The 72,089-nt window shown below is 41.6% G+C and overlaps 3 protein-coding genes, 1 long non-coding RNA gene and 1 other non-coding gene across 8 annotated transcripts; 4 read left to right on the forward strand and 1 right to left on the reverse strand.

Moving 5' to 3' along the window:
* Positions 1-26,959: 26,959 nt before the first annotated feature.
* c9h4orf47 (chromosome 9 C4orf47 homolog) lies at positions 26,960-32,962 on the forward strand. The gene is made up of 8 exons (XM_041944641.1): positions 26,960-27,078; positions 27,481-27,589; positions 27,704-27,923; positions 29,855-29,992; positions 30,395-30,470; positions 31,190-31,375; positions 31,510-31,673; positions 32,716-32,962. Exons 2-8 carry the CDS (start codon positions 27,490-27,492, stop codon positions 32,768-32,770), a joined length of 939 nt encoding a protein of 312 aa, XP_041800575.1. The 5' UTR covers positions 26,960-27,078; positions 27,481-27,489; the 3' UTR covers positions 32,771-32,962.
* An 886-nt stretch (positions 32,963-33,848) lies between these two features.
* On the forward strand, positions 33,849-37,304 carry LOC121611847. The gene is made up of 5 exons (XR_006007118.1): positions 33,849-33,921; positions 34,941-35,027; positions 36,103-36,158; positions 36,348-36,412; positions 36,697-37,304. It is a non-coding gene; the product is annotated as an uncharacterized LOC121611847 (long non-coding RNA).
* On the forward strand, positions 35,234-35,433 carry LOC121612112. The gene has a single exon (XR_006007132.1). It is a non-coding gene; the product is annotated as a small nucleolar RNA SNORA74 (small nucleolar RNA).
* A 1,787-nt stretch (positions 37,305-39,091) lies between the features above and the next one.
* On the forward strand, positions 39,092-43,948 carry hvcn1 (hydrogen voltage-gated channel 1). Of its 4 annotated transcripts, none has more exons than XM_041943937.1 (6): positions 39,092-39,174; positions 40,186-40,407; positions 41,383-41,487; positions 41,585-41,816; positions 42,234-42,346; positions 43,022-43,948. In XM_041943937.1, exons 2-6 carry the CDS (start codon positions 40,234-40,236, stop codon positions 43,076-43,078), a joined length of 681 nt encoding a protein of 226 aa, XP_041799871.1. In that variant the 5' UTR covers positions 39,092-39,174; positions 40,186-40,233; the 3' UTR covers positions 43,079-43,948. The 4 variants fall into 4 exon arrangements, with proteins under 4 accessions (XP_041799871.1, XP_041799870.1, XP_041799872.1 ...); XM_041943936.1 differs by having other exon boundaries at positions 39,092-39,169; XM_041943938.1 differs by lacking the exon at positions 39,092-39,174 and adding an exon at positions 39,181-40,081.
* On the reverse strand, positions 43,712-52,367 carry tctn1 (tectonic family member 1). The gene is made up of 14 exons (XM_041943934.1): positions 52,073-52,367; positions 51,463-51,580; positions 50,862-50,995; positions 50,430-50,581; positions 50,228-50,330; positions 49,377-49,489; positions 48,837-48,857; positions 47,218-47,352; positions 46,836-46,961; positions 46,659-46,747; positions 46,342-46,479; positions 46,099-46,252; positions 44,313-44,444; positions 43,712-44,225 (listed from the first exon to the last, which is right to left on the reverse strand). Exons 1-14 carry the CDS (start codon positions 52,365-52,367, stop codon positions 44,079-44,081), a joined length of 1,857 nt encoding a protein of 618 aa, XP_041799868.1. The 3' UTR covers positions 43,712-44,078.
* Positions 52,368-72,089: the final 19,722 nt, after the last annotated feature.

A 72,089-nucleotide genomic window follows, 5' to 3' on the forward strand; every position in this document is an offset into this window, starting at 1 on the left:
AAGGCAAGTAGATGTCCTCAAGAAATGAAGACTGTATTTATTTTTACTCTTTAGGCAGAATGTTCTCAGTCAGGAGTGGTGGAGTGTCCAGCTCAGAGTTCAGGTTCAGCCTGCAGACCCAGTGTCATGTCTCGTCAGATTTGTTAATGTGTTTTGTTCACGAGCGTCATGTCTTGTTATGCACTTCCTGTTTTATTGTGAAACCTAACTCTCCTCTCGTTTCAGGCCCTTGACTTCCCGGTGTGTTTCCCGCCTGTCTGATTGTCTACCCCGCCCTAATTGTCTCCACCTGTTCATTGTTACCTCGTGTATATATAGTCCGCGTCTCTCTTTGTCCTGTGCCAGATTGTCTCGTGCCATGTCTTGTACTGCCTTGCTGTCTAGCTTTCATGATCCTTGTCTACTGATTCCCTTGTAAGTCTTGTCATTAGTATAGTGTTATATCTTTTGTTTGAACTTTGTTACCTTGCCATAGTAATTAGTCTAGCCTTTACTCCTAGCCTTTTGAGCCACAGTTAGTTTTGTTATTATTGTCCTTAGCGCCTTTTGTTGTACTTTGTTATCTTGCCAAGTTTATTTTGGATTACATCTTGAGCGCTTTCAGTTAATAAATTTATCCTTATTTTGAAAACCTCGTTGTTGTGTGGGTCTGCATTATAGAGTCCAGAAACCTTGTGCCTACATGCCCAAAACCCTTAAAATTATGATTTACTAATATAACAGTTAAGCAAGCAGTGACACGCACTGTTGGCTGTTTAGGACAAATAAACAAGAAAGGTAAGCACAATAAATGATTCCCTGTGCAGTATTTTTTGGCGAGCCTTTACCAATTTATGGCATGGTATGAGTTGCATACTGGCAGCAACACGTTTGTGCCCCCCACAATCCTGACATCCGATCTGCACCCCTGCCGTAAGCAAAGCTTTGCACTGTGTGATTCCACCTAAAGCACACCTGAATATATAGAAACAAGCAAACAAACAGAGAGTCTGGAGGACAACGACAGACATACTGAACTGGAAATCCTACTGAAAGGAAAATAGTACTAATCTAGTTTTGTGCATCATTGTTGATAATAAAATAGTAATAACTATGAAAACTATGAAATCTGAAGCCCGAGATAACCCTGGTGACATGGATTATATTCTCTTTGCTTTAGGAAGCTCCCCAAAAGCCACATGACGTTGCAGAGTAAGTGGTGTGCATTTCACAGCAGGGCTAACCAGAGAGTTACATCTATAATGCTAACAGACAACCTACGATCTTTAGCTAGCTGAGAAGCATTCATAGCTCAGACATATTTAATCATGCACAACAGGAGAGTTATCACTCACCTGTGGAGAGCAGCTACCAGACGCCGGGCGGCTGTTTGACCTTCGTTTTCTGCTGCCGTTCTCATTCATAATTGCAGACTGCAATCACGCCCTCGAGTCTAAGCTCATGTGGTTGGCTGAAGCAGAAGGAGCCATTTGATAGGCTACAGATAATTCCTTTTGAAAAGGTAATGGAGCACATATTATTGATGAAAATTGCAAATTTAAACACACATTTTCTTTTTTTTTATTTAAACAGGAAATTATGTGTGCGCATCAGGAATACATTTGTACACCTACTTTTTTATATGAGAATGTGATGTGATGTGACAGTGATAAGTATTTTTGTGTGCATTGAAACATATTTATATCAGTCATTTATATATAAATCAACAAATACCTTTGTAAATGTTTCTGTGCACACTTGTTAATATGGAGACCCACCTGATTCCATGCAAGCAGGCTGATCTTCATGTGTAAATTCTTTGGAGTGGCCATTTTCCTATTCATTTCACTTCTAATTGACAGTTAGGATACAAACCAGAAACATGGGGAGAGAAAAGGCTCTGACATTCAGAAAAAAGTCCCCAGATGGAAATGAACCAGGGGTGGTGGTGCAGCCCTGGGTATTTTCCTGACCTTGGGATTCTCTTTGTTGTGTGGTATTTTGGTGGCCAGCACAGAGCTCACAGTTTTGTGACTTTTGTCTGCCTCAAAGAAAAACTCTTTTTCAGACAAAAAATGCACCCTCTACTAGATGTCTTCACAGGTCCTAAATGGTGGAATCGATTAGGCCTATAGAAATAACTGAAAGTGCCTATTTTACCTCCTGCACCAACAATAAAACATTCTGTAGCCAACTGGGTGATGGACAGAAGATAATCATTTCCTAACCAATTTAATATCTGTGAATTCAGAAAAATAATTGTCATGTCCTCCTCTCCTCTCCTCAGAACAGAGTGGACTAATAAAGACCTCTCACTGACAAATACATTACTGCTGCTGGGTGATGAACCCTTTTGATTTTAACAACCCCTGACTTTTCTTCTAGTGCCCCCCACAGACCGGACTACTGATCAGACTCTGAGAACAGCAACATCGTCAGTATACTGTTTGTTGCTTTCAGTGCTTTGTATTTGGCATGTAAAGATCAGTGTAGTTCAGGTCTTCAAACCAGTTAATGAGGACATTATAAATACGTATGTGCTATTTTTCATACCCCTTGTATGCAAATGCTGTAATTTATCATCTTGATAGGCTTTGAATGCATAAAATATCACTTGATACTTTCGCAAAGCCTGTTTTGTTTTGCCAATATAGTTTCTGTCAAAAAGTCATGGCAGCAAAGCTTATAAATCAAAGCAAATTGACAAATGAAGGTAAAAACGATGAGAAAGGAAAGCATGAAACAGAGAAAAAGTAATAACTTCAGTGGAATGGGGTCAGAGAGATGGAGAGAGAAACAGATACATGGACAGAGAGAGAGAGAGAGAGAATAAAAAAAGACATGGAGCGAGCTGGGGGATGAATCGACAGCGATGAATAGCAGCACGGGGAGAAATAGCCAGGTGAGGAGGGGAGGGATGGATAGGGAAAGGGCAGAAGAAGAAGAATGATGGAGGGTGGTGGTGGCGCTGTGTGTGGGGTTGGTGGCAGGGAGGGGACGCGGGAAGGGAGGGGGCTGAGGAGCCAACGGCGATGAGAACATTATGGCTGGATAATGAAGAGGTTCCACGCTGTCAGCCAACACCATTCACCCTGCATGGCTCTGACCCCAAAGTGTCAACAAGCTAAACGACCGAGCAGCAGCGCATTACCGCATGTACACACACACACACACACACACACACAGGCAGGCAGACGTACAAGCAGATAATGCTTAAAAATAATGTTTGCCAGTGTATGAATGTGTGTATCAGCAAATTATTTGTGGAAATGCAAACAGACACATGTAAACAATGCAGCAATAACTGTTTCTCCATGATCACATGCTGTGCTGTGTGTGAGTGTGCATTGTATTCATACAAACCTAATAAATGACATAGTTACTGATTCACACACACACACACACGCTGGCTACGCAGTCTCGTGCTCTGCTGTTTGCAGAGTAAATATCAGATTCTTTATTGGTATTCAGAACAGTGAAATTCAATAAATTGAGTCAACAGAGGTTGTTTCATAAAGCTAATCTCTGCTCACACATCACAACACAACACTGTGAGAAAATGGAGTTCAGACTGACTGAAACTTGCCTTCAATAGTCTATTCACTGTCTATGTTCCTCTATCTCTCTTTGTCTCTCTCTTGTCTGTCCCTGTCTCCCTCTCTATGTCTCTCTGTATCTCTCTACCCTCCCAACCCGTCGCTTTATCACACATTTGCACACAGGCAGCGCTTTCCCTCTTTTATTCCCTCTTCTATGCTGCTCTGTCTGCGTCTCTCTCACACTTTCTGTCGTTTTTCTGGCTGCCTGATGCAAAGCTCTATCTGGGCAGCAAAACGCTCTTTTTGTCACTCTCCTTCTGTTTTCAGTTCAAACTCCACTCGGCTTTATTAACATGACAGGACAGAAACCTGTGATGTTAAGCACTTCCCTATTGACAGTGTTAGCAGGCTTTATGTTGCATGTGCTGACAGACAACTGCAGCCCTCTACGTTCACAGGGATGGTTTAACCAACATTGATATTTATGTAACAAGTATATCTTATCCTCTCTTAGTGAGAGGACTCATTTCTGACCTGCCCCCATTTTAATTTGCTTTAAGTTTACTTATTGTCCTGATACATTTAGCATAATACACAGTTCCACTGCATTAATGGCATCAGTACAGCAAAGTCAAGTCATACTCACCATTCTGGTGCTCTAAGATTCCTGTAACAAGTGGTAATGTACTTATTAATTACAGTTTTGTGTGTGATGTTAAGCTACTGTCAGTAAAATGCAACACTTCATGAACAGATGTTTCACATTAAAAAGCCCTCTAGCAGCTCAAACTTAAAACATGAACTTCAGTAGAAATTGAGCTTGAAAGGTACATTCTTGATCTTCAAAATAGTAGTTTGACAAAATATTAACTTAAGGTCCACATTCGATTTCTTACAGGCTTTCATCCAAATGTCTTGGCCTTCATCAGTGGTTGGAGTTGATTACTGGAGGTGCACAGAGACGTCATAATCTGCATCTGTTCAACCAACCAACCAACCAACAACTGTCTCTGTATTCAGATAGAGGACTGGAAGTGGGAGAGTCACACTAAATCAGCCAAATATTGAATTTTCTAGTCTAATATTCATTGTGACTTCAAAGCATCAAATTAATTTCACATTGCCATACAATTCTTATTAATTATGAAATAGATTTCCACATCTTCATACTGTCTTCGTCTTCATTCTTCACCCCCACAGTCCTCATAATTGCATCTACGTGTTTCACTGCAACAAAATCATATAATATTTCAACCATGATCCTGAATTAATCAAATAAAACACTAATGTATTTGAAACACATAGATACAAAAACTGAAAAAAAGTAAGTCTAAACTGAGAAGGACTTCTTAAAGATCTGTTCAGATCACATTATCTGTGCATATACAAATAATGTATTCCTATTTGGTTCCACCGCATCCCAAATACTGTTTTGCTTGGAGAACTCTGCTTAGAGGGACCAGGACCTGCAACAATTTCTTGCCTGAAGTCGGCTTAAAGCCCATCCAATGGAAGCCTAAAGGCCAGAATTTCAAGGATCCAGCTGGAGAGCTTAATTTTTTCTCCTTTACACACATGAACCTGCAGTATCACACTGTACCGCATATGTGTTGTTACTATAAATGCAACTATATATGCAACTCAGTAACAGACCAGGTTTCGGTTGTTATCAACCATCTCAGGATCCCTCCTGCCAGTCAAGGTAACGTTTTGATAATGATGAGTCTTCAGGACACTAATAAATGTAGGTGAGCCGCTAATTTATGGAAAATCATTCAACTTATGGAAATTGTTCAACATATGTAACTGTCATCTCTGTGAGTCAGCACAAAGAGATCTACCATAGCACAAAGATTGGAAGCAGGAACAACTGCTAGCCACAGCTTGTAATAGCACCACCCTGTCTTATTCACACATTTAACTGTCACCAGACTTCACTGGAAGTCCAACAAGTCCTCCACATTTGTTTTCATCATAATTTGTCTGAGCCATCCAAAACTTCCATTTAACATCACAGTTACATCTGTTTCAGAATGTGATAATGATATGGTTAAGGCAGTGCCCCCCCTTCAAAAGCCAAAAAAGTTAATGTCCCCCATCCAACAATTTTCAGCAGTCATTAACAGATAGAGAGCTTGATGGAGAAAGGAAATAATAAAGAAAGGATCCAAGCTGAATTTTAGTGAAATAAAGCACAATAGCATCAGCAAAATATGTTTGTTTTTTGTTTGTTTACTTTCCTTACATAAAGCATCCATCTGGTCATCCAAGCCCCCACTGCAGGGGCTCTAAAGGGGCCCACCCCCCAGTTTGAGACCAGGTTTGGCTATCAGGTTTAGGCACAAAACCACTCAATCAAAGATCACGGTTTGTGTTAGTTGGATGTTTTGTAGATCCATCCATCCGTTTTCTTTCCTCCATTACAGCAAATGCTGACCTAATCATGACAAAAAAAAAATCAATATAAAACTTCTGTCTGAATGGATCAACATGAAGGATCAATTCAGTGATATTGTACTGAAAAGACATCCAGGGCACTGTGTGTCATAATAGTCCAGTCTTCCAGCATCACTCCATACATTCATTCATCTGTCTGTCCACATTCTGTCTGTCTTTCTTACTGTCACCTCGCTTCTTCTGTATATCCCCACGCTCTATAGTACACTGTCTGTATAATATCCACCTACTCCATCCTTCCTTTCTTCCTTCCCTCCCACTCTCTCCTTACCGTAGTCTTTCTCTCTCTCTGGCTTCCTCCCACTCACTCTTCCTCTCCTTATGTGTTTTTTGACATCTTCTGCATTGTCAGGCTCCATCAGGTGAGGGTAGCCAACATTTCAAAATAACATGTTTTGTTCATCAAGTTTGCTTCTTAGTCTTTTTCTTTTTTTTGTCTCTTCATATCTCTTAAGCCACTTTCACATATGAACTCTAGATAATGTCAGCAGAATCATGTCCAGACACTGGAGGTTCCCTTTTACTCATGTAGCAGGAGGACAGGAGATTGTCTGTGTCAGATGCAGTGTCACCAACTGGAAATACTCTGTTTGGTTTAGGCAAGGGGTGGTGCCTGTGCAGGGCATGCAGGAGGCAGGACGTGACGCAAACAGTATGCTGAGGAAATCGCAGTATTTTGTTTAGAGCATATCGAAGGAGGCAGACGAGCTATAATAGAAACGTCATCAACACGCTCGCTGTGAATTCTCCGGAGAATGACCTGCTCTATTCACACGGGGCTCATGGGACTTTATAATAGGGAGCTGGCAGCGTAAAGTCCCTTTAATGTCCGGTCCAACTGATTTGTACGTTTGCAATCTCACGTACAGCTCCTCCGGGTGATGTCTTGGTAAGTTCAGGGTTGCAGCACATGTGTGAAAGGGCCTTCACTCTTTGGTTTGCCTTGTCTCCCTCCCCCTCTGTTTTCTACGTGTATGTGTTTGTGTGTATGTGTGTGTGGGTTTGTGTGTGTGTGTGTGTGTTTGTGTGTGTGTCCCACTCTGGATTTTTTAAGAATTAAGATGTTTCATTAAGTGGAGAGTGAAGCTTCTCTCTCCCTTTTTCTTGTCTTGCTGATAGTCGGTCAACCACAGCAATCTATGTATGTATTCTTGTGTGTGTGCGCGTGTGTGTGTGTGTGTGTGCGTGTGTGTGTGAGTGTGTGTGTGTGTTTGTTGTGGCACTGGCTGGATGAGGAGAAAAGCCTCTGATGGCTCCAGTCACTCTCCCCTGAGCCTGCCGGATTAACTGCGACACACACACACACACACACACACACAGACGGCACAAACACACAAAGAGACAAACCACACAAACACACAAATACACTTACAGTATATATACACTCAGCAAAGTATAACTGCCAACTGTCCATGCATACATTCACATATATACACCCACACATACACATACACTTAAAAAATTTAAAGGGACAACACACACATAAGAGAAAAATTTGTATACTGTATTTCAGGAAACAAAGATTAAATCAGCACACACACACACTTAAACACACTGTAGGTGTATATGCATCCATTCACACATAGGCACTAACAGAAATGAAATGAAAGAAGGTAGCACGCACACACATGCATACAAATCCACAAAGACAAATTTAAACTGTCCATGCATGGATACAAATAGACTAAATGCACACACACTCTGTCAACATTGCTCATAGTGAGTTTGATTCCAGGAAGTGTTGCCCTGGCTGTTTTTAGTCCTGAACATTAAATATTTAAAGGGACCAATCACACGGTTTAATTGAATCTGAGGTCCCTCCCTCCGGGGGCGACGGGCTCCGATCAGAGCCAATTAGAGGCAGATGAGCCTGACAGTAATGGGTGCTATCTGTTAGTCCCTGGAGAGAGAGAGAGAGAGAGAGAGAGAGAGAGAGAGAGAGAGAGAGAGAGAGAGAGAGAGAGAGAGAGTGTGTGTGTGTGAGTGAGTGATAAGGTGCAGGGTAGCTTGTGACGCACTTACTGACCATCCATTCACACACACAAACACACACACACGCATACACACACTAACAAATCTGCACATGGAGATGCAAATGTGTACAGTATGCACACATAGACACACACAAGCACAGACTTGAACTGTCCCTCCTTCAGCAATAATCATATTTGCGAAGTGTGTGTCTGTGCGTGTGTGTGTCTGTGTGTGCGTGCGTGTGTGTGCAGAGAGAGCGAGAAGGGGGACATGCAAATCTACGTTAACCTAATTATTCTGTTGGTCCCCTGTGTTTTCTCATTAGAACTCACTGCCAGCAGGGACCAGAGAGAGAGAGGGTGGAGAGACAGAGAGACAGACTCTGTGAGAAGGAGAGAGAGAGAGATTTAATAAGGGGGATTGAGCTACAAATGAATAGAAAGCAGAGAAAAGGAAGGAGTGTTGCAGAGAGATGAGTGTTACAGAGAGACAGAAGACAGCTTGTTGAAAAGTATATGAGCCATAAACTCCCAGAGTGAGTCATGACTGAGATTTCTCACCAACTTAGTATCCTTAAACACACACGCACACACACACACACACAGATCCGTGTTTCCATCACTTTTGGGGACCTTACATAGACTGATATTCATTTCCTGGAGTCTTACTGTAACCACTACTTGTCTAACCCTAACACAACCCTAACCTAACTTTAATCTTAACCCAAGCCTTCATTCTAAAATCTATCTACATGTCTACTTATCCTTGTAAGGACTCTAGCCCCTAACCCTAACTTAACCTTAACCATCACGACTAGGTGCCTAAACCCAACTCTAACCTAAACCTACAACCAGTCAAGCCAAGTCTGAACCCTCAAACAGCCCTTTGAAGATCTGTCAGAAAATGAGGAGCAGCAAAATATCCTGGCTTTTCAGTGATGTTCTTACTCACAAGGTCTAAAACTCAAATTGGTTCTCACAAAGACAGCTGTAAAAGTATACACACACACACACACACACACACACACAGGACAGCCAGTTCAACCTCAGCTTGACTGAATGCTTAATGTCCCACTCGTGATACCTGAGACAAATATGTTATGTGTATTTTTTTCTTTTCTTAAAGCCAAATCGAGTGGTGACTTTTCATGTCTGTATACTAAACTTGAGCAACTAGTTAGCATAGCTTAGAGACTGTAAATGTTGGGAAACAACTAAGCTGGCTCCGTCCTAAGGTAACAAAATCCACCTCTAATGCAGACTAATTAATATACTATATCTCATTAATTTAGTCTGTACAAAAACCAAAGTGTAAAGATGCCAAGTTGCTCCACTTGAAGCTTATTGCCCCATTATTTTTTGGCCATGACCAAGTGAATAAGCATATTTCCCAAAATTCCAAACAGAGAATATTGAGCACCTTCGTTGTCAAAAACCCAAGAATGCACCACGTACCCCAGGTTTGCAGGCTGTCAGTTAGTGTGCTGTAACTTGATCAAACACAAATGGATACAGCAATATGCACATTTTTCACACAGTCGCGGCCTTGAGGGATCAGTCTGGTGATTTCCTATATTTTTCATATACTCAGTAAATCTCATCAAAAGACCCAAACCAGCAGGGAATAGATCCTACTAACAAGTATTGTATGTGTATCTAAAGCCTGACATATCTTATACCTCTCTGCCATAGATCTCCATTGTTGTGCCAATGGTCTTGGGACTAAGTTAGAGTAGGGAAGGCAGAAAGTATTCAGAGAATAACTTACTCATTGTTGTTTCTGTTCTTTTCGTGGGATTTGTTGACAATAAGATATGGGGATAAAAACTGAAAGTTTGTTGTAATGATGAAGCAACAGGGTCAGTGGAATCAAAGGAGTTCATCCCCTCTGATCTAACTTGACTGTGCCATTCAGTGTTTTTTTTTTCAGTGGACAGGTGTGGACACAGATACGTCACAGATATAACAGTTGTTAATGTCAGAGTGTTTTGATGTCTTTTGGGAATCGGGGAAATTCCACAAATATTTTAGAGGAAGCAGTCAAGCATACTGGTGGAATAAGTTAGTGATGATTCAGACAAAGAGGATTGCAGCAGCAACAACTTCAATCTACTTTCACCACTGCTTAAGACGAAAACATCATTTATAATACATCTGCAATATGCTACAGAGAGCAGGAATCCAGGGGGAAATAGGCAGTATGTACACTGCTCTTTTGTTTTCATTCTGTCTGTGAATAAACTGATGATGGATTGTTGTTGCACTTTTGAACTTTGAGGGTTACCTATATATCATCCAAGCCTACATTGTCATTCATCACTTTCTACACTTAGTCTTCTCCGTCAAAACAGTCATGTTTGCCAGCTGGTATCTTGACGTATTATTTGTAAAGTTCTTTGGCAATTTTTAAGCAAGTCTATGGATTCTCTCCATCTGAATAACTGAGGCACGACGTCCACGCATCAGCACATCACAGGCAGGCCCATCGCACTCCACAGGAGCGAAGTCAAAGTTCACTTCCCAGAGATTAAAATGAACTAGTTCATGTTCATTGTCCACAATTTAGGATTTTCACAGTCCACAGCCCCACAAAATTAAATTGGTCAAGTTCATTTCTTCCATTGTTTTTAAATGAGCTAAAAAGGCTGTCGATCTCCTACAATGTTGTCTAGTACAAGTCAATGTGCCTGAAACAAAGGCAACTGGGTCTGCACAAAATGAACTTGAGTGGAAGAGCTTGGCAGCTGTTGGCTCATGGTCTTGTTTTTTCAGACAGGCGGACACAATTTGCAGAAAAATGTAACATGGTCCAATTGAAATCTGTACTGATTTGTTCATAAAACCAAACTTTATATATCTATTGTTGCATCTGCATTGCCAGCTGTTGATCTAGTCATGCCAACATGTTCAACAATGGAAAAAGCTTTCAAACGATACAGACCACTCCACTGTAAATGTATCGTCACAAGAGTGTGGTGCTCATAGTGCATCAGGATCAATAACCACACAGCTACAACTTTATTTCTGTCTTTTGCATTTGAACTAATAGGCCTTTTCACAGCAGACATTTAAAACGTGTCACAGCAGGAAAAACACAGGTGTAATCAATATCACTAGTGCTGGCAGCAGTCCATATAAGTAGCATGTATTGTGCATGATGGCTCACTGATATGACTTACTGAGACAGTTCAATGAAACAGAGACCTGGTCAACGTTTAAGGAACACCTGTGTTTCTTCTGGTAATGACAAGTGACAAGAGCCTATTTAATCAGCGCTCCTGCTCTTGTGTTTGTGATGTACTCACCTCTGGTCTGTTGTCACTGCATTTTCAATAGATCCATATATTAAACTTAATTGAATACATTTCCAAATGCATGCATACGGACTTATCAGCACCTGCTGTTTCGCAGGAGAAAACTGATGTAAAACTCACCCTCGCAAACTGCATGCGCTTCAGTCAGTCCAGCAGTAACCCACACGTTCCATATCTCCTCCTGTTTGTAGCATGATCCTTTGACTGCGCTTCACTGATTACATGCGAGCTGTACCTCAGCTCGCAGAAAAAAACTGCGCTTCCAGGCTGTTGCATCTATACGATAAAGAACCTGCACATCTCTAGACGCAGGATACAGCCTCTGAAAGCAGCACAAACTATTAAATTATTGGCAAGAACAGCTGTGATAGGCATATTCTCACTGTAAATGGAAATTCTACATGTTCTTTGAGGAGGGGTGCTTTCCAATGAACAGTTACAAGTTAGGGATTTATGTCATACAGCCACATTTAAACTATGTAGGTTAGACAGTTAAAAATGTATTGTGTTTAATGCAGCTATTATCTGGATGGATATGGAGAATACTTAATACAGAATTTGATGCATAATTTATGAGTCAGTGAGGAAATAAAAACAAAGACAAGCTGCTGAGTTGAACAAAAACCCTAACCCTAACCCCCACAATTCACTGTAATTACAATTACTATCCACATAGGCCTGAGCTGCAGTTTAGCTGTCCTCTTAACTCAGAGGCGGTTCTGGCTAGACTAGCGCCCTGGGCGAACCATCCCTTGGCGCGCCTTCACTGATGCAAATTCATCAATTACATCATCATATGAAATCTGTTGTGCAACTGTATGATTGATGCTGATGATGGCAAGTCCAGAGAGACGCTCCTGTGACATAGTGGACCTGAGGTGTGCTTCAATCAGCTTTAGCTTGGAAAAACTCCTCTCTGCTTCAGCTACTGTCACTGGAAGGGTCAAACCTATTCTGAGTGCAGTCCACTGATTAGGGTAGATTTCTGCGAGCTCTTTCTCGTGGATGAAAGTCAGCAGCTCAAGCAGAGTCATGGACTTTGATGGGAGGTCAAGGAAGTTCTTCAGCTCCTGCACAAGCTCTCTGCCATCTACATCTGAGTGTCCCTTAAAGTGCAGTGTAGTTTGCAGGGTCTGACATTGTTTTGGAGCTCATTGTCTGGGAGGTTTCTGAAATGCATTTTTCACCTAGCCAAATCAATTACATGTAGACATATGGGTCTATGTTAATTATGAAATACGATTCATTTTGAAGTTTGTGTTGTGTGGCCTGGCGGCATCAGTCTATCCCTCCTCCCCCTCCCAGTTGCCTTGTTTTGACTTTAGTTCATTTGTTTTGTTTTGTTTTTTTTGAGGGCGTTCAGGCGCTGCACCCTCACATAGATTGTGCCCTGGGCGGTCGCCCACATTGCCAATAGCAAAAACCAGCCCTGAACTCCCAAACACTCAGGTGAGTGTCAACATATATCAGTTTAGCATGATTTTTTAAATCTTTTAAGAATATTGGACCATTGTTGTCTCAAGTGCCAGGAATCAACTAAGCCACCACAGAAGCATGTAGCCCATAATGCAATACATGTCAGACAATATTCACCATATTGTTGGCTGCAGTCAGCCTGAAAAAACATGGAATTTGTCAAGAATCACTGAAGAGACAACAAAAATGTCGGTAAAATGACATGAGAAAGAAGGTGGACATGAGTGGACAGTGGCTCTGAGTGGGGAAGAAGGTGTGATGAGAGATAGAGAAGTTGGATGAGAGTGGAGAAGGAGTGCTGCTCACACTGTGTGACACTGCATGTCTTTGTTCTGGCACCTTTCATGCTAACTTGTAACTTCTTGTGGCTGGTGAGCTTCTCGCCACTGTGTCACCGTCCACATGCTCACACAGACAAACACACTCTTTCACAGAGAAATGATAACTTACTTATTATAGACTTACACAGACAAAAGACCCTCTGTAATCCCACCCTTGAGAGCAGAGATAGTGGACTCCATGCTAACACTTTAGCATGCACTGTGCAGAGTGATAGCAGGCTGTATTTACAGACGTTCAACACTTGAGTCCAAAGCTACATATCCCAACAAGTTCTGGCCAGTTTGCTGTGAGAGTTGGTGTTTGTGGTCTCCCAAAGGATTAATTTTTATGTTTTGTGTGTCTCATTTACTTTTCCTCTTCCACCACAACCACATTACAATTCCTTCACATCCCTTTTCGGGAGAAGTTTTCTCAAAAGCAAGATCCAGATTTCCATCAGAATCATTATCAGATTTATTGCCAAGTCATGCTTTACATACAACGAGCAATGAACATAGTCAAAGAAAATAAAAATTAAAGATAAAAAGCAAGTACTACAAGGCAATAAGCAGAAATACAAAATAGAAAATAGACAATAGCATTAGTATTAAGGTTCCCAGTAGGCCAAAACTCTCCAATTTCCATAACAAATGCAAAATTCTAATGGACTCTATTCAGCACCTTCATGCTCCTCAGAGGATAATGCCTTTCTCCATTTTGTGCACTTCAATTCTTTTGTGAATTTCATCTCACACCACCCTGAGGCCAACCAGCTAAGTCTGTATGAAGGATATCTAAAAACTGGATGAAATGTGTCCTGAGTGGTCCTGGTAACCAGAGGAGGAGCCACACAAACTGTGGTGACTTTACTGCTACATATCTCAAAAATGATGAAACACAACTGTGTGTGTGTGTGTGTGTGTGTGTTTGTGTGTGTGTGTGTGCGAGAGTGTGTGTGTGTGTGTGTGTGTGTGTGTGTGTGCAATACCTTCCCTGTGGACCATACAGCTTAGTATGATTAATAGACCTTTAAGTGTGATGAAGTGACTTTTGCCATTCACTCATATACTGAAGAAGATGTCATCTGTGTTGTGTGTGTGTGTGCGAGAGTGTGTGTGTGTGTGTGTGTGTCAGTTTTGAATGGTTATTGGTTCAGGAAGAAGCCATGCATGTGCCCTATGACATCTAACTACGACTAAAAGATCGTCACTCACTGACACACATGTACAATAACTCACATTTTCAAACACAGATTGATACACTCCAGCACATATCTGGCCACCTTTGCAAGGTCTCCACACACACACACTTACACACTGAGGGTGTCAGTGGTAGGTGTCGCCGGGCAGATAATGGCGAGGTGACAGGTCAGGAGTTTGGGGGAGGGCTCGAGAGTTAAGAGGTTCAGTGGGGGGACAGCACTTTGGCTGATTGGTTATGGTCCCATGGGATGGAAGAGGCACTGAGACATGACATCATACTGTCCTGAGAGAGGGAACGAGAGAGAGTGGGAGATGAAGAGAAGGGTGAAGGTCAGGGGGTCATAAAAAGGAGCACTGGACAGTGATAACAACACCATCTGCATGAGGTCAACATCTTATTATCATTAAGTATCCTGGTAAAATTTACAATTTACACTTAATCTCGCTTTGTTTTCTCCAGGGTAGAAAAGTACATTACTTAAAGTAATCAATGATTTGAAGTGCCACACTCTAACACTAGTCCCACCAAGTTTCAGATGTGATGGGCTGACAATGATGTCTTTGCAGGCACAATTTTACCAAACCTGGCAACGTCACTGTGACAACAAGCAGTCAAAGCACCTGGTTGGCTAATCACATCCTAAATCCAGGGATCAGATGCATAAAAACTCTATTCAGATTTATAAAGACTTGCATATGCATGGTTCTAATTTGTAAGTATTGTGGAACTGGGAGCCTGTGCACAAGCCTCATTTCCTCCCCACATTGACACATAAAAAGGTCTATTGACCTGTCATTGAAAAGAATGGCGAAAAATATGTGCAATTCTACCAACTGTGCCTCACCAACAAGGTTTACGTACAGTGCCTGTTCATCAGCAGTCGTATCTCAGTGTCAGTCAAGGTATGTTAAAATAAAGAGAACACAAATACAGGAAAATAAAATGATGCCTTCAAGGAAAGAATGAGAAAACTAACCGCACAAACAAATTATGTTTAGACCTGCACCTTTGATGGACTATTACAAGCTGGTGTGTAGACTCCAGGAAAGAGAAGCTGGCTAACAACCTAAACTGTGTTTTATTATTTAGACTCTGCCTCTCACCCTACTTTTCATCTCCAGCTTACTCTGGCTGGCTCTGTGCGTGCATGGTTTGAAATATTCGCATGCACACAGTCTCACTGCATTTCCTTCTTTTATAATAACCAGTTTATATGTGGTTACACATTTACATATTTTTTGCACATATGCATTCTTTATACATCTGTCCCCAGCTCTCTATCGAATGCACAGACAGACTTGATATCAATTTTCTCATCTCACTCAGAAAGAAAGCCGGCATTGTTCCAAAATACGTTGGAAGTTATTGTCTTCATATAGTCTGTTGCATCCAATAATGTAATTGCAGCTCTAATTCCCTGCTGGCTAAAACTACTTTAGTCATATTTAAATAGCTGAGCAGCATGTCTGATATTTTATTACCTTCATTATGCTGTAAATCTATGTTGCTGTGGAACATCTGAACATGAAGCACATCACCTCTTACATACAGTATGAATCGTAAAAAATGAAGTGTTTGCCTCAGTTTTACTACAGTGCATGGAGAAAGTGAAAAAATCTCGCAGTGATTTATTGGGAAGTAAAAACATGGTGTGGCGTACAGAAAAGAGGCCGCCGTCTCTCCTCATCACTGCACGCTGCTTAGAGTCCCTCTGCTTAATGGATTTAGAAAGAGATGGAGGATAGATAAATGAATGGGTGAGGGGAAGGAGGTGGTTGAATAAAACAGGAGTGACTGGGACATTGTGGTGGTTAAGATGCACCCTGTAACCACAATGTATGGATCAGCCATGGGACCTTTGTCACAACGGTCTGCTCTCTCTAATCCTGTCTTCTCCTTTTCATATCTACTGAAGAAATGGTTCTTCCACCTTTTGCTATGATGTAGGCATGTTTTGTTGCAATTATTTAAAAATCAATAATTACTGTCTTCCTGGTAATTGTAAACAGAGTACCGCATAAAGACACCTTGCTGTGGTGCTTAACAATGGAAATGTTGGTTTCTGATTCAGTCAGCAGTTCAACCAACACTTAAATGGAGCTGCAGCAATGTTGCACATCAAAGTGTGTCCAGGTGTTGAATTCTACTGCTTACAAAAAAATAAATCATGCCTTTAGTGTCTCCAGAGCTGTGCGAAGTCTGATCAATGTCCTCGGGTGATGTCACTTGAGTCAACGTCAGTGGTGGGCATAATGGAGCTCTGTAACCCGCTCCTCACCTCTGCTTGTGGGCACAGGCTGCATTAGCCGCTACTTGTACAACACAACCAAATGTCTGACTTTCAGTGGTGGAGTAGTGTTGTGGATGATGTAGGCACCGGGTTTTGACAAGGAAGTGTGCAATACAAAAGACGACATCTCCGGCTCTGCTGCATCAGCCGTGGTCTAGAGGTTAGAGAAGCGGCTTGTGATCGGATGTGTCCTTGAGCAAGGCATTTAACCCCCCTATATGCTCCCCGGGCGCCTGAAGCGGCAGCCCACTGCTCCTGTGTGTTTCACTGCACGTTGCATGTGTGTGTTTCAATCAGCGTTGGGTTAAATGCAAAGAAGTAATTTCCCAGTTTGGGATCAATAAAGTAAATTAAAGTTTTTGAACTGTTCATCAACATTATAGGATCACAATGCTAAATCAGTGGAGTGCTCTTTTGTAAGTGAACTCAGGTAGTTTAGTGCTTTGCCATAAAGCTGTGGGACTTGCCAGAGACAGACTTAACAGACTAAAGCTGTATTCACACGTGCACTGCCGCCTGGACATTACCTGGAGAAGCTGTATGTGAGAACTCAAGTGTCTGAATCCCAACCAGACATTGAACGGACTTCACCTGCCAGCCCATGTGTGAACAGAGCAGGTCGCTGCAGAATTCACAGCGAGCGAGTGGCCGTGTTGATGACGTCGCACAGACTGTAGCTGCATGCCTGTGTATTGCTTTTCAATCTTTAGTTGATATTGCAGATACATCCAAATACATGTAGTATTAATATCAGTGCAAAAACAGTAGTCATTATGGATGAGTCTTGCTCCTCCTCCTCCACCCAGGTACCACCCCTCAACTAAAGCAAGCAGATCCTAACACGGACGATCTCCTGTTGTATGCTACACGTGTGAAAGGTAAACTCTGGACAATGTCTGGACCTGAAGAGAAAACGGCTCAGGACTCTACAGCCATGCTGGTACCTCTGTCAGGCTGTAATAGACACAGCAGTGCTAACATTAACATGTCAACACAGTGAAAATAATGCATCATATTCACCACCTTCGTTTATTCTGTTAGCATGCTAACGTTTGCTGATTGCAATAGCACTAAACACAAAGAATAGCTTTGGTTTTGCAGGTATTTAGTCAGAAACAGAAGTATTGGACAAATTGAATTTTTCACCTGATGATTGTGGTCATTTAAAAGGTGATGCATTATCAATCATTTGTACCTTGCAGCTAAAAGGAGTGACTATATGTACCAAATGTACTATATATTCAGGCAGATGTCAGCTGTTAATCAGCTGTGAGCAGTTCCCATCAACACCTTTCCATTAACACTAATGATGTTGATATCTAATTCAGTCACATGTTTTTGAATATTTTGCTTGCGTGTGTCTCTGAACACCCAGCGCTGTTTTTTGTGATTCTTGCTGTACCCTAATCAAATTTAGACTGTAATTAAGACTGTTTGGACTTTCTAATATAGACTTCAATTTAAAACCCAACAGACTGGTCCCAAAATACAATCAGTTCACACCAAATTCTTCAATGATTTTCCTCTTGGATTGGTAATGGGGGTGGATTTGCTGCATTGTGCTGCATGTCAATAAGGCTTATAGAAAGTCAGGAGGAAAATTAGAAGGCTGGTATCAGTATTTATGGCATTCAAATTACTGATTCAACTCTACGTAACTCTGTATAGGCAGCACTCAAAACAGATACTTGAGTCGGTTATTTGCTGGACTTAATGTGCTAAGATATTTGGGCATGTGGCTTTGTGTTCATTTTGCATTCAGTTTGAATATCTCAGTTTTGCAATTAGTCACTCTGGCTTTGCAGAATGTTGTTTCACTTACATTCTTCACAAGTCTTTGCCCAAGTAGCCAAATCCTGACAGAGTGGGATCCCTCTCAAGTACACTGTGACAGTCATGCTGGTTGTGACTGCCAATAGAAAAAAGCAGCCCCAGGCCATGACACAATCCTGAACAACGGAGGCCTCACATGCAGATGTCACATTCTGACTCATCAGATGAAAGGCCAATACTCATCACAGATCTACTCTCTGTATTTTATGGCTCTGGCAATGGATTTAGTCTCTGTATTTTCTCAGTTTGTATGCGAAAGTCCAAGCTCAGAGAGCGGTGCGTTCATCCAGTCAGGAAGAGCTCATTTTCATGTCTGTGTATGGACTTATCCAGGTTGTAGGCTAAAGCAAACGAATCGCCTTTACTGCAATGGCATGTCACTTGTAAGGCTGTGCAAAAACAATGTCATGTATATAAAGGATTTAAGTTTTTTGTCCATCTTTTACCAAGAACTATGTATCCAACCTGAGGAAGCTGTTAAACATACAAACAGTGACATTATTTAACGCCCCAAAAGTCCCAGCTCAGGGTGTGGTGCTCTCCAAAAGCACTGAAACTTTGGGGGTGGCAGCTCTGACAATTTCTGATAGGTCAAGTTTTAAAACTCTGCAGCTACAAACCAGTTAGATTTTTGTTCACTGTGGACTTAAACTGGATGTGAGCAAAACTGACGTGGAAAAGCAGCCATTGTTTCTTCATACTATGCACTGATTTGTCTATCTTTGCAGGTCTTTAGACCACGGTGGAGCGCTGCTTTCATTAAAAAGGTGATAGGGTGAAGTTTGTTGAGTGATGACACGATCAGTCAACAAACAAAGCACAATCCCAAGCTCGTAATTTAAGTCTGAACCCATGCTGGCTGGGGCTAACTTACATGGCACCTTCACATCCACCCTGTTAACATCACATTTTATGAACAGCACCCCCACTCATGAGAGGGGCAGAGCGCAGACCATAAATCCACCTCTCTGTGCTTTCACTGTCAGTGAAGCTGTGGTCAGCTCAGCTAGGCCAGTGCAGTAAATGTGGTGTTAATAGAGAACTCATCTGTTCCCGGGGACGTTAGGCTGACGTGGGACTGCAGGATATTTGAAACATGTCACTTAATGTGCCCACTACTTGCCAGCCTGGTCGTACTTGTTGTAGGTTTGACCGCTTTCTCTTCTCTTTATGTGGGCAGTTCAGTTTTTATTTTATGGAAAAAAGGTGTATGACATACTTATGAAATTGTTCCATTCACACTTCCGGCATTGTCTAAAGCCCCATTCAGCCTGGATTCATTTCTCTAGGAGATGTGATTTAACATCACCCGCACCAGTGATTTAAATTCTGACTGGAGCATGGATGTGGGTACTTTTTCACCCCCACCTCTGTCATGATTACAGCTGTTTTTCTGTGAACTGGCAGGTCCTCCTGTAATTTAAATCCTGTCCAGAGCAATGTCCTTGTATTTTAAAGTGGATCCTTGCTCCTCCTTCTACTTTTTTCTTCTCTTTATCAGCTCACTGAGACATTTGTCTTTTGTGGAAGGAAACGCTCCTGCTAATCTGGCAACATACTAACACCAACATCTAGGAAAATCCAAAAAGATTAAAGCCATTAAGAGTAAGAGTAAGTATCATTGATTGTGCTGCCGTAGTGTCTGCTAGAGGTAGGCAGTGTTGTGCAAGTTCTTGAAAAATAGTAATTACAGTTATTAGTTACCTCATTAAAGAGCAAATGAATTACTTCACTGATTATGTCCACCAAAAAGTGATTAAAGTGTTATTGTGATAAGTAACTTTGTGTTGCTTTTTGAATTTGTGCTGGACTTGGTAATAGGGCTGACCAACAATCTCATATTCCAATGTAAGTGATTTGATTTTTCCTGTTGCATTCTGAATGATGCTCAATGACATACAGTACATACCAAAATGTAAAATACTGCTGTATAAATATAAAAGAAAACACTTTCAGGAAGAGTTGCAAACAACATAACCCAGCATCTGAGTCTGGTGTTTGTTTTGAGCACTCGCTGTAGTTCTGTGGCTCTCATCAGCAGACCCTCTCCTTACTGTTTGACATGATTGTTGTGTGGGTGGTAAAAGATGCTGGTGGTGTTTCAGCCTGTTGTGGAACTTTTCTTTAGTATCATTTCAAACTACTTTTCACACCTAGATGACGTCCATGCGACAGAAGTAGCCACTCCTTTAGGTCTGAGCTCCGCATTTCGTCTTTCTCCGGTCTGGAATTACCCCATCTGTGTCACATTCACCCTCCTCCACGTTTGTTACTTTCCTGCATGCATCCGAATGCAAAGCATCATCCACCTGACAAATATCCCATCATGCATGCCTAGTGCTGAGTAGTTTGTTAAGTTTGCTGTTTAATGTAGCATTTAGCAGCTCCTGTCTGCAGTGTACCCACGGATGGACAGACAACCAGCACTGGATTACTGAAGAAGACCCAAGAAAACGTCTCTTCTCAGGCACATTCTATTATGTCTATGCAGATTTATGGACATTGGCGATACTATCCTCACTGAGTGGAAGTTACACTGTGTTTCATGTCTGTGTGTTCAGATTTGACATCTAAACACAGCATCTCTGCCTCCCCTTCAACTCTTCAGCACCACGCCCAGGAGCTAAACTAAAACTAAAAGATTTACTGTATCATTACAGTGACACATAAATCATGTGGCAGATTAATCTGTAGAGAACCGTCAATGATCAATAATGTTTTCATGCAAGGCCTGCAAACATTTCATCGACCTGGGGGTTAACGGCAGGTCTGTGGCACAACCTCAACGGGTTGAAATGATGTGCAGGTCACACATGAATCACAGAGCAACCAGACTTACAAAAAGTTTTGATGTAATAAAATAAGTGAATACATTCATTCTAAATTTATACCCGACTGGAGTTTAAGTCTTAGCGTAGCATTTTCCAACTTCTCTCTACTGCATGTCTTGAATCTCTGGAAGAGGGCTCAGTCACAGAATAGGATTTGAGTAGCACAAAAGCACATGATGAGGGATTCTTCACCCATTCATGAGTAAGTTGTTAAAAAAAGTTAAAGTTAAAAAAAAACAGGCTAGGAGGCTGCCATCCACCCACAAGCCTGTAGCCTGGTCTGTGAATTATATGTAAATAAGTTAAAGTTGTGACAAATGCATTACTAAACACAAAAAATGTACTTTTATCTACTCACACTCACATAAAGACATTAATTCTTGATATAGTGATTATAAACGCAAAATAGGGATGCTGAGAAACTGTTGAGTTTTCAGGTTCCGGTGAATGTACTGACCAGTAATGACCTGTAATGACCAGTACTGGCGACCACGTGTTCCGATTGGCTCTGGGCTGTCGACTGGGTTTGGGGTACGTTCATCTCAAGAATACATTGTTTCTTTTACACAAGCAGTGTTTAAAAAAGCTGCAAAGGCAATTTTCTCTCTAATAAATCTTAAGAACGTAACATCAACTAGAATAGAAATACATAAATGAATACACACAGTGATGGTCACGGTACTGACTGTCATGGCATGTTTTCCTTTTTTACTGTTACTGTGGAATATCTCTGCATATAGCATGCATGCGTGTGTGTGTGTGTGTGTGAGAGAGAGAGAGAGAGAGAGAGAGAGAGAGAGAGAGGGAGAGAGACCCAGCTGCTGCTGAGCTGCCCTCCCCCATTCTCCAAGGACGTTGTGCCAACAGAGATTCAGCTGCTTTGTCTCAATGTCTCTCTACCTCTCTCACTTTGTCCATGTTGTCGATTCCACTTCCTCTATATCTTAAATGTCTCTGTCCATTCATGTCCTGTTCACATTCTTCATTCTGATCCCCATTAGCTTCCACAAAGTGGTCACCAGCTTACCTGGGGTATGTACAAAACTAGAATGATAAAAATAGTCAAAGTCACACAGTCACAGTCACAAGTCTCTGTCTCTATGTCTCTCTATTATTGATATATTCATCTTCTTCTCTGTCTGTCACTGTCTTACTGTCTCTCTATGTCTCTCTTTCTTTCTCTCTTTCTTCTTCTCATCAACTCTTATTGAGTCTTTTTCCATGTTATCTCTCCATCTCTACGCTGCCATGCATCATTATGTATCTCTGTACCTCAGTGCTCCTCTATAGCTAGCGCAGAGCATTTGTGATTTTTGAAGCTGAGCTCTTTGTTAACAGCTTCCCTTATTTCCAGGGCTGGCCTGCCACCTTGTGGTCATAGAGAGAAGAGGCATAGACGTGCCAAAGCCTGCACGTACCACACAGAGCTCTACACAGAACCATTAGTCTTTTGCATTGAAAAACAGCAGCTGTACAGTACTACTTTACTCCACTCCATGTAGATGGAGTGGAGTAAAGTAGATGAAACTACTGAACAGGAAAGAGATTAGTGAAAACTAGCTCGACCTCAACCAACTACAGCCAAAAAAAAAAAAGCTGTGATACACTTTAATCACACAACCACCCACATTTTACTTCCACCAAAGAACTATTGAAGGAATGTCTAACACTTATACTCTAACTGCTGGACTGAATGAAAGGCAGCACAGAAGCACAAATCTTGGCTGCACAAGAACAGGCCCTGAGTACAGGATCAATAGAGGCAGAGATCTACTGCACCAGACAGGTGTAGGCTGTGCAAAGGTGGTGTGGCTTCAGCAGATTCCAAGAACAACACCTGAGGTCTCTGTCTGGAAGAGCGCAGTCCTAGGAACAGCTAAGATACTGCACAGAACCCTCAAACTCCCAGGCCTCTGGTAGAGGGCCCGAGCTTGAGGAAAAGACACCCCTGTTAATAAATTAATTAATCTTAATAAATGATAAAATCAATCAATATAAAATCATCCAATAGTATATATGATAAAAAGCTGAAGCTTAAAGGAAACTCATCTAATTGAGCGAGGGAGAGAGATCAGTTATCTGGCCAACCTGGTACAACCTGTCTCTTCCTGCTGAGGAATGGAAACTTGACGATAACTCGTGACCCCGTCCAGAGCCTCTCAGCCCGTTCGAAGTCCCATCCTTGTACTAGCAGAGAGAGTGAAAAAGAACTTAAACTCCAAATTTGTAATCCACAGTCAGTTGGAATTGAATTTTTCTATGTCCTTCTTTGCGATGTTGGGCTGCTCACTCACTCCTTCACTAGAGTTGGCTTGAGGTTGAAGAGAAGAAGAAAGAAGAATGCTCTCTCTCTTTAAGGGGGGCTCTCTGAATCCCTCCTTTTCATTGCACACATCCTATTTTTGCCAATATTTTGGCAGTGAACAAATACATGACTCATACAGTCAAGGTCATGAGTTGCTTTTCATCAGCTCAGTTTAAAACACTGTTCACTTAATTACACTTCAATTTTTTACTATTCTTTTTCTTTATGATTACAGGTGATTAATAACAATAACAGCAGCTTACAATAATCATCATTACAACATATCATATGACAAAAATACATGTGCACATTACCATACTAGAACTGGGTGACAGACGTCTTGAGTGTGACAGGGGAATGGGGATCTCAACCTCCAAAAAACTGAATAGGTATAAAAACTCTTTCATCCCTCCATCAGTGAATCTCCCAAACACAGAGCACGAGGGGCTGCATCGCATAGACTTTAATACACTTAATGTCTATTTTTGCACTATAATTCTATGTATTTTTATATGGCACACTTCATGACTAAGATCAAATTTCCAGAGGGACAAATAAAGTGATCTTGAATCTGGGAATCTTGAGTGTCTGTCCAAAATGTGATGGCCATCCAAAGTGGTGGAAACTGGACCAGCTTAAACAGTTCTCAGTTGTAACCTTTAGGGTAAGACTCTATAGGACTGAGAATCGATGCCTTTAAACTGAGAGCTGGTCCAGTACCTCCTGTGCAGGGGTGACCCGGGCTCTTTTCCTGTATTTAGTTGGAACCATGTAGCGTCACCCTGATGGCAGCAGTTCCTATTCTGAATACAGGACATGGAAGGGGTCAACACTGATTTTCCCAGCCTGTTGAACGGCAGTCTTTGCAAAGAGCATTTGGAGGGAGTGATGCTCCCTTGTGTCCATCACTTTCAAATATGTTTATTTGTGATTTTAACTTAACAGATATGTTACCAAACCAAGCTGAGATTCTGTAATATACTCTCTCTCACCGCATGACCCTCCATCCATCCCCAAACACCCTGAGTCTGTACAAGAAGTGGAGTCGCTGTTGGTCCTGGTGCATGCAGAACTCACATGGACATTCCAAGACAGATCACAGCCAAAATGAACACCCCACTATTTGTAGGAATGAACCTGGGTAATACGAGTGGGTGACAAGTGTTTTCTCAGTGTGTACAATGAGATTATGCTCATCACACCATAATACAAACTTTTTAACCCCCAAACTGTATCTAGAAATGTCAGTGTCTGTATCCCCCAGTCCCAAGACAGCAGTGTGTAATCAGTAACCTTGACAATGAAAATCCTGAGCTGACTGCTTGTACAATAATTCATACACAATGTAAACAGAGTCTCACACACTCAGATAACGTCTGGTTCACCTGAATATTCTGGCTTCTGCTGGCCAGAAATGAGTGATCTCAACAGATGATATATGGGTTAACAGACATCTGTGTGAGCTTAGTGAGAGGGATGTGTGTCTGCCGCCTGGTACTGAAGGCCGAGCTGAAGTCTGCAAACAGCAGTCTGGCACACACCTTGGAGGTGCTGTAAATGAAAGTGTATTATGGTTTGTATTGCATCATCAGTGGTGAAGGGTGTAGTCCTGGGAGTGACGATGATGAGCATGATCCGATGGCTGGTAGGCAGGGAGAGGGAAGATGTGAATGGCATAGGAGAGCAGGCAGGAGGCAGGTAGCAGCAGGTTTAATCACCCAGGGTGGGAGACAAGGGAGATCTGGAGCACAGGAAAACACAATTTCAGCACAAGGAACAAGATCACTAGAACAAGGTTTGGCTTTGGTAGCTACACAGTGGATGACAGAACCAACTGGCTAAGACCAGAGGGAAAGCTGGTGTTGATATCCTGTTGAGGATGATGAGAGCACTTGTGGCCACGCCCACAAACACAAATGGGGGGGGGGGGTGCAGATAGAGAGAGGAGAGAGAGAGCTGAGAGAGGAGAGAGAAGAGAGGGAGAGAGTCAGCTGTCAGTGTCAGACAAGTGGAGACAGAGACACACTTCCTGCTGAACACGCAAGAGCAGAGTTCCTCTCAAGAATAAAAGTTACTGACTTTGATTCTCTGCCTGATCAAATTAAAATGCAACACATCCGTGGAGAGAAGAAAGTCAGCAGCTTAGCAGCAGCTAAATATGTCTAATTGTGTCACAGCCTGAGAGACAACCATCACAACACCTGACACACCTGTCTATATTTACCATCAGTTTTTTTCTTTTTTAAGAAAATTCATGTGTTGCAGATCATTCTGTGACGAATTAATTCATTATTTTCATTATATATTTTTTTAAAGTTATTATTATTTTTAAAGTTATTATTGTTAATTATCTATTTAATGTACATATCTAATTTTCTGTTTATATATCTAATCTAGCTAATCTAATTTGTGTGAATTATCTGTTGTGTATATGTTTTTGCTCGGTTACTTTTGTTGTTGTACTTTGTATTTGTAATGGCTTTGGCAATATTGTTGATCTACAGTCATGCAAATAAAGCTTATTGAAATTGAAACTGAAAATTGAGAGAAGAGAGACAGAGGAGAGAGGGACACAGAGAGACACACACACACACACACAGAGACAGAGAGAGAGTGAGAGAGAGACAGAGAGAGAGAGAGACAGAGAGAGAGAGAGGAGAGAGGGACACAGAGAGACACACACACAGAGAGAGGGAGAGACAGAGAGAGAGAGAGGAGAGAGGGACACAGAGAGACACACACACAGACAGAGAGAGAGAGAGAGAGAGAGAGGAGAGAGGGACACAGAGAGACACACACAGAGAGAGAGAGAGAGAGAGAGAGAGAGAGAGAGAGAGAGACAGACAGAAAGAGAGGGGGAGAGAGAGACACAGTGAGAGAGAGAGAGATGCACACACACAGAGAAGACACAAAAGACAAGAGGGTGAGGAACAGGAAATCAGGAAAATCATACAATCAAAAACATGGATGAACAACAAGGATCATGACAGTGCTGCAAACTGTAGGACTTGTTGTTGGGGTGGAGTTTTAGTGTCTTTTGAGGTATAACAGCATCCACACAGAAGATGGTGATGATGGATCCTAAAGCCTTACTGAATTTTTAAATTATTTAGCTAAATTTCTTTAGCATTATATTTACAGCAGGCCATTGAGCACAATGCAAACACTTGATTTATTATATAAAAAAAAAGACTGCTGTCAGATTATAAGGCAAAAGTTCATGTCCAGTAGTCTCATTCCATGATTAATGTATTTTTACGCTTTTATTTTGTAATACACAATTCTTAATTCATCAAGCCAATGTTCTGCTTTTAATTTGAAGGCAACACTGCCTTCTTTCCGGGAAGGATCCTTTTAGCTTGACACAGTTTATTTACTTCCCCTTCGCCAAGGAAACCAACCTGTATACACAGACACAGAATGTACAGAGTTGTATTGGTCCAATAGCGACAAAGACATTAGATAGATAGATAGATAGATAGATAGATAGATAGATAGATAGATAGATAGATAGATAGATAGATAGATAGATAGATCTTAACTGCTACACGTCAAAGGTATGTTTAGACCTATATTTGTATGTATGCATGTCAGTCTGTGTGTTTATAATGTGTGTTTCAGGTCACATTTCTTCCTAATTGTCAAGTTTTTTACACTTTAAAACTGGATTATAGACTGACAAACCAGTTTCTTAGTTTTTGTTATTATCATTAAACTATATTATAACTATATTAAATGTTTTTTTCTTGTATGTGAATATGGGTAAAGAAAACCTTAGAGGGTAGCTTTCAAGGTAAATCCAGCACAATAACTGGGACTCAAGCAGGGCACTGTTACATTAGAGTCAGTGAACTTTGGCCAACCTGCTTTAAATAAATAAAAAAAAAAAATTTAACCTCACCTTTAAGGTACACACCCTGATTTTCTGTGTGTGTGTGTGTGTGTGTGTGTGTTTCCAGTGTGCAAAGATGCCGTCAGGTGAGGGGAAGAGTGACATGGAGCGCCTGGGTATCTTTAAAGAGATGAGCTACATCTCTGCAGGGGACAAGTACACTCCACTCACAAACCGTAAGTCTAGTACCTTTTTATCCACCTTCATGGCTTGGTACCACTAGTGGTGAGTAATCACAGTAAATATGACTTGGTATATGTAAACATGTGGTGTCTTCCTTCCATATCCAGGTCCCGTCAATGAGTCAGCCTATCGTGGCCGGCAGATGCAGGCTGGCGTTGCTAAACAACGATGTGCTCTGCAGAGCGGCTTTTTCGACAAGTCTTTCAACCGGATTTTTGAACGTGAGGCACTGAGTGACCCGCTGAGGCTGGCCCGACAGAACCGCATCCAGCAGGCCAAGAAAAACCTGGGCAAGGCCTTCCTGCCCTGCAATGGAGTCAAGAAGCCGTGAGAGAACACACACACGGGCACATGCACAGACACGCAACAGAGAACACACACACAAACGTTAACATACATCAAAATATAAACTGTAAGATTGTACATAGAGTAGCTCTGGAGCAGGGGTGGGGAGCCTTCATTAAGGGCCATTTTTATTACTATAGCATCCCACTATACATCCCACACATAACCTCTAATGTGATGGCTGAAACTGCCTCTGCGAGTCTTTACAAGAGTCAGTTGTGAAAAGAACTGCTCTCAGTGGTTGGTTGTCCTGCTTCTAGAACTTGAGTGGAGGGAGGTTGTTGTAGAAAAATTATTTGGGTCGTGGTTTTGCACCCCAGAATTAACAAAATACTCAATACTCAAAACCTCCTCAAGAGCTGCCTTGCTTATTGTTTTCATCATGCAAATCATACACCATGGACCCAACTGTCTACACACGAGCTTTGTTAAAAAGCAAGTATCTTTATAACAATTCACAGGAATTTATTCAGGATCTTGCAGCAGTTACTGTACCTATATCAACTTTAGGGTTGCATGAATTCATGGAATGAACATTGTTATTAGAACATGTACATTTGCTTGTCTACGGAGGTGCAAAGTTAGTTAGATATAATATAGGATATAATATTTAGTGACATTAAAATAAAGCATTATCTCAACCCTGATCTAGTTATTCTATGAATTGCTGGACTAAAGCATATCTATCCTTATTATACTGCAGGTAATCACAGAGTAGCACTATCACATGCCTTTCTTACATGCCTTATAGGCTATAAATTAAGAAAACTTACATTTCCATTAGAAGGAATTAAATTCTTGACATAGTCAAGTATAAATGTAAATGAATTCAAACTTGGTTTAGTAATGAATCATTATCTCCCTTGCATAAAAGAAAAGGAACTTAAAGGAAGAAAATATAACTTACTTCAAATAATTGGCTTGCTGCTATATCAGTCCACTCACCGGTCAAACCTGGAAATGTATTAACTTGCCCTTTAAACCTAATGAGTCCTTTTTCAGTACATGAAGTAATAGCACAGAAACAATCTTCAATCTAAAGGCAATGAGTGTCTCTTTAATAGAAATCTAAAGGGGTCCTTAAATGACATATGGGCCAGCAAAACAAAACAAAGGTGTATATAAAGCTCTATATAAGCCCATATAGATATCTATATATATAGATTTATACAGAGAATATCACACAAGCAAGTGACTTGAGGCCAGTGAGCTCAGAGAGTGGGCAACTGGCTCTCACAACTACAACCATCTGAGCCTGCTTCTTAGCTAAACAATAAACAGCCCTGTGCTCTAGATTTAATACACGATAAAAAAACATAACTCCCTCTTTGTTAAATGCAAGACACACATTACTCCCTAAAATAGGGAGTAACACTATGCCATCTAAAACAACCTACTCTTTTGGCATTTAGCTGAAAACAGCATAAACCATTTGAGTGAAAACTTGTACAAAACTTCTAACCAAAATCCGCCAAGCTCATAAACATTCATTTGGATGTTAAAACTTCACCATGAGACAGGCAGCATATTTACACATATTAAATATGAATGCCCACCTTGCAGTCCCTCCTCTGCTCCAGAGACACAGTCTTGGCATATGACACAATCAGAAATTGACATTTTCCAGTGCTCCCCAAGATCGAAAGCTGCTGCTTTAAACATGGTCTCAGAAGTTTATCAATCCTGACAAGAACAAAATTACAGCTGAAGAATGAATGCTGTCCCTCACTGAATTAACAGATGTTTAAAGTTAAAGCTACTGGTTTTTAGTGCAGTAAACAAGGGGATTCAGTTCAAAAATGTACTTTCCTGTCATGTGACACACTTCTAAAATCATGCACAGTCTCACGTCTACTCATTTGTTTGTACTTACGACTCTTTCTCACTACTCCATAATCTCTGTCTGCCTCCAGCTGTGGTTCAGGTAGTTACTATGGGACACTGTCGGGACCAGTCGAAGCCATGAGTCCAATGTCAGTCGCCCAGAAAGCCCGTCGCTCACCTGGACGCAACATTGTAACCTCACCTCCCAAGAAAGGCAGTGGTTACAGGTTGATGGCAAGAACTCTTTCTAAAGTGCCAAACGAGCATATTTTAACTTCTTTTTTTTTCTGTGCCACTAAAATAACTATGTTACTAGAGGGTGAAAATGCACCCACAAATCTGCAAGCAACTTAATCAAATATTTCAAGATTTTGCATATTATGAATTATGTGACACCTGTTTCAGGACACTCTCTAGCATCCAGTGAACTCATAAATCAAATCTCAAAGCTTTCATGGGAATATAGATCTGTTTTTAAATATAGTTTCTAACACTGTTTATGAATTATACTTACTTTTTAAATTAAAACATACTCTGTGACAAGGTGACTGTGACTAACACATGATGATAATACAAAGTGACAGTTTTATTTTGTGCAGCTGAAGTTAATACCATGTTATCTCCTGCAGCTATCCCAATGTGACACTGTCCAAAATTGAGCTGTATGCCTCAGACCCCTATGACCGAGCCAAAGAAGCACTGAAGGTAACACACTCTGGATTATTACACCTTTGGCTCTGATTTGGTTTTGGCCATCATTTCTGTTGTAATGCCATTACACTCACCTAAGTATGGCCAATGGTTCAAGGCCATTTGTGTTACGGGTTTTTTTTTCACCAGTTACATTCTTACAGTAAAAGTAAACTAAGCTAAAAGGTTGACCAGAAAAATAGTTCTACCTTTGGCTTTCTCCATCTGTCATGGCAGCCCCTTGTCCCTTGTTGTAGCAGTGCCTAAAGAGTCTCAATAACTGAGATATGCACATCATCTAAGACACAAGATGGTTTTTGTTTCATTTCATTTATTACTGACCTTTAGGTCACCAGGCTAAAACATTACTTTGTTTTACTCTGTCTCTCCTTTAATGTTACCACTGTGCATTGTTGCAGCACTTTAAACACATTTGTGGACACAGATTAGAGTTACTTAGTTAGTAATAAACTAGGATTACTCCTTAATTAACTTCTCACTCTAAATATAATAACGTGGTTATTTCAACTGATGCAATTATAAGAAGAACAGTTCATACTCTGACAGACGAGGTTCAATAAAACTGGAAGGTGACACACAGCGATAAAGGTCAAAGGTCAGCACTTTGAATATGGCTTGCTGTCGGCTGCAAGATTTTGCCTCTCTGTGTTGAAAACCCAGGTTCTTGTTTAACATGAGCTTTATTCATGTGTGTGCATCTGTGCATGGAACAGAAGGAGACAACAATCCATCAGTCCAAGTTAAGACATGGCCCCTTCAAGATCAACCTTCACCCCCGAGATTATTTCCAAGGCAATCCATACCGCAGTGACAGGCCACTCCCACCGGCACAGAAGCCCCTCCCACCAGGACAGAAAGTCCCTCCTGTCCCCTTCAAGCCCCCGTCCCCGAGCAAAAAGGTGACCATCCCTCTATCTGCCGTACTGCATCTGGATTACAGGGAAGTATTTGACTGAATGACCTGTCATATGTTTGTTTTATACAGTATTTTACTGTACAGTCTGTGTGTTTGTGCTGATGTATCTTGTGTTAGATTGGAGGAATGAAAGCAGGGACGTTTGACCCTTATCCCTCACACTCTGCTGACCCGTACGTCATTCGCCGTCCCAAACCAACCAATCAACAGCCAATTTTCCGTCCTGTTCCTGGTCCTAAGAGTACACCTGTCAAGAGCATCATCACCATCAATGTTAACAGGTGGGTCCCTGTCTCTCTCTAGCGATCCTCACCTTCTCTGTTCCCACATGGAGGGCTCGCAGGTGCTACTAGTCACCACCTGGACATCACAATGACTTCTCCTCATTTATAGAAAAGTTCCAAATTTAAGGAGGCCTCATTTTACTTGACATTTCTAGGTCGGAAGTTGAGAATTAGTGAGACTGGGACTCGAACATTTTTGATAGTAGCATTATAGTTTATGTATATAATTTTGTTATAGATTGCTCCTGCCTATTTCAAAATGAAAAAGAACAAGAAAAAGAAACCCATGATGGAGATGGGTTTGCCTTTTTGAGGGCATATATAGCAAATGGCACCTTGTGTCATTTAATTTGAATTCTTCTTTGAACATAGGTCAGACATGGCAATCTGAACTGCTCATAAAGGTCAGTTCTATGTTGTAGGAGGGCCAGCACTCTCTACAGGCCTCAGTGCAACCACGACCGCTCCATGACCTGAGCCACGTCGTTTTGGAATTTTGGAAGGCACAGACAAACGATGCTGTCCTGCCAGTTGAGGCATTACGTCAGAAAACACTTGAGTGTGTCAGTGTAAAGAGCAATTTGTTGTTTGTTTCATTTAGAGGATTTGTTGGCCAGTGAATTATCCCCAAAGTGGCTCAAGATATCCTGAAGTTCCTGATGTCTGATATTAATTTGCCATATAGTACATGGCAAAGTTCTGTTTCTTTTTTACTCCTGAAATGGATTTAAAAATAAATAAATATATAATATAATATAATATAATATAATATAATATAATGTAATATAATATAATATAATATAATATAATAGAATATAAGAATCATTGACTTTGGATTAACTTTGACATTTTCAAGACATTATTAGTTGAATGGTAAATATGACATCATATTCCATTTAAGTTGTACTTTGTTCCAGAGGACAGCTGTAATTTCAGCTGCTATCTTCAGCAAGAACACTAATAACTAGTTTGTAAAGAATATGTCAAACAAATTTGATTTGAAATCTTTTTCTAACTTGTTTTTTCTTCTTTGTTTCAGGACTGTGCACACTGCAAACTACACCTCAGCCATTCCAACTGTGATGACCCTCTGACTACATTACCCATACTGCACCAACACTGACTGACTCTTTTACCTGCTGCATACAGTACTTTAGAAGTTATTTTACTGCATCTGCTTCACTATCAGCCATCATGAGATTCCTACAGATGTGCCTTAAAAGGTCTTTCTTTCAACGTGAAGACAATACAGCTTCAGCCATCTTCATGAACATTTGCTTCTTTCCTTTCCCTGTTTTTTTTTTGTCTTGCATTCTGTGACATGATGCCTTTACTAAGAGACTATAGACTACAGCAGTATGTCTTTGGAAGTTGTCTATACTGGTTTCCTGTGATGAACTGGATGATAGTTGATTGTATTATATTTCAGAAACTTGGTTGTGCTGTACTTACAATCTACAGAAAGGATGCTGGGATATGCGTTGTTCTGCTGAGAACATGGTAAACAAAGCTGGCTGCCTGTTAAAAAGTATTAAGTCGTCTCCCGTGTTTTGTAGCACTGAGCACACCACAATGGTCATGTGGTCTTCTTGATTTACTGTGCATTGGTAAAGCAGACCCTGATGTCCATATATACTCATAACTCTGAATATTAATGCAAACACACTGTGGAATTTATGTGAAAACTATTTAATTTAAAACAAAAAGCAAGTGTACAGTAACACAAGCCTTGACCTGTAAATGCATTAATCACATCTTAATGATATTAACAACTATTAACAGTTATTGTGTGAGACATGACACTTTGGCTAAATATATAAAGATTACCCACTGAATGAAATAAGCTTAAACATCAGACATTTCTCATCTCATCAGACATTTTGACATATCATAGCTTTTATAAGGAGCTGGTTCAGAATGCGTAATGTTTTCTCTGTATGTAAAAAATAAATGGGAGTCGAGGAGAAATCCTGGTCAAACAAAGTGAAATGAATCGAGGAACCCAGACGGACCCACAGAGTGGAATAAACTTTCTCCAGTGAACGCTGAACGTGTACGTCAGGCTGCTATCCGGCTCATGATTGGTCGACAACGCTGCTCAGAGGACGATCTCTGGGAGAGCTTCCGTTTCCCAGAATGCACAGCGGCAAACTGCACTTTATAAATGTAGCGGTGACTTCCGGTCTGCCTCTCCTGTGGTGGAACCGTGCTTGACACATGGGCGTCCGACTTTCTGTTAACTACGGTAAGTATTTCAGGTCTTGGTGTACTCATTTTAAGAAATATACATTGTTGGATGAAATAAAACCCTCACTAGTGAGTGAAGCAGTTAACCCGTAGTTGTGTAATTTAGCTTTTTAGCTAAAATGATCGCCTTCCGTTAGGTCTGTGCAGAAATGGCGGTTTTATATGAGTTAGCGTCACAACATCGTGAATGTATAGTGAACTCTTCATGATTTTTGTAGGCGATATGTTTCTGGTCAGAAAACCGCGGAAGTGTGCAACACGAGAGCTCTGGAGTGCACAAACTTAGCCGCTCTTAGTTAAAATAGATACCGTTCACAATTGTGCACAATGTTGACGGTGGACAACTAGGAAAACATGCTAAAAAGAGAAATTAAACCTTCAGGTGTTGTAGACAAAGTGAGAGGTGCGTACCGTGGTATGGTTAGGTTTGTCATGCCCACTCCTACTGGATGAGACGATCCTGAATGGGGCTATCAAACCTGCGAAATGCTAACAAGCCGCCCACAACGTTTCCAAACCAGTTTTAAAAATGGCTGAAACACTATAGAAATTGCCTCGGTGGATCCTTGCAGGGTGTCTGGTCTCGAGACAAAACTTCAATATGTGCATGTTTTACCAATCGACACTTCCTTCCAATGAAATCTGTCTTTGGAAAGCTTCAAAATTATAGAAAATGCATTTAAAATAAAAAAAAGTGCTTTTACCTACAGCTAAGCTGTTTGATAAGTGGAGTCGTATCTTAACATGTGACTGGCCACTATCAGTGAATATGAAGCAGCATTTTTGATGTATCAAAGTAGGAAATCTGAATCCAAAGTGTATATATCTTTGCAGTCCTATGGTGTGTAAAACAGTATCATCTTAAAGCTGGAGTTGCATTAGTGTTTTCCCTGCATATTGAAGGGCTGTTACTCCACAGCAGGAAACAGATGCTCATTGTAGACTACTGCCCACTGAGTTTGATTGGTTGACCTACTTCATTTTGCACTAATGAGACTTTCATGTTGTCCCTTTCAGAGATGCTGGGTCCCCTGCTGAACCCATGTTGAGGCGGAGTGGCAGCCATGGGATAGTTACTAACCTGCTTTGCCTTTGGGACTAAAGGTAAATACAAGCTGTGAATGACATATTACAGGAAAAAAGCACAAGATTGCATTTGATCACTTTTGACTGACAAGGGGCGCACCGATTTAGTGACATGACAATGAGAGTTAAGGATGCAGGGGGTAGATTGTTCAGTGATGGACCTCTGCACAAGGCTCTGCTTTGTTATTGTAGCAGAACACGCGTGGTGGTTCCCTCCCTTCCACCCCAGCTCTAAGTCAGCTGACCAGGCAGTCTGTGTCTGGCTCAGTGTTACAGTGCTGGTAGATGAAGCCTCTGGACGTGGTCTCAGCTGTGCAGGCTCTGTTTTAGAGTCTGCTGCTTCAGAGATGCTGCAGAGCGCGGCCCGACGAGAGTGGCCTGTCCTGGACAACAGCAGGGCAGGCCTAGTGCAGGGCCGCACATTCACATAGTGATGCCACAAGGGGTGTTTTACTTTCCATGATATTGCCAGTTCCTGTTGAAAGTTTTAGCTGTGCTTGTAGGTTGAGAAAAAATATCGACTGGTAATTGATTTTTTTTTTTTCACCAATAATGTGATTTAAGTCATTCCAAGTTATTTGTGGTGCAATTAATGTAGTTCCTCCAAGGGATCAGTTTCTAAACCAGTAAAAGGAGCCAACCTCTAGAAAAGTCAGACTTGAACTATAGTGTCCTACAGCTTTGGACATTTGTTACATATTACCTAAATCCTAATTCAAATTGTGGCTCCTGAAATTTTAAAATTGCACCTTCAATCCCAATTTTTTTATAAAAACGATTATAGTTCCAGCCCTAATAGCACCCAATTAATTCAGAGACAGGCACGAGAACTGCAGTATGACCTTCGACATAAACATGGCCTGAAGCGCTCTTACTGCGACTGTATCCCAGTTCTGTTTGTCACTTGTGATGATATTACAATTGGTTTGGAACTACAAGGACTTGGAATTTAATGACTCAACTCTCATCTGACATGTCAGTTCAAAGTGGAGCCAGATTGTTTGAAAGGTTACCAAAAATCAGACAAATGGTAACTCGAAGCCTTTGTAAACTTGTCTGAACCAAACATTTCTTTTCCTTGAATGTTTTGCAGGCAGGGCCTCTGAGCTGTGGTGTGGAGCTGACAGTCATGCTGCTGGCTGACTGAAGGTGAGTGTGGCTGAACCACACATACCTTTTTATATTAAAACAGTCATGTTACATGCTGTGATGACTGAAATTATAACACATCATGCAGACAAACACCATGGTGAACTTTGATCCCTGAGCATAGCAGCTGACTGTCAGCAGTGATCAGTAGTTTGGTTCTGGTTGTACTGACTGCTCATTTCTCTACAGGAGCATGTGGAGCAGCTGGCCTGCAGGGGGCGGTAAACACCTACAAAGAACTGAGACTCACCAAGGTACGGATGACTGTCAGTGTGGATACAGAAGGCATTCACAGTATTCTGTATGTTGTGTGTAGAGACAGAGTAAACCCAATCTGTACTGCCGTGGCAGAGACCTCCTCCTCTCTGCTGTGGAATCTTAGTATTGGGAGAGAAACCTCGGGACTTTGGCACAGGTTTAAGTAAAAACCATTTACCAGAACCTGACTGAAGACCTGAAACAAGCTTCTAATAGTAATAGTCTGACAGTAAACTTAGGTGTGAGCTGTCTGGTAATACTTGTGTTTTTTGTTTTTCAGTGTGTTCAGAGTTATGCTGCCATGCTGCTCTGAATGAAGTGCCTGACTCAGTCACCTTCAGGGATGTGACTGTGCTGCAAGTTATCAGTACACCCCATGTTTCAACCATGTCTGCTCCACCTGATTGAGGTTGCAGCTGTTAATAGAACTTGTTTTAAACATTTTGTTGGATGTCCTGAGGGCATCACCTGCGTTTGACATCTACAGGAAATTATTGCATCGGCATGAACAGAATGAAACTCTGGTCTTTGAATTAAGGTGCAACTTGTATTAAAAGGTTGGATGAGCATTTCTAACTGGAAGACGTGACAGGCATTGGTTTCTATTTATTTTTATTATGTTTTTTTCACGCAATTTTATTACAGGATCATGGAGAGAGGTGCATCAGTGAATGTGTCTTTGGTAGGGTTCGAACCTGTTCAACCCATTCAAGTGATGCACTGATGCTACACAAAGTTTCTCATATTTGTGTGTATTGTTTTTTACCTGTACACTTGACCTCATTGGAAATGAGGGCATTCTTTCACTAATTGAAGATTTAAATGTTGAATGAGGGGGAAAATTATCTAAATTATGAACAAATGTTTGAATAAAATTTGATCTTGCAGCACCTCAATATCCAGTTTGGTGATTTGTTTTAGGTTAACAAATTTTCAGATCTGAATCAAAGGCCTCAAGAATAAATCCGGTGTCATAGTCAGGTTTTTATTTTACTTTCAACAAATGCCATGTGTTAGCTTGTCAATACCTCTGACCTTCCTACCCTGTCTGACTGCTCCATCTCTCTGCTGAAGATTTTGATTGCAGGTCAAAGTACTCTGTGTCTGATACTTGGTGCTGGGCAGGTAGTGTACAGTATCTTTATCAGAGCGTTTTCATTGACAGCAGTGAAACTGCAGCTTAGAAACAAGGTTAACAAGAGCAGCGAGACTGAATCAAAACAGTAAATTTGTGGACTGCAAAACCAATGAGCTGAAAGATGCCAAAAACACCCTGTAGAGCTGAGGGCGCCTGAATAGTCAGATCATTTTTTGTGTATTTATTACTGTGAGTTAACACCTTTTACAGTACAGGTGGCCATGTGATCACCTGTTGAAAAAAATGTTGATTAGGACAGATTTAAGATGGTAAAAAGAACAGCTACACTGTGGCAGTCACTGACTTGCATAAGCATGCAAATGTTCTAATATTTAGCTTTTTTTTTTGCTGTTATGAATAAAAAACCAATTGGCAAATGGCAAAAGGGAACACAGAGACAGAGAAATGTAAAAGCAACACTATTTAACTATGTGACAAAATAGTCTTTGGTTGATATCTGTCAATTCTGTTGATATAGTGTCATGACAAGAGAGAATATAGATGAACAAATCTTCATCAGAACAAACCGTGTTACACTCACTCACACTGACCAACAACAATATAAACAACTGACCCCAGATGACAAACGTCATGTTTAACTGAAAATCATTTTCAGGTTTCTACAATAAAGGAAAGATCAGCCAGAAAGGGACATTACATAACTGATAGTATGCTGCGTGTTTGATACTAGGTTTAAATATTACCTAAAACCAGTAGGTGGCAGTGTGGTCACAGAAAATGGCCTAATGAGTTGTCTTAGTGCAGAGTTGTGGCTGGCATGGAACAACTCATCAGTGCATGATGCACCTATGCCACACAGTTTATTAAAAGGCTGTACATGTGTCAGCTCCGACAGCCTGACTTAAAACCATCATCATCATCATTGTTATTATTATTATTATTATTATTATTATTATTATTATTATTTTATTATTTTATTTTTTTAGATAAACAGCAGCACAGGTAAGATGCACAGAATTAGTTGAATTTATTCTGGGTCCAACACATACTCAGTGTTAGCCTATATATTAGAAATCAAGTGCTTACTGTCGTCTCACATCGCTGAAAAAGTAAATAAATAAATAAATCCAAGCATGGCAGACAGGATGTCAAATCCCTTTGGGGAAATGCTAATTAGGGGCCGCTTATTTCATAGCAAACTCCGTTGAAAAATAGGAACAATTCATTTCAACAAAATAAAATTCCAATGGGCTTGTTAACATAAGTTTACACTCTATGATTACTATCACACCATTTCAGGAGCAACGCTTTAATTCAAAGCGTATATAATGTACAAAGAAGCATTTATAGGATCTTTTATAGGCTTTTAGAAATACTACCTAGTAATGTGTAAACACCATATATAAGTAGTTCATGATAACTGAAATAAAACGTGGTTCAGTGTAGCCTGCTGTTCACAGGTCAGTGAGACGACATTAAACCGTAAAGTTTTTGAACGTAGTCTGGCAGGACGCTGTCAGTGGTCAGGACTGAGCGAAGGCTGGTTTAGCAGCGGAGGCGGAGTTTTTCTGCCTTAAGTTAACGGAGTTCAGCAGATTTTCTCTGAGAAGGAGTCAACACTGAAAGTCTTCAAGGCAAAGTGGAGAAGAAAAAGGTAAGGTAAGCCATCTGATACGATAAAACGGGTACTGGTGTAGAAAACCTCACTTCTGACGCACTAAATCTTTGCAACAACTTCGCCAAACCTCGATTTTGTTTTTCTTTTTAACATTGTGCGTAAAAACGCTTGCTTGGCAAAAACAAGTGAGACGGATGTTTTTATCACGAGTTGTAGCCTCCTGTCCAACAGCTGCGGCCCCGGAGCAAAGGCTGATCAGCAGAGGACAACAATCCGACCGTCTTCATGTCCTGATGGAGGAATGCGTTGAAATGCAAAGTCACAGCTCACATTTGGTTCAATTTGTTTCGTGGTCTACCTCTTGGTGCATCGTGTAGGTACCAACATGTTTGCAAAAGTTCAACCTCTCCGCTTTTAGCTCAAGAGTTATTAGGCTGGTAAATTCACCAAAACATGAGTGGAGTTTGGTGCCGCCGCCTCTTCACGTTAAAGTTCAGTTGCATTTTCTGCGTATGTCAGCAGGTCACACAGTGCTGCTTCTGGTCTGTTTCAGTTCGTCCTCTATAGCTGCAGAGTCCCGTGTCCTGATGTCATTTCACTGTGGATGAAGAGGATGTCCCTTTACGGGGGGATTATTCTGATATTTGGATGTTTTCCTCAGCTGTAGGGAGGGGGGTCATTAAGGAGGACGCCTGCAGCTTCCATCTGACACCAGAGTGACATGAGGCGCTTTCTCAATAACATGCAAATGTAAAAAGGAGAAGTAAACTCAGATTGTCTAACGTGGAGAAATCTGCTATTACAGAGCTCAGGGTGGAAGATGGCAAAAACAGCTTCACTGTGGCTGTCACTGACTTGCATAAGCATGCAGATGTTCTAATATTTAGCTTTTTTGCTGAAGTGGCACAGCCAACCAGAAGTGTTTCCTGAATAACACACAAACATTTAGTAAGTTGCATTTTATGAGATAGCATAAAGAAACAGCTGACCTGTGTGTACAGCTCCTGACATGCCCCTGAACTGAAGTGCACACTTCCATTCTTCCCTCTGAGGTGAGCTGAGGTGGGACGTGGTCCACTCCTTTCGAAGAGCCCGCCATCATGGCTCGGTACCTGAGGTTTTTCACCGCTGTGGGCGACGAGCAGCCGGTCCAGTTGGAGGAGGAGGAGCTGCACCTGGAGAGCGAGGAGCTGAGTCCAGCCACCGGCCAGTTTCCAACCACGTTCACCTTCAGGGGGTCACTGCAAAGGCTCTATGGCTGCGAGCGCTTCCAGGTATGACTGTCTGGTCTTTTCAGTGCATCTGTTGGTGGAGCATCTTCAACGATACAAAAAATCCCCATCAGTCCAAGGTGACGTCGTCAAATAGCTTGTTTTGTCCAAAACCCAAAGACATTCAATTATTACAATTACAGTGATATAAAAAGCAAAGCAGAACATTGTCACATATGAGATACTGGAACCAGGAAATGTTTGGCACTTTAGCTTGTGTTAGCATTGCAAAAAAAGGATCAGAATGTATGCAGCAGAACCAGAGATGATATCTATTTTATTCTTCCTTGTCAAAATCTGGCACCTATACATTACCCACAATGCAACATGATCGTCTACAGTCTGGTTAGAGATTCAGGTGTGTCATGCTAGTGGCAGCTAATGCAGCCTGTAGCCACCAGCCTCAAGCAGACACGGGAGCGGACTACAGAGGTCACTCCAGTCTAAACTTTTAGTCTACAGACCCAACAGACGCTGACTCAAGTGACGTCACTTGAGGACATTTACCAGACTTCGCACAGCTCCCTGAATCCAGCCAATGCAGAGGCAGGTTTTTGTTTTTTCTAATCTTTTAAAACGAAAAAGAAAAATGTCGGCACAGCGGCTCAGTGCCTCACAGCGCAAGGGTCCTCAGGTTTCCTCCACCGTGTATCTTACATCGCTTCTCCTGTCAACGCTCCTAACCAGGACGCTGGTTTAGAGCTGGAGGTGGTCCTCAGGCACTGCACAGTGGCTGCCCGCTGCTCCTCCTCGATAGGTTCAAATGCAGAGAACAAATTTCAATACATATGATTGTACAGGACAAAAATTGAATCTTCTTCTTAAAGGCAGCTTGTTTCACACATGCAGTAGCACTCCATGGAAATGGACTTTAATGTGTAAGATCAATGCAATTCCTCTTGAAGCTCTTACAGAGTTTTTGAAACAGTTGCTGGAGGCCGTATGAAGACAGCCACCTTCTGATTGTCTTGCTTGCAGGTGTTGGTGGTGGGTTTGGTAATCTTGGATGCTTTCTTTGTTCTGGCGGAGCTGCTTATAGATCTGTCTGTTATCAAGTTGGAACATGGCCACATTGCTCCTGAGGTGAGACACAGATTTGTCCACTGACTCCAAGCAACCTTACAGTTATTATGAAGAGCCTTAAACGATATGCTTCACTGACACAGTGGTTTTTTTGCAGGTGTTTCACTACCTGAGCTTGGCTCTCCTCACGTTCTTCATGTTGGAGCTGGCTGGTAAACTGTACGCTTTCCGCTTGGAGTTCTTTGACCACAAGTTTGAGGTGTTTGATGGTTTGGTGGTGGTAATTTCCTTCGTGCTGGACATTGTCTTCATCTTTCATGAGGACGCCTTTGATGGGTTAGGTCTCCTCATCCTGTTGCGTCTCTGGAGGGTGGCCAGAATCATCAACGGTCAGTAACACTAAAAGCATGTGCCGGGTATCTGCAGCTCGTGGCTGTAGCCCTGCTGTTTGTCACTGTTCACCAGTTATATAATACTAAACATCTCATTACCTGCTGAATATAGCACACTTATAGGGGGCGCATGTTTACCAGATCGTTTTCTCATCACGTTTAATGCTAACTACTGCAGCTTTTTCTTGGCCCGGTTTACAACACATTTCTATTTCTGGCATTTCTCAAAAAAGATAAAATATTCTGACTCATAGTGATATAAAGGACTCCCCTCCTCTCACCCCACCATCTCACACCTTTTTCTGATTATGTACATTGACTTGATGTCATTTCCAAGGCTTTCCTTGAGTTTGCAGTGAAAACATGCATCTCAGAAAGGAAGAGCATGGAGATGACTGTCTGAATGTGTTGCAGGCATCCTGGTGTCAGTGAAGATTCGTGCACAGCAGAAGCTCCACAAGCTGAAGGAGAGCTATGACCACCTGGTTCGAAGAGTCACAGAGCTCCAGGAGCGCACTGATAAACTGGTGATTCCTCACAGCTTCTTCATGCTAAGTGTCATAACAAGACACCGAAGAAAAGAATGCTCATTCTTTGAGGTTTCTAATGCTCCACATAGGCGAGCAGAGATCAATATTATATGAAGGAATTTATCTACATGATGTCTTCAGGGCTATAGCTACAGCCGAGGATATTGAGGTCATTTGCACAGTGGCCCTGAGAGATCAACACACATTTAGAAAACACATCACAAAAACAGAAACCTGCTGTGAAAACAGAAAGCAACCAAATACACAATGCCTGCATAAAGATGATGGAGCAATATTAGAGCAGAAATACTGGCCAAGCATTGGAATGATCATCAGATAACCTCAGCTCGGCTTTTCAAAAAGTTACACATCACACATTGTCACATCTTTTGAGAGGGAATAGTTTTTTTACTTGAATGCTGCCTTAGTTTTGTATTTACTTGTTTCAGAAGACTTCCTTCCTCAAACAATCTCCCCCGGACAGGTTCTGCATAATGACTGTTCTTTGCACCAAACCTTTGGCTATCAGACACAAGTATTCCAATATTGGAAGAACCAGAACTGAGACAGAGATCCATCAGATTTGAGCACAGCTGAACTGACAGTGTGGTATTTAAACTTTGAATGAGGTCCAACAACAGACTGACTCTTCTCTCTGTCTGTGTGTTTTAGGAACAAGAGAACCAGAGACTTCAAGCCCTTCTGAAGAAGCACAGCATAGACTTCTAACTCGTCAAGCTAACTGTTGTGGAACTACTGTTCAGTGTCATTGATATCGTGTACCTTTCTGTACCATTTTTAATGTAATCTCTACATTTCATGGTAAACTTTCATTTTAGACCTGATTTCGGTATTCATATTGCAACCTCAATTCCAAAAACTTTGGGATGCCGTGTAAAACACAAATAAACAGGATGTGATCATTTGCTCACCCTTTTATACATCTACTCAATAGAAAACAAAGTACAAAGCCAATGTAATTCATGTTTCACCTCATCAACCTCATTGATTTGTGTAAATATCTGCTTATTCTGAATTTGATACAGCATCATCGTGATGCTGCTCCATGAAGCTGTCTAAGGCCATGACCTTAAAGGACCAGTGTGTGGAATTCAGTGGCCTCTAGTGCTGAGGTAGCAGATTACAGCCAACTGATTCCCTGCTCACCTCACCCTCCCCATGGTGGCCACTGTAAACATGAAAAACACAGGCCCTCTCTACAGCAGGGTTTGATTTGTCTGCTCTGGGCTGCTGTAGAAACATGGCAGGGTAACATGGCGGACTCCTTGGCTGAGGATCTGCTCCCTCTGTAGATAAGAAAAGCTCATTCTAATGTAACATAAAAACGATTCCTATTTTCAGGTGATTAATGAAAATATACTTATTATTAAAGAAATCATAAAAAAATATTCTATTTCTGCCAAGAGATCCCTGAAATCTTACGCACTGGCCCTTTAATTTGCTTGTAAATATCGAAAATTCCTCAGAGTGATGACTTGTACATAAAAATAAATTTACATCTGCTCAGTAACATTTAAAAGTACTGTATGTTGTGTAAAAAAATCAAGTTTAAACAAATAAAGTGATTTCATTTATTAAAAAAAACATTTGTTAAATAATCTTCTTACAAAAACTCTATATACAGTATTCACATAATATACAGACTGAGACCTGAGACCAGTGGTTTTTATAAATGCCTACACTGGTGAGAGGAACCCATACGGACTGTTCAGATGAAAGGGAAGAAGAAGTCAAAGGGTAGTTTGGTGTTGATGGTGGGCGTGGCTCTGTAACCAGGAAGAGCAGCAGCAGAAACTGGAATGAAGGCCACTGAGCTTGTGACTGGCAGGATGTTGCTGCTTCCAGATAACAGGGCCTGTGGGAGACCAGGACAGTCACAAGATCAGACTAAAACCTGCGTGTATCCAGACAGCAAAAATGAAACTGAAAATGCTTTTCTTACCAAATTGGTGATGTTGGTTTTTATTACTTCTTTGATGCTCACAATCTGAGCTTGGGGGTTAACCAGGGATCCATATTTAGTCCATTCAATTTCTAAATGAAGTGACATCGGGATGCTGCAGCTCTGTGCTTCCTGCAAATCACAAACATACTGCTGGACTGTGGCCTCACAACATAAAACACACTACTGAATGTGTCCTCGATTATGGAGATGTATAATATGGATTAACACTAGTTTAATAGTCTAAATAAGTAGCAGTGTATTTTTTGGCTAAATGGAATTTATCACTCAAGCGACATGTATGATTCCAGTGAATAGTGAGACAGTGAGAAACATGCTGTCTTCACTTAGAGACTGTTTTTCCAGAGGAGTCCAGAGGACTGATGGAGAGCTTCATCACATGAAGCAACAACAATCACCTGAAGCTCAATATCAGCAGAACCAGTGAGCTTCTGCTGGACTACAGTGCTTCAAATATGAATGTTGCTGTAAAGAAGTAAACTGTAAAACTTGGAAGCTTCACACACATCTGCAACCTGACAGCATTGATTATCTAAACCAGGCATGTTTGATTCCATAAAGGACTGTGTGGCTGCAGGTTTTCATTCCAACCAAGGAGGAGCACACCAGGCTGGAATCAAATAAATCAGCACGATGAATGAATGTGGACGCCCAAGATTAGTGTCACCAAAACAGCATCTGACCAAATGTGAAATATGGTCACAATCTGCATTCTGTTCCTGAGTTATGGTGTTGAACAACGACCAGAGAAGTGATAATGCAGAATATTCTGATGTTTTTTTTTTTGTTTATTTGTTTTTATTCACTTTACTGATCCCAAACTGGGAAATTATTCTCTACATTTCACCCATCACTGTAAGCACACACATGCACATGCAGTGAACACACAGGAGCAGTTGGCTGCCGCATCAGGCGCCCGGGAAGCATATGGGGGGGGGTTACGTGCCTTGCTCAAGGGCACATCAGCCGGCTAATGAGGGGGGGAGGGGATACTCCACCACTCCCAAGTTTCTCTGCCAGTCCGGTGGGGGGAATCGAACCGGCGACATAATGCCCCTATGTTACAGTGAAGCTGACCCTTGTTGGATATATACCTGGATAGATAGATACCTGTCGGTTATAAAATGTCATCACTTGATTATTTGATCCTTTGAAATTTTTGTGTGACATTTTGTTAATTAGTGTAATTAGTTTTTGAGTTAAGGCCAAAACTAGCTTTGTGTGGCCACAGTGACCTTTGACCACCACATTCTAATCAGTTCATCCTTGGAAGAAATACTATCAAGGCGTTCCTGAGATATCACGTTCACAAGAATGGGATGGAAAACCCGAAAACATAATGTCAATAAATATATATAGCAGAGCAATACACATAAATAATATATAAAATGTAAAAAGGAAAATGAAATGCATATAATACATAGATTCAATGCTAAAAGAGGAAATACAGAGAAAATTAAATATAAAATGATTTCTAAAAGGAAAACAACGTAGAAGCAAAAACAAATAAAGAAAACACATAAACTTAGCCCTAATGTCTGGACTTCAAATGCTTTTGGACTTCTTGACTTTGTCTCATTAATGCTACTGTCACACATACACCGTCACAAAATAAATGACTGAAATGTGACAGATATTTTATTGTGGACATGGAATACGTATTGGTCTTGCTGGCTCTGACCTGGCACACAGTTTTATTAGATTAAGAGTTTGACTGGAGCCCTTTCAAGACCTGAACTGTTTTCTGTTTTCAAACTGGACTCACCCCGGGATTGAAGTTGCTCTTGATTGGCACCCAGTCCAGTGGATGGTCTAACGGGGAGTTTCCAAAGGAAGCCACATACTGGGGGTAGTTTGGTCCTCTCAGAACATCCAGAAGCACTTGAAAGACCAGAGAGCAGTTGGTAGTGTCCTCCAGTCTGCAGGGAAAAGACAAGTCACATCAGTATTAAGCCATGAGGAAACCTGTACAGAGTAAGAAGATCTGTTGAGTGCAAGGATGTCCTGCCTTAATGTGCAGCCGGACACAGAGTCCAGACCGAACAGGACAGGACAGCGCTGATGTGGTCCCTGCAGACAGTCCTGGTCCTCAGCACTGTGGAGAAGAGACAGGGTGTCTCTGGGGTCGATGCTTCTGGCAATCCCAGTGAAGACAACTGTTAAGGAAAAATCCAGGGGCCTTGTAGATACCTTCTGTTTCTTATCAAACACTCGCAAAGTACCCATAACCCCTTAATACTGCTTTCCAAGGACATATCCATACTATCTATAGATCAGGGTGAGGGGAGGTGAGGGAAGTCCAACTTTAAGGCAAGTAAAAGATATTCTGCTGTTCTTGTTCCAGACACAAGAGGCAGTCCAACCACATAACCTGGATTTCCACTGTAGTGGATGGCCACCTCGTCCCCATCCTCCTGTTTAATACACAAAAGACAAAGCACGTAGAACTCTTTTGTAGATTACACTCCATGATAGATGTAAAATGTCTTGTTGAGACACTACCTGGACAAATGTGATATGAAACTCCTGTTCCAGGGGCAGCGCTGCTTCTCGGGCAAATCCAAGCATCAGAGACACCGTCACATTCACGATCTCACCAGCCGGGTTGTACTTAATCACACTGACAACCTAAGAAGACGAAAATGCTTAACTGGTCCAGCAGACAATGACTTATTTTATTTGCATTTCATTCTCAGTCCATAAGCTCAGCTATGCAGCATTGTTATTGTCATTTTTGTGTACTATGTCTACATTCTGCCTGACAAGAACAGACACTTGGGGGCAAATGGTAAATAATGCTCTATCAGATGAACTGGTTAAATGTACTGGCACCCTTAATCCAAAAATCTAGGTACAGTCATGAGTCGGAGTCTGGTGCACTCACCTTCAGCACCACGTTAGCACAGAGGGTGGGGTTGAGGAGAACGGGGTTGAGGTTTTCTCCACCACTGATCTGTAGCTCAGTCTGAGTCCCATCTATAGACTGCAGGACAACTGAAGCCACCTCCACAGGAAGAACCTCCAACAATGCCAGAAACCCCCCCATTAGTCGACCTCTCTTAACATTTAACCCAAACATTTTTCACACTCATCCTCTGCTTTGCACTTCACAGAGTGACAGTGTGGACATGGCGCGGGATAGCTCGGCCCAACACTTCTTCTCAGTCCAGACTAAAATATCTCTACTACTATTGGATGGATTGCCATAAAATTTCACATTCATGCCCCCCACAGAAAGAATTGTAATAACTTTGGTGAGCGCTTGACTTCATCTGGCACCATCACCTGGTCAAAAATGTAATATGTCCAGTTCTTTGGTTTATGACCAAATACCTGCAAGAAATCTGCCCTAACTGTACTTTGTGGTTAGTGTGTTTTACTTTTTACTTTAATTGCAGATCTCAAAAAAACAGACTTTTTTTATAGGTTAATTAAAGATTAACTTAAAACATTGAATTGTAGCAAAGTTAACTGATTGAAATAAAAGCAGACACATTGTAAAATGAATGGAATGGAAGGTAGGAAAATCACTCTTAACATACTGTCAGCATGATTTCATTTATAGTTTGCAGTAATGTAAAGCAAAAAAGCAGTGTGGTGTAACAGCTGAGCACTTCCTTCTTCTCAGGAACTGGACATACATTTTTGAGGGAAATTTCATTTTCCTGTCTTTGCATTGCAGCATTCAACCTCAACCATCTGTCTGTGCTAACTTATTTTTATTGTAACTATGTGGTAAGTTGAAAGCACGCATGTTTTTGGGGCCTGTGTATTCTTTGCGCAAAATGACCTTGCTAAACTTCCTGGTTAAGTGGGGGCTGTGATGGCATGTGAATGTTTTTGACACAACAACAAAAGGAGGTTTTATGGAGGTGTACCAATAAAGAGGCGGATCAGCGTCAAGTAGTGTATAACTCTACATCATGAGAGACAGTGTGGCTAATACACACATATGAAGCCATTATTTTGCATTACGCGCGTTTTAAGACATTTGTTATGAAGTTGTCCCATTCAACCTCGAATTCTATAAGTCTATCATTATGGCAACCACGCGACCACTTCTGTAAGTACACATAATGCATTGCAACTGTTGTTAAGAGACTAAGCAAAAATCAGCAGGGTGATTATTCTCATTAGTGATTAATCTGATCTGCTGTGTATTTGCAGATTAATTGTTCAAGTGATTTGAAATTTGATGGATGATGAAATTTATTTTTGAAAAGCCCATTACAATCTTTCAGAGCCACGTTGACATATTCAAATAACTGTTTATCCAGTGGTCCAAAATAAAAGATACTCATTTCTCAATCACACTAAACAAAGCAGAGCAAACCCTCACACTGAAGGAGCTGGAACCAGTGAATATTTGTCATCTTGGCTTGAGAAATTACTTGAACAATTAATCGATTACCAAAACCCTTGTCAACTACTTTTCTGTCCATCAACTAATGAACTGACTGATCATTTCAGTATTAAACAAACACAAAAAGCAGGCATACTTACTGCTGCATCTTCATTCTTCCCCTGTAGGATGGAAAAGATTTAGTTTAATTTCTTAACATCAACTCATTCTCTTTTGTAGAGTTTCACTTTGTTTTAAGAATTTCTGATACGGTTGCTCCTCCTGAACGCATGTACAAACATCCATGTTACTTTGTTTTCTTATCAAAAAAATACAAAAATAAATTGTGAAGGACAAGTACAACCAGAGGCACTTCCAGGTATCTGAAATATTAATGGTAAATGTCAACTTTTGGAACAGGTAGAGGAAACTGCCTGAAACAGATTCAGAAAGTAAAGTTGACAAAAGTGAACTCACCAAAAAGTAAATGACAACATATCAGTACTTCAGCTATTAAATACTGCATTTCCATGCAGTAAGGAAACTTGCAAAACCGATATGTACTGTGAATCTGGTGGAGTTCCCCTTTAATCACAGTATATCTCCCAAAGTGCATTAAACATTCCTCCCAAATATCTTGGAGAGTAAGAGTGTTTGAGGGTAGACATTGTGTTAAGGGAGCAGCAGTGCGTGGCACTCACAGCAAAGACCTGGATGTTGGTGTAGGTGTCCATGCTGAGGGCCAGCAGAGTGCTGCAGTCCTGCTCCAGGACCACATGCCGGGAACACCGACTGCTCTGATCCTTTAGGAACGCTGGGGAGACAGACAGGAAAAACTAAAACAACAAGATGCATAAAAAATGGAAAATACTAATGTTTTAAACTCTTTTTAGCATGAAATCAGAAAAAACAATGACATAAAACTTCCCTAAAATGTCTGACTATTCCTTTAACATATAACAAAAAAGCACTCTTAGCCACCTGTCAGAAAGAAATGTTAACTGATGCAGTTTAAAACATAATAGCAGATAATGAAGAACTAAGAGAACCGCACCACTCTCCTGAATGTCTGCTGTATAATCCAGACTTTACAATCAGCCTTCACTCTGTTTCACTGTTATTTGTGTTGCACTTTGAACCATGTCTGTTGGAGGCTGTGTGCATTATGACAGCAGTCATGTCTGAATTGTTGGAGACTGAGAAAAGGGGGTGATTTTGTTTCACTTCATTCATTCAGTCTGACACTCTGTTCAGCTATCAGATTTCTTTTGGGAAGAGGGGTTACTTTGCTTTGTTTTGTCATGACCAATCAGTACTGCAGCTATTGACATGTCAAATTTAAGAACTGTTATCTCTGTATGTTAACTTACAACATACATTTTGGTGGTGATTTTTAATTGATATTTTTCATGGCTGTAGGTAAGATGTTATGTTTTTCAAAAGTACGTAACTTTTGAAAAACATAATGACACATTTTTCCTATGACTGAAATGTTGAATTCATAAGAAATAAAACACAATGATGTGCAGTTAGCTCATTTAGTGGTAGATACCTGCAGGACTCTTGTCCACACAGTCAGCAGTGACACCTGGAGCTGGCAGCCAGAACACCCGTCTTTGTCCAGTCTCTCCTGCTGTCACCATCACATCCCCATACTGAACACATAAACCATCAGCAGAGATGAACATTGTTATTTCCTGATGATTCATCGGTTTGAGACAAACCGAAACAGGCAAACAGTTATAGTTACTCACCTGGTATCCAGACAAGGCCTGGAGCTCTGCAGTGGACACCTGACCACCATTCTCCTCTGAGCCGAAAATAAAGCTGGTAAATTGTTCAAAGAGCGAGTCAAAGTTGTTGTCAGTTGGGAGAGCAGGTGGTGGATGAGATAATCCATCAACACCTAAAACAGAACAAATAGTCAGCGACAGAGACAGACTTGGAGATGGAGAAAGAGGAATCACACAGTACTTTCTGACACGACTACATACTGACTGAGGTCTGTAACAGCCTACGAGGAAGTTCTCATACAATAACGCTCTCTATATTGTGTCAGTTCCTTTACATTCAGCATTAAGATTCATTTAAATCTACTAATTGACCAATTGGTATAGACTGAAGTCTTAACAAATGTTTTTTTCCTGTGGAATTTCTAATCCAAATGAGCACCATTAATGACTTACGATTCTGTGACTGAATGCAGAAAACATCATAATTGGTCTTCTTCTGGACAGATGACTGTAGCTCTGAGTAGCCATCTATTGTACTCCGTAAAGAGTAGGATGCTACATCTCGGTTGCACAGCTGCTTGTTGCCACTGCAAACCAAAAAGAAACAGCAGCCTGTTCATATACTGTATGTAGACAGAGGTTCCTTCAATGTGTAATCCTGTCAAAAAACATTGAATTGAAGAGTCCTGTTCATACTGATTTTAATGGAAACAGGAGGTTATTAAAGAGAAGCGTGGAGTGATTCATTTAATCAAGTTGCATTGTTTGAACTTGAGAGAACATGAAATCAGCTGTTTTCTTCTGTTTCTCTGCTATCTGCTGTTTCCTGCGTGTATACACTTTGTAGCTCTATGAATCATCTGCACTGAAATCTGAAATGTATGACAGACACAGTAGGCTTGGGACCAGATTTTCTAAGCAATTTTATTACTTCTTCAGTACAATTCAACTGTGGCCTACCAATAGCACAAGTGTTTGCTGTGTCTCAACTACTGAACTACAGTCACTGGAACCCGTTCCTGGTACCTTCTTTTGCCCCAGCTGAGAGACTCACCTGACAGTGTCCACTGAGCAGGAAGTGAACAGAGCCACCTCCTCAACACACTCCCTGTCACAGCAGCAGTTCATGTCACACACATCCTTGTGCTGGTCACAGGGACACAAGCTGTCAACTGATGACAGGCAAGCATGCGCGCGCGCACACACACACACGCACGCACACACACACACACACACACACACACAGAGAGAGAGAGAGAGAGAGAGAGAGAGAGAGAGTGAGCAGTGCTCAGGTTAGAGGGATATTCTTATTACAAAGCTCATTTATCGACCTACCTTTAACTTTCTTCATTTTGTTGAGAAAACAGAAATCGGACTTAACAAAGTCACCACACCTTCTTGGCTATCTGATACAGATATACCCTCCGTGTGGTTATATGCTGTATAATAAACGCTATGGCCATTATATATGCATTTAGCTGAGTGTACACAAGTTAGCTAATTGCTGATAAGCTAAGGTTAACTGACCCACTACAGCTGCTAGCCAACTACCACAATAGCTTCATAGAACATAGTGTAGACCTACGCTGGCTAGCTATGTCATAATGTATCAAGAACGGAGAATTTGTTTAACAGTTTAGTGCGACATAACAGCAGATGTTTACCGTTGGTGACAGGAGTGAGCAGGCTGCCGGAGACGGGCAGGGGCTCAGAGGACAGAGTCGGCTGGACGGGCTCCTCTGTGCTGATATAGCTCGGTGTTGGCGTTGTTGAATCAAACTCTGCAGGCTGAGTGTTTGTATAATTGTCCATAATGTTATATGTTGTGTTCTCGTAACCAAACACAGTCGTACTCAAGTTGTAGCTAGTTGTATTTTCTTTGGTAGTAACGGCATGAAACAAGAGAAATAAACTAAATAGGATTGAAGTGTAGCAGAACACAACAGCCGAGGCCGCCATCTTTGTTTAGTCGTTGCTATGGTTCTTCTTCTTCTTTTATCCAATTAACGGGTTACTGCCTTAAATGAAGCATTACTGCCACCTACTGTCCTACTGTCCGTCTTTCCAGGGAAGGACTATTTGTATTATCCTATTTGATGTTACAGAGAAATCACCACCACCATTATTGCCTGACTCACAGTACTTAAGACAAACGTGTTAACTATTGTATCCACGAATACTGCTAAATGTATTACCTGAAGATAACTGGTCACTGAACATGTGTCGTTTCTTGTAAATTCTTTGATTAGCATTAATAATATCACATTCCATGATTGTTAAAGATGGATTCGTTTACTGTTTTCTTAAATTGTGTTTTTCTATGGGAATATAAACTGAAAAGACATTGTCAGAGACTATAATAACCTCATAAAGACGTTATGGCGAACGTGTTAGCAGTTGTCTACACATGCAGACTGCTCTGGCTTTAGCTCAGATAAATGCTCTTTTTCACTCCTTGTTCTGAGTCGCTTTTGCATCTTAAGCTAAGATTGCTAAGGTTAAGAGCTCTCACAATGTTTGCAAACGGAATCAAAGGGTGACATCTTTAGTTAAAATTTCAGGTTGCAGTGTTGTGATTATCCACGAGGTGGCAGCACAGGACAGTGAAACAGAGGAACACTTCAGTGGCTTCCTCCTACTGTCCCTCCATCTACTAATGTACAGAGAGCAGAACAGTGATGTGATTATATCAGTTAACATTTTTACTGTTACTGAATATGCTGTTTTAAACTAATTATCCTATTATTGGTGTGCATGGAGCAAGGTTTGTTTAGGCTGTTTGACCTATGGAAGGAAAGTAGTTTCAACCAAGAGACCAACAAGCAAATGCAGACTAACTCATTATGTAACTGTTAATGTATTCTTTATACAGGATAATGTGGATAAAACATTTTACATTTAATTACTGAGTGATAATGAAAGTGAGCTGATGTAGGTGAATGGAGGAATAGGAGGAGTGTAACACTGAAAGAAATTATAAGTAAGTAAGCGATTAGGGAGTGAGGATAAAGAAGAGAGGATGACGGTAATGGGATCAGATCACTTGAATATAGATGAATTGCTTAGGAACTAACAGGAAGAATGTGAAGTAAAATGAGTGGCTAACAGGCTGCAGACAAATAGTAGATGTGTGCAGAGAGTGCTGAGGTGAGGCTCCAGGGTGAACTTCCACTATAGCTTCATAAGTCACACTGATTGGTGGGCTGATCCCATAAATAAATTGCATTTCATGTGTGCCAACCCTACAAAGACCTTAAGATCTAAACTAATGCATCATATTAAGTGTAGCTCAGCTGGTAAAACACAGGTGTCACGTTCCAAATTGTAATCTATCAATCTATAACGTAAGGAACTAGTGAAAAATTGTGATTCCAATTTCCCTGAGCCCAAGGTTATGTGTTCCAACCAGAATCTAATACCAAGATATTCAGCTCTCAAGCATATGAAACAAACAATATCAGCAAATCCTCACATTTGAGAAGGTGAAGCAACAGAATGACATGCACTTTCATTTGATAAATGGTTTAAATTTAACTGATCAGAAAACTGGCAAATATATTTCTGTAAAGTCAACAATTATCCTACCTGGGATTACTGTTGAGCTCAGTTTTAGACTGTAAATACTCGAGCAAACGTCTTAGCTCAGGTTCTTGGTTAAAGGCAGAATTTTCTATTTGTGGTTTTCAATATATGTAGATGATGTCAAACAGACCATCACAGACACTTTTCATGCAGTTTGTGTTAAAAAGCTGATCAGGACCAGCCACTGTACACCACTGTGAAACTGTGAGCACGCCGGCCGCATGACCAGTGTGAAAATGAAAGCAGCATTAATGCAATTTTTGGGGACATAAGCTGAAAACACAACACTGGCACATTCTCATGTTAGAAAATGTCTCAGACGTGCAAGCAGACAGCCCCATTTAAACATCCAGCAAACACAGCAATGCTGGCATTCACTTGGAGTCGTGGCTCTGCAGCTTGCCAAATGGAAACAGCTGCTAAATGCTCCACTGTGTTGACCAGCTAGTCTCTAACTGTGTCTGTCTGCTGTTTGCTGCTGAGCAGCTAGTGCACAGTGGCTTTGTAGAGCATTTTCACTGAGAATAGCCGCTGCTGGGAGGAGGTTAATGGGAGCCGAGACTACATGAAAACAATAAAACCTGTAAAAGTCTGTAAAGCCAAAACAATGAGCTGAAAGCCATTAAAACGCTCCACAGAGCTGACGGAAGCTGCAGAGCCAGTCATTATTCACTGTGGGTTTGTCACTGACATTGACCCCATTCATGTTACAAATTGTCATTTGATGCATTGTTACCATAAAACTACTGATAAATGCAGCTTTAAAGTCGGCAGAAATCAAAGTGTAGTTAGCCCAGGTTTTTAATGTACACAGCTCACCAAACCTGTACTGTTTTAATTTTTTTGTCCAAACACACACACATACACACACACACACACACACACACACTTAAAGGGCAGATATCATCCTTCAATTAAACAGAGTGACCTCAACAACAGAAGTCAAACGGGGTGCTTCACCTCTCCTCCTGATTCAACTGTGAACCTCTGACCTCTGGCCCCTCTTCTCCTCTCTCGTCATTTCATGGATCCTGGAAAAGTTAAACATGTTTCCTGTTACATTACACTGCTCTCTCTCTCCCTCTCTCTCGCCTCGTTCTCTCTCTCCCTGCTGTGTCTCCCACCCCTCACACTCATTAATTAATTCTCAGTGACCATTAAGGCGGCGTGGGCTGGACCTCTGATGAATATATTCAATCTGAGTCTTTGTGGGTAATAACTGTCAGGGGGAGGCACACCTGCACTATGGATGGTAATGGCCGAGGTGTGTGTGAGAAAGTGTGTTTTTCCTGCACACTGTTTGTGTGTGTGGTGCACGTTTGTGATATGTGAGCGCTGGAGGACGGTCATTGAACGATGAACACAAAGGTTATCACAAGGTCACCACCTCGCCAGCATTGGGTGTGTGTGTGTGTGTGTCTGTCTGTCTGTGAGACTGCGTGTGTGGTATGGTGCCAGTGAGAGGGAGGAAGTCTAATTAGAGCATTAATTAAGAAGCAAACGGTTTATTGAATAAATCCTGTGGTCGTTAAGAGAACACACACCAGCCAACCTCCTCCAGTCTGTGTTTTCTCCCTCTGCTCTGATGTCACTGTGACGCCGTAATAGACCAGTTACTTATTTACAGCTCAGTGTTACTGAAAGACTTCCTGCTCTGCTCCCTGACTTTCAGTTGAACAACCGAAGTCCTGACATCACTTCCTGTCTAGCTGGTAGCTTCTCTGACTTGTTTCTTGGGTTTGCGACCCATATTCTAAGACAACATTCTACAACACTTGCTATCAGAATCTGAACTGTTCAACACTTTACCAAAGAAAAGCTATGGTTTATCACAGGTTTTATTTGTCTCACAACGGTCATCATGTCTATCAGAGATAATGAAATGTACCCTGAGAGTTTACTGCTGAGGTCTGTGGACAGAGACATCGTCACACTGGAGGTCTGACATACAGTCTGAGTGCTCAGACAGTCAGGCAGGTTGTAAACAAACCTCCAAGTGAGTCCAACTTATTTGGGAGTTAAATAAAAAGTCAATTGTTAAATTATTACGCAAACTTTGCATTGTGAACATTCAACATTACCCAGTGGCCACACTCGGTAATGTAGCATCATGTGACATGAATTGACCCAAACTCAATAACTGAAAGGCTGGCTGTAAGCAGTGAATATACCTTTGTGCTACAATCTCCACAAAGTGACAGATTGTCTGATGGTCTGGCTGCTCGTGGTTTTTGCCCTGTTGGACCTATTTTTAGCGATGTTGCTGCCTTCCTACATTTAATCATCCAAGCCCCTTGGATGAGAAGCAAACCTTTTCCAGGTTCCCTTCATTCAGCCCTCCGTGGATAACCATGACCTGGATGACTGAGAATCTTCACAGACTAAATCTCATCACTTTTTCATAGACTACAATGTCGCCATAACTTATACAACCAATAGCACAGCTATGAAAATGAAACTAACTGAAACATCAGCTGACTGACAGTTGGAACACTAAGCCTCTAAGCCTGACCATAACTGCATTGTTATTTGTTATTTAATGACAGTTCAGCCTTATCACACATTCACAAAGACAATTGTCATCAGAAACACAAAATTATTTTGCTGTTGCAATGAGACGTCAACACCATGCACACCAAAATTTAAAACAGATTAGAAATCCCACTGTCTCTGGGCGACCCTTTCATCAAACCAACTGTTGGTGGTTTCACACTTAATTAACCAAAACTGCTGGGTTAGGTTTAGGAAAAGATCATGGGTTAAAATGAGACTGTTACTGTCATGTACATGACGTAACTTACAATGTGTCAACACTGACTTTTGGTTTCAGACGCTATGTGAACAGCAGTCTCCTCTCCCTCCTTCCTTTCCTGTAGCTGTAGTCAACCCCTTGTGTCAAGCATAAACCCAGCTTTGGATGTGCTCCTCTGATGGCCTCCTCTCCACAGCAACGGTGGCATAGGCTTGTGGGTAACATATTACCTAGAAGAATTTGTCATACTAAGCCACATGTAAGTTTAAGTATCCTGGAGACTCTTTCTACGTGAGAAAAACATCCAATAAGAATTTACAGTGTGGCTTCTGCTGTCCGACTGCACGAGCTGAAGTCATAGTGGAGCAGTGGTCAGGCCTGTAGGGCTGGGAAAGGGAAGAGGACTGAGCATACAGGGCTCTCATGTGAGGAGGGGGCCCACAGAGAACGCCTATGTATGGGCTCTAGACTTTTGTGCTGCACCTCTGCCAGTGGCTGTTAGAGAAATTGCAGCTTCCAACCTGGCTTTAACTTTTGCTTTTAGCTGTGGTGACTGTTGCTCGACAGGTGCAGCACTAACCACTGGTCACTGAATGATCAAAGCTGACTCACCCATGCTGTGTGGCCTTCACTGTGCTTCCGGCCATGTACCACTGCTTCACAGGAAACAGTACGTCCTGTGATGTTCTCTCTTTAACTCACCACACAAAGCATGCATGCGTGTTCGTAGTGTATCATGTCCCAGTGCGACAGAGCACCACCTCTGCTCCTCTAATCCTCTCGGCCCATTCCTCTCTCTGTCTCCGTCTCCATCTATCTGTCCACTTATCTGTCCATCTCTCATCAGGTCATCGTCTCTGCTGTTTCTGCCTTCGAACATCATCCCTCCCTCTCTGCTGATACCAGTGTCCTTCACAAGCACACGTGAATGGATCAAACATAGTCTATAAAAACTGTATCTCCAGAATTTAGAAATCACTCTGTGATACGTGCACTGTCTTTCGATTAAAAAAAAAATAATTAAAAAAAGAAGAAATCCTCATCACCTCTTGTGTATCATCCAGACACTCAGAAATCATTTTCAACATAGAGCAGTGAATCAAACGAGGCAAAGAAATGCAGTGATGAAAATATGAATATTATCTGGACATCTTGTCTGAATCTTTCTGTCTCTCTTCATCCCTTTTTCTGTTGTCTTCCTCCGTCTGTCTCTTTCGGTCAGTCTGTCATCTCTCTGTCCTGATAGCATCATGTTATCTACTCTCCAAATTAAAAAAACCTGCCTTATGCCCTTCACTTCACATACCTGCTGTGTGTGTGTGTGTGTGTGTGTGTCTGGTGTGTGTGTGTGTGTGTGTGTGTGTGTGTGTGTGTGTGTGTGTGTGTAGGTCACAGTGTTTTGCCATTGCCTTGTAATAAAGACCAGAGAAAGGGTTGTGAATCAGAGTGAACCCGTCAACGTTCGGTGTATGATAAAACACATTTTTTTTCCCAACAGGATGTATGCAAAAACACTAGACTTTGATAGTTCAGCATCTGAGATTTAGAAAAGTTGTTTTTCCACGAACCTCATAGTCGTTTAGTGCCAAATTCTCTCATCAGGGAATCAACGAGGGAACTTTGTACTAAGAAGGCTCTAGCTTTGGAAAACACCATGTTTTGCGTCTCATGCGCTGCATGGCAGACTTGCTGCAACATAAGGGCCATGTTTGCCATTCTTTAAAAGATGTGGGAACGTTAAACCGACATACACATGCCAGCCGGCAACTCAGTCCTTGAAAGGTTTTTTCCTCAACCCTGTCAACAGAAACAAGAGTTGATATGAGATGATTCTGCAAAACCCTGGATTGCGTTTAATGACAACATTTATTGCATCCAGTTTCTGCCCCTGCAGCCAAGGTTGATTTGAGTTGCAAAAGGTGTTTTTAGCTTTGCGCTAGCAGCAAAGCTCTGTGGATGGTGAGCCAGCCAGTCAGTCCACCTCTTTGGTCTAGACTGAAATATCTCAACCACTATTTTATGGATTGCCATGATATGTCGTCCAGACATTTATGGTCACAAGATTGTGAATCCAAATGAGTCATGAATGTGGTACACACACTGATGGCTCACAGAGGAGGAATTGTTTTAAATTAACAAGCTCTGATTTTAGCACCATCTAGCACCATCAAAATTTTAATTTGTCCAGTACTTTAGTTTATGAACATTTACTTCTAAGCCAATGGCAATCCCACAGTTGTACTTTGTGTGCTAGCACGCTAACCTAAGATGTGAACACAGTTAACAGTATACCTGCCAAACATCTGCATATTGGTGTCACTGCTGACGTTAGCATTTAGCTCAAAGCACCAGCGTGCCAGAGTAAAGCCACACAGAGCCGCTAGGCTATGGCTGCAGACTCTTACAAGAACAAATGAAGCTATTAACAAAGTGAACAAGCTACTCGCTTCACAGTAAACACAGCCTGGCATCACGTCATACTGCACAGATATCTGCCGCACAGTTTCATGATAAAACATTCGGCACACACCAGTGGGATCCGTGCAGACTGCCTGTGCAGAATCAGTTGAAGTTAAGGCTGTCCCATAGGTAGTTTGTGCTGTCTTGATTAGATCAATAAATATATAATCAGTCAATTATATCTCACCAGCCATATAACAGTCAGTCACATCCATCAAATCAGTGGTGGAAAGTACTTACTCTTTCTAATATCTGGACAATATTGGCCCTTTATAGTGCATCACTGGGCTTTATAAACTGTTAATTAAGTGTTTATGTACTGCTTAGAAATACTAAATAGGGGGTAAAATGATACCAGTCTAACTTTAATATAAACACAGTGGATGAACACACATTCGTATCGTATTCACTCTCTCACATGCGAATTATCCATCATAACAAAGACCTTGCCTTTGCCAGATTTCCATCCAGTTATTACTGGTTATTACTGCCAATGAAAATAGAAAAACCCAACCACTGATTTATCCTCAGCAGCTGCGTGTGCAGACCTCAGCTCATTTCAATCACAAATGGCAGCATCTTGATTTACACCAGCCACTGTTTTAATAGAGCTAGCTGCGGCCAAATTTAAACTAGCCCGATTAATCAACTAAACATTCAATATCTCCCATTCAGCAGGCGAGCGGTGAGCACACGCGGCTTCTCAATATGAATTTTCCGGGAGATTTCTCTATTGATCGACAGACAGATGATTTGTGAGATACATTGTGTGGAGATCAATAGGTGGCCAGCGAATAGCTCATAGGGAGAAATGAACTGTGGTGACGTGAAGACCACAAAGTCAACTCTGCATGTAGTCTTGCATAGTACATGGGAAAATGAAGATGTACGCACTGTTTCCAGCCAGGCCAGGGACTTGAACCAGCAACCTTTCAGTTACAGTCCTCTAAAACTGCAGGGCTACGACCATTCAATGAGGTTTAATAAAGTAGAGAGGCCCAGAGGCACGGGAGACAGCAGGGCGGCCAGTGACTTTTATAGCAATCAGACTCATGTTTCTATCTTATACACACACACACACACACACACACAAAGCTTCATACACTGCTATTTTACTGTGAGTTCCACTTTGATACTCTGCTCTGTAGGGCGGACTCTGTCTTTAGGGGGACTGCTATGTGTGTGTATGTACTGTACATGTGTTACTCTTTGCGGGTGTGTGTGCAGCGATTCAACCCACTAGGTTTGGCGTGACTGGTGTATGTGTGTGTGAAAGAACGGTGAGGTTAGAGCAGTGTCAAAGCCAAGCGGATGATGAATGGCATTAGTTTAGTCTGTCATTACAGACTGGTGTTTTATGTAGGGGTCAACTCTAATGGAGGAGAGGAGAGGAGAGGAGAGGAGAGGAGAGGAGAGGAGAGCAGAGGAGAGGAGAGGAGAGGGAGAGGAGAGGAGAGGAGAGGAGAGGAGGAGGAGAGGAGAGGAGAGGAGAGGAGAGGAGAGGAGAGGAGAGGAGAGGAGTGGAGAGGAGAGGAGAGGAGTGGAGAGGAGAGGAAAGGAGAGGAGAGAAGTGGAATGGAGAGGAGAGGAGAGCAGTGGAGAGGAGAGGAGAGGAGAGGAGAGGAGAGGAGAGGAGCATATTTTCTCAACCAACAAAGGACAACACATCCTTCCATTATTCATCCCATTTTAGGAACAACACTGATCTTAAATTTAATCTTGAACTAAAAGTCTTAAACCACTGTGTGTGGCCTCAGCAATATCAGCTCTGGACAGAACATTCAACTAGTTTTAGAGCGTGACCAGCAGTGAGGCTAACAGTGCCATGAGGAAAGCACTACAGAGGAAGACTGGGCTGCACCTTCGTAAAAGTCCTTCACAAGTTCTTAGCGACTATCAGCTAGTTTCAAACTCGTGATTTATTACATTAGGTTTCATCATCACTCATGTCTTAGGTTTTAAAGGCTTCAGTGATGTGTAAATCAGCTGCTTGGAAACATTGAAGCAAACAAGCACCTGTAAACAGGAAGTCACTGTATCAAGTTGTAACATAACTGTAAAAATGATAGATTTAATGAGTTCAGTGATACAAATCTGTATATTAAACTTTACTGCTCATCCTTTGTAAATGTAAGTATTACTTTTGTTTTATTCCATAATCAGCATTGGTGTAGAACTTAACTGGCCTGCACAGTCCTGACCTGAGCCAGGGTCAACATCTGGGCAGCCTAAAACTAGATGAGTAGAGGCTATTGTAGCAGCATATTAATGTCCATGGTTTTGGCATCACAGGTTTAATTATCAGATGTGGCAGTAATCACTGGGTGTTCACATATTTGCCACTGGGCCTCAGGGTTTCAGAAAAAACACATCCTCTTGAGGGCATAACAATGTTACAGTTCAGTAAGGTCTATATTAATCCACTCATTGAAATCTGAGATATATTATGTACAAGTGGAAAATTTGGCATTATGGGACTGAAAAGGAAAAAAGAAAATGCCACAAGTGTTAGGGTTTATCATCATGGATGCATAAATATTCACAGCAAATACTTGGCATTTTGGCCATTAGGTAAAAAGCTGTCATTTTATCCTGATGATAGTGCAAGAGGAAAACATGATTGAGTGTCCAGAATGGACAGAGGTTATCCTCTGGGGAACATGAATGAGCGGCACAACACTGAACTGAACAAATTGGCCATTAGATTGACATTTCCATGGTACAAGGTTAATTGTGGTCATCTGATAGTGGTGCGAAAGGAAAGGTCATGAGGGTCTCCAGAAAGATGAGGATTACTGTGAACGTCCAGCACAGATTTCATTCAGTTTTAGTCAGTAGATGTTAGACACAGGGCCAATGTGTAAGACTGTCCGCTGACTTAGAACCAACATCACAATCTTCAGTGCCAGTTTATTGCTAATTCAAAGCAGCAGTAGGAATGGAAAGGGAGGACGACTAGAATGTCAATAATTAGCTGGGTTTCATCAGTCTATTCTTTTAGATATTATGATGGATCAAGTTAGAACATCTGGTAAAAGAAGCACTTGAAACAATTCATTGTCACACTCTAATAATGCAGACTCCATGTTAATAGTTGCATTGTAGAAACAGTTTGTCGTGATGAGCCATGAGAGAGAGGAGAGGATGAGAAGACAGGAAGTCACAGCGGAGGAGAGAGGGAAGGACGTGGAGGAATGAATGGAGGAGAGAGAGAGAGTGCTTAAAGGACATACTCTCTGTGGTCACTTTGGGTGATGGGGCATGACTGACCCCAGCCACACATGCACGCACACACACACACACACACACACACACACACACTCACACACGCACACACACGTCCTGTCAGAGGGTTGGCAGGGTGCTGCTGAGACAGGCAGGATGTTTTAGTAATCTCCACCAATCAGCTGCCTGCTAGTCTGTGTAAAAGAGAGAGAGAGGGTGACCGAGGGGGGTGGAGGGGATTTGCTCTACTTGTTTTAAATTACAGCCTGCACTCTCTAGGTGAATAACCCCTCGCCTACACCCTTTATTTGCTGTCACACACACACATGCACGCACACACGCAAGCACGCATATAAGCACACACAAACACACAGACCACCATCAGCAATAGCCAATGAATGCTATATTAACCACCTTGAAAAGGGACACACAAGCGACCAGCAGCCCAGCCCAGCCTTGGGCTCTGTGACACAGAAACATGGAGGACAACAGGCTGCTATTGGCTGACCACCCTTGTTATGAAGTCAGGGTGGCCAAACACAACCTAACAGTAACATGAATTAAAGTGGCACCACAGCAGCCGGGCTGGCTGTTTCACTCCAGGCCACACCAGGTGACACCTTGATGTGTTTCAACCCAGACGCAGGTGAACAACAAGTGTTTATTTCCAGCAGCACTCTGGGGATGTAGGGTTGCATACATGTATGAGACCTGGGCCTCCAGCATTCACAGTAGCCTGGTTCTCCTAGTCCTGCTGTCCTGTTACTCATCTCCTGCTCAGACCTGGACTCTGGTCCTGACCTCCATCCTCATCGGCACTCTCCAGAGTGGTTCTGCCTGCGTTGTTGGCTTCCAGAGCAGTTCCACTTTTTCCCCAGGCTACCACCACGACCTCCAGACTGGTTGCCAGCAGCCTTCAGCCTGACCTTGCTAGGGTTTCTGTCTTTGCTGCCGGTCTCCTCAGCTCTGCATCATCAGCATCTAGACCTTCATCCAAAACCGCTCGAATCGGCTCTGCCTCTTTGTAGCCCTCTTAGAACATTTTGTAGGGACATCTGGGAGCCAATCTGATTGTACTCTTGCCTGCTCCCTGCTGGATTTGATTGCTTGTTTGGACTGCCTGCCCTGATTGTGACTCTTGCCTATCTCCCCATCCTGTAAGCCAGGCATGTCAAACCTATTCCATAAAGGGCCGTGTGGCTGCAGGTTTTCATTCCAACCAAGGAAGAGGCACACCAGGACTCGTTTAATCAACTGATCTCAGTCTTGAGCTGATAATTAAGTGAACCCTTGATTGGTTGGAACGAAAACCTGCAGCCAGATGGCCCTTTATGGAATAAGTTTGACATGTCTGCTGTAAGCCTTTTATTTATTGCCTTTTTGTAAGAAATCGTTTGAACTGCGCCAGCTCCGCCTCCGTAGTCTGCATGCGGGTCCTACCTCTTGTTTCCCGGTACCCTGCATGCACTAGTGTGACATGTGCAACAGGAATTTGGGAAGAGTACAAGGTAACGTTGCCATCTACCTCACTGGCTAAACTAGCCTGACTATGTGTTAGTTATTAAACAAAAGCTTTAATAAAATGTATAATTTGTCTGTCTAACTATCTGTCCACTGTCTTAAACCAGAGATAGCTTCACTTGTCAAAATTGTAATGTGTAATGTGAAAGGGGTTGACAGACATGAGAATTATAACTGACTTTGCAATCCAACAGAGCATCAGAGGACATTTGACATCTTACAGCTCATTGTTTTGGTTTTACTTCCCACATCTTTGCTGTTTGGTTCAGTCTCCTTGCTCTCATCAACTTTATTTCCAGCAGCAGCCAGCAGCTGTTTTCAGGGAAAACGCTCTGGTAAATGCACTGTACACCACCTCCCCAACACCAAACAGCAAATAGGCAAAAGTTTAAGACTAGCTGGCGAACATTGTGGAGCATTTAGCAGCTAAAGACACACATATTTTTTCTCAGGAGTTGGTGGAGCAAAACAAAGCTTTTAGGAGACTGATAATAAGACTTACATTCATCAAGGTTATGTACTACAAAGCAACATTGGTGGGTTAGTGAGGCATGTTGAGCCTTTTCAGTGTCATGAAGGTGGCTCTCCTTTAACCTGGCTAGATCGCCATGGTAACTTGTGCTACACACATAACGTGCTTTGAAGGAGGTGATGTTTCAGAGTTTCAGATATGAACCAGCTCTAAAAAGCGGCATCCTTTCACTAATTCTTTTTCCTGATGATACTCTCTATGATCGATATAGATTCTCAGGTGAGAGAATATGTTAAATATGCAAACTTGCTGAGCTGCACATTAGTAATGAAGCCCTGTAGTTACACCACTGCAGACTGTGTGGACTGCCACAGGAACTGACATGTTGGTGATGCAGAAAATAATTTTTTTCTCGATTGCTTCAGGTAATATCAACACTTTAAATTTTACACAGCATCATTCATCCACTAAAAAAGTGATGAAGGCACAGCAAGTGCAGACCACTTTGGATTATGTTTTTATGCTTGGTCCGGATTTGCTGCCAAGTCCATTTTCTACTGCTGGTATTGCAGCTGATTGAACAGAAAAATTAGAAAACTGATCAGCCTATTACAGACATTCAACCAGTAAAATTCATTTCACATTGACGGGGCCAAGAACTAAAGTGATGTAAGTATTCTTCATTATGGGACAGAGGCTTTATCAAGTTTGAAATTTAAGAGCTTGTGCAATTGTCATGTTAGAAATAAACAGGAGGCAAGGCGCTTCTCTTATCTGCAGCAACAGTGTTGCTTTTTGCTGTAGTGTTTATTATCATTATTATCCATCCAGCTGTCTATTATAAGGTCATGCATAGAAAGCCTGGCTACGTGGAACTTGCTTTGCAGTATACCCCCAGTCACCAGACACATAAAGTCAAAAGAATGTTCATTTGCTAACACAATACCTATAGCAGCATTGTGTTGTCATTGTTGTAATGTTCTGCTTAAAAATCAATAAATACTGCTTTAACCACGTCTGTTCACTTTTTCTGACACAAGTTTAAATAACACTCACCAAATGCAATGCATTGCCACCTGACCTAAAATGTAGACCTGAAGTATGGCTGCCACAGGGTGTGTCACCTGAAAGTCTTCTGTGGGTCCTATATATTAACTAGCCCTGGTGGGTGTGGGGTTTGGGATGGGAGGTGTGTGTCGGTGTGTGTTCATGGTGCTCCGTGGGTCAGTGTAATGCCGTGGGTTCAAGCACAGCCCTCAGCCCTCAGCTGGATGTCATTCCCACTCTGCCTGCTGGGCTTCAGCACAGCTAACCTCTGCCTGCGGTGGGGCTACAGGGTCAATATGGTGTTTTACCAACAGGAAAGTGATTCTCCGCAGCTGTCAACATCTATCAACCTCAATCACACGCGCGCACACAAACACACACAGGTCAGCCACTCAGCCATACACCCACACCCACGAAAACACAGACACACTGGGGTCAGCCACTCATAAAGCCGTAAACAACAGAAAATGGTATGTGGCTGAAAAAGTGTCAGCTCAATTGGATTCTGCAAACACTGCTCTGTTTTTCCATAGCTCCTTTATTTTCTCTGTCCATGTTGATATGTCTTCTATCTTCTCGGCTTGCCTGGAGGTTTTTATTCCATCTAAAGGCTATCTGAGTGGCTGATGCTTAAGGCTCTGTGTTTTTCCCCTTTTACTCACCAGTTGGCTACCTCAAACTAGCACCATTTTCTGTCTTATCTGTGCTGAGAATGTGAATGCCTGGGTCAAAGCAAAATTGCCCAAGCATTCTCAATTATTTCTTTATGGGCTCACCACAGATTTCAGATGTGTCCCTGTAAATAAAACAATGAGGAATACACATGCATAGAAATACTGTTATTAATAGTTAATCACTCGTCTTTTTTTACCATTCATTCTTTGAATTCACACACCTTGTTAGAGGCCCCTCGAGGCTGCTGTGTTCCCTGCTAAAGGTGATGAGCAAATCAAACAACATTTTGACAGTCATATCATGACGAGATGAGATCACATAGGTTACACAGAAGAAGCAGTCCCTGTGTTTACCCCGGGTTCAAAAGCAGATGATTCAGTAACAATCGACTTTAATATTTACACCATGAGTTACCAGCGTTACACTAGATAGATAGATAGGTACCTTATTCATCCCCGAGCAGACATTAGCAAAAAAACTATTCCTCCGTAAACACGATGGAAGCAAACGTCACTCTGCAGTCAGTGCAAAATTTCTATTTAAAACGTGCCTGTGTGAACTGTTGATAGGAGCACTGTGCAAGATAACAGTCAGGAATTGTTGTACCATCAGACTTACTTCAAGCCTGAAACATCACCTTAACACTAAGCACTTAGCAGCAAGCTCAGAGGTCAGATGTGGCAGCCCCTGATGCTACAGTGGGCAACGAGTCTTGTCACAGGTAGAGTAAGTCTAGCTGTAACAGATTATATATACGTTTCATTTAGATTAATTAATCACAAAGAATGTCATTAATGAGATACATTTTTTTAATCACTTGACCACCCATCATGGCCTCGGTCATGCAACTGTTTGTGACAATGCTGAAAATGAAACTTTTCATTACCACTGTCTTTTAACTGATTTAAATGTGGAAACTGGGGGAGATCATCAGAATTTTGTATACCTTGACTTGGGACTTGCTTGCTTCTCACCGCAGTAACTTGGGACTTGCTTCTTACTTGCACTCGTGTGACTTGTGCAACGTGTGACCCTCCTCTGCACTGTGGCACAGAGGAATAAAATACATGGCTTTGGATGAAGTCATCGTTGGTTTTGGTTCATGGGATCTGTTGACAATAAGGAAAATAAAAAAACATCACCATTCCCACCATTTAAATAACAGCCATGTCATCTGTCAACACTCTTGACAACGCGAGAGTTGTCAAGAGTGTTGCATTGCATTGCAATTATGAATGAAGATGGGTATGTTTCTTTATGCTGCGTGTGTGATTGAGTATTAGTCACATGTCTCATGCTGAAAGTTTTTCAGTACGTTTGAATTTTGAGTGTGTTCCAACTCTAATATTATTATTATGAGATATGTATTGCAGGTCTCTCACTGCTCACTATATTCTCTCTTATCAGGAGTGTTTGTGTGACATATGGCTCTTATTGGCACTGTATAAACTGTATTCACAGGATTGGTTTGAGGGTTAGATCTGTGTTGTCTAATGGGATAAATTGTACTCTGAGCGTGTGTGTGTGTGTGTCTGTGCGTACTGTGATTTAGATGTGCAGCCCTATATTCTCTCTGCCATCTTCATTTTTTTATCTCCCACACACACATACACACACCTGACAGGCCTATCCAGGCTAATAGATAGTATTTTAAATCATATTACCTCTATTACAAACTGTTTTATTGTCCTACCACATCTGTCAGCCCACTGAGTGGCTATGATGTGTGTGTGTGTGTGTGTGTGTGAGAGAGAGAGAGAGAGAGAGAGAGAGAGAGAGACACCAGGAAGCCAAGCTTTCTCCTCTCCTCTCCTCTGATGGTATCTGTTTAGCTGGAATTGAAGCCAGGCCTGAGGAGGATGTTGGTGTTGGAGCTAAAAGATTGAGCTGTGGGACATAGATCAGAGGGAGGAAATAAAGGGACAAAGACAGACGGACATAGAGAGAAAGATGTAAGGAAGAGAGGGAACAAGGGACATCGGGACAAAGAATAACATAAACTGGTGTCAGTAGTCCTGACCCCACTTTGTCAGCATTGTGTGTGTGAGACAGAGATAATGAGAGAGAATGATAGCATGCTGGGCACATCTGATTCCCACATCTCGTAAGGGTTAGAGGTGGATATGTGTGGATGAGCAGATATCTATTAGGTTATAAAAATTGTCATCTAACTTAACTGGTCAGTTGAACCAAACAACAGTAAAAATATTTGTTGTTAGCAGTATGTGGAGAAGATGTTAGAGACAGATATATCAAACCCCGGGTAAAGAAAGCTAAAACTAGCCTGCGCTGAAACCACTGCGGGTAAATGAAACAATATGTTCTTTCATAATTTGGGTAAAAAGGCAAACTTCAAAGGCAGACATCACTTCATCTGATCAAATTTACAGTTACCCAGTCACACACATTTCACCACCAATCCAATATAAACTCAAATAATAACATCTAAATCCAAACTCAGGGCCCCACAAGCTGGGGCCTCAGCTGTTACTATCATTTTAGTTTCAGTTTAACTTAATCTGAGGAGCCTTTGGAGCTTCCAAGATTCGAGGGTCCTGTGTAGGAATGTGTGTGTCATGGTGAGGAAGGACCCCTGTGTGTGCTCTACAGAGTGTACCTCCTGCACAGTGTGTATGTGCTAATCATCCTGTAGCAGGTTCCATCTGTGTCTGTCTCTGTTTACCACCATGTACAGTAGAAGGGTTTTTCACACAACTCCACTGGTTTTCCCATTACAGTGTTGTGGCATGTTAAAGGCGTTGCCTACCTTGCTCACCTTGATCACGTGTGGAAGGTTTCTAGCCACTGATGGAATCAGATTGATGCATTTTTCTTTGGTGAATGCAGCCGGGCCACAGCTGACCGGGCTGCATTCCTTTTTTTAGCCACGTGAGAACAGTTTGTTAAACGTTTCAATCTTACAACAAAAAAAAAAACAGTTTCTGACTCACTGACGATGTATGATGGCTGATTCTATCACGTTGCTGCCATAATTTGTTGCCGGTCACAATCTCAGAACTGTGTCCATGGCAGCGCACCACTGCTGTGTTTTTGATCTGCCCCACTTCTGTTGCTGTGGTCCTTGTGTTTTTTGTACCCCTGCTTTAATCTTACTCTCTTCTCTACACGGTCAGGCTGTGCAGTTCCTATGGCAGACAATCTGTACACCATCTCTGTGTAAACCCTTTCATTCCTGACAGAGTCTTCCAGGTGGTGCTGGGTTTTCTCCTTCGACCACACAGCAATGAGTGCCTGCAACCCGGACGAGCTGATCCCCTCTCATTTTTATTTTTCAGCTTCCAAACAACAAAGAAAGACAAAACCAGACCTGCGGCGGCTGATATTGTGACTCTTTAAACGCCCCTCTCTCTCAGCGCTTGGATATGATAACCCAGTGGAAACACGTCATCGCTGTGTGGCTTAGCACAGTGCAGCTAAACTGGACTGTCCAGGGCCCATGGAAAAAACCTGTAACGGAACTCTGGAGTTAGTCCGTGCACCTATAGGCTCATAGTGGCTCAGCTGCACTGAAGGCTGACACCTTTCATCACAGAACCACAGTTACGATGAGCAACATCTGTTTTATCACACCAGAGGACGGACCTCTTTTAACAGATAGTGTAGGTGTCACCAAAAGCAGATACTGAAAGCAATACTTTTAGTTGGACTTCAAACATTAATCATACTAACATCTGAGTCTGTCTGACTGGTGCTTGTCCTCCTCCAGCGTGACACCAACTCTGTCTGGTTATCTCGCTCTCCACTGGACTGTTTCAACACTTATATTCTGGGCATCTATTTGTTAACAACTTATTAGCATTTGCTGGCTAACTAGCTTATTGGAAAGTGTTAATAGTGAGCATCAAAGAGGAATTACACCAAGTGAACTTTAAATGATTACTGATCTACAAAGCATTAGTGAATTATGTTGAGTTAAATACTTACCACTGATAAAGCTATATGTCACAATTTTATAATTGTTTTATGAAGACTGACTCATTAGAATGTGCCCTTTAGGATTCCCTTGCTATTAAGTCCAATTAACAAGAATGTTTTCTGCAAATTGGTGGCCTCTTTGGCTTCCACAGTGTCATTAACAGCTTACATGATTAAGAGAATGATGTTGAAGCCAGATGGATAAGCTGTTGACGATGTTTGTCAGTCAAACTCACATCATTCCTTAACATTATGAAGAGACTCTTCTGTGTCTGTGCATGTGTTGTTCTGCTAACGGGCAGCAAGGTCACAACAGATGACAGGAGTGTTTGTGTGTGAGTGTGTGTGTGTGAGTGTGTGTGTGTGAGTGTGTGTGTGTGCGTGTGTGTGTGTGTGTGTGTGTGTGCGTGCGTGTGTTTCAGTGTTAGAGGTTGCTGGGTAGAGCATTGATTTAACCAGTGCATCCAGCAGCACTGGGAACGGCCCCTCAACATGGAAATGGAGAATGCATCAGTGTGTTGATGCATAAAGCTACCATGCAGAACACACTCTGATGGGACACACACTCACACACACACACACACACACACTCACATGCTCTGTTACACACGTTCACGTTTGACTCACTTCATCCAGAACGTTCTCTGATGGCTTTATCATTCTCCCTGCTCCCATACACCCTGCTGATCGCTGTGTGTGTGTGAGTGTGTGTGAGTAATATAGAATAATATTCATAGGGAATATTCAGATTTATAGTTGGGTTATTAATTGCGGCGGCACTTTAAGTTATTCCTATTTTATGGGGCGGAAAGATAATAACCTAATAAGTTTCCCCTTGTGTGTGTGTGTGTGTTGTGTGTGTGTGTGTGTGTGTGTGTGTGTGTGCGTGCGTGTGCATGCCGGGCTTGCTTGTGAGGTCAGTGAGGTCAGTGTGTATTTGTATTGTTTCCAGTCTGAATATTCAGTATGAGGTCCAGGGAGGCTGAACATATAGCTCATCATTACCAGCAGCATTTGTTTGACTTATTCTGTCACTGATAGCAACTATTAGCTCAGTCTGGAGAGCTCTAAAGGGACAAACCACTCATTTTAAGAATGAGTAATCGTCACTCTGATAGTGCAGAGCGGTCCTATCAGTAACTGTGAATGTGAACAACTCTCCTCTACGGGATGTCACCCACAGAGAAGGAATAAGGAAGCATTTCAAGAGTGATGCGTGTTAAAAAGCTCTTTATGAATCCACAAAACAAAAGACCATAACTGCAAATACAAAAGAGAATAAGGACAAAACATGTTTTTGGAATTGACCCAGTCTAGCTTTCTTCAGTAAAAATTTTGAAAAATATTTATTTACAACTTTTTATCCATGAAACAAAGAAACCCAATGAAAACAATATAAAACTGTGACTTTTGTAAAGAAAAACAAAAGATGGATGAAGGACAAATGAACTGAATGCTAATTTAATTCAGTCCCATTCAATGCCCTGCATGCATGCATGGAATTACACATTGTACCTTCCTAACTGGTAAAGCAGTTTCCACCAATGGAAATGTCTCTTCATCAGAGACAAATTTAACTGCTTTAAATATTTGAGCTATAGAGCATTTCAGTATTGTTAATGTGAGCTTTACTGGTTTTTGAAAGGAAAGAAGAAACAGACTAAATGGAATAATTCCATCTACAAAGCCACTGAAAATGAGACAAGAAGCAGCTGGCACCAACCACAAAAACACACCATGGCGGTAATTATAAAGGTAGGCTAACTTCAATGTAACACTGCCAGGGCTGTGAGTGTAACAGAATGTTACTTTCAGTTCACTTTCTGTTGCGTTTAATGGCTCAGTCAGTAGGAACGACTACACAGTGAACAGCACAGTGTCACCGGGAATGATCGTCATATTGGACAATCGGGAATCCCCAGTGTTCAGTACCAGTTCAAGAAGTACTGTTCTCTTTATGTTCTCTGGGGTGATGGTTGACATGCACAATACATTTCAGACTAAACTTTCA

This window comes from Chelmon rostratus, chromosome 9 (genome assembly GCF_017976325.1).
Source record: "Chelmon rostratus isolate fCheRos1 chromosome 9, fCheRos1.pri, whole genome shotgun sequence".
Taxonomy (NCBI): domain Eukaryota; kingdom Metazoa; phylum Chordata; class Actinopteri; order Chaetodontiformes; family Chaetodontidae; genus Chelmon; species Chelmon rostratus.

Excerpts from the sequence above, each read along its gene's own strand:
- hvcn1 (XM_041943937.1), top strand. The coding sequence starts at position 40,234 with ATGGCTCGGTACCTGAGGTTTTTCACCGCTGTGGGCGACGAGCAGCCG. Across the intron at positions 40,408-41,382 it reads ATGGCTGCGAGCGCTTCCAG|GTGTTGGTGGTGGGTTTGGT; the intron begins GTATGACTGTCT and ends TCTTGCTTGCAG. Across the intron at positions 41,817-42,233 it reads GGTGGCCAGAATCATCAACG|GCATCCTGGTGTCAGTGAAG; the intron begins GTCAGTAACACT and ends AATGTGTTGCAG.
- c9h4orf47 (XM_041944641.1), top strand. The coding sequence starts at position 27,490 with ATGCCGTCAGGTGAGGGGAAGAGTGACATGGAGCGCCTGGGTATCTTT. Across the intron at positions 30,471-31,189 it reads GAGCCAAAGAAGCACTGAAG|AAGGAGACAACAATCCATCA; the intron begins GTAACACACTCT and ends TGCATGGAACAG. Across the intron at positions 31,674-32,715 it reads ATCACCATCAATGTTAACAG|GACTGTGCACACTGCAAACT; the intron begins GTGGGTCCCTGT and ends TCTTTGTTTCAG.
- tctn1 (XM_041943934.1), bottom strand. The coding sequence starts at position 52,367 with ATGGCGGCCTCGGCTGTTGTGTTCTGCTACACTTCAATCCTATTTAGT. Across the intron at positions 50,582-50,861 it reads CTGCATTCAGTCACAGAATC|GTGTTGATGGATTATCTCAT; the intron begins GTAAGTCATTAA and ends GTTCTGTTTTAG. Across the intron at positions 44,445-46,098 it reads AGAGCAACTTCAATCCCGGG|GAAGCACAGAGCTGCAGCAT; the intron begins GTGAGTCCAGTT and ends TGTGATTTGCAG.